This window comes from Pristiophorus japonicus, chromosome 17 (assembly GCF_044704955.1).
Source record: "Pristiophorus japonicus isolate sPriJap1 chromosome 17, sPriJap1.hap1, whole genome shotgun sequence".
NCBI lineage: Eukaryota > Metazoa > Chordata > Chondrichthyes > Pristiophoridae > Pristiophorus > Pristiophorus japonicus.
Window position 1 is genome coordinate 21,668,842 of NC_091993.1, and position 72,089 is coordinate 21,740,930.

Below are 72,089 nucleotides of genomic sequence, written 5' to 3' on the forward strand. Positions count from 1 at the left end.
ACTGTGATGAAAAGTTTCATCTGACTTCCCTTCTCATTCCAAACTTCCTTATTTTAACTTCTGTCCCCTGGTATACAGACACTTCACCATCGTGAACTATTTACCCAGATCAACTTTTTCAGTTCTCTTCATAATCTTGCAGGTTTTCTCCTACATCTGCCTTTGAATAGTATCTTCTTGAGTAATTATACTTGCAGATGTGTAAAGTAAGTCAATTTTCCCTTTCTCATTAGCGAAAGGAATTCTATTTGATCTCCAGGATTTTCCCAATTGCTTTGTTTCTGCTTGATGCTTGTCAAAAGTTGTCTCTATCAGAACATGTCTCAAAGGCCAAAAATATTGTTCAAAACTCTTTGATTAATGTTTGTGATTCTCCCAAATTCACATTTGAAAGATGAAAACTGGTGAAAAGTTATGAATTGAACCGTGCTTTGAGGATTGTGCAGTCATTTTTCCCCATCTCTCTTTAAGCAAATGTCCTTTGCTGGGTTACCATCCAATAACAACAACAACTTGCATTTATATAGCACCTTTAACGTGGTAATTCATCCCAAGGTGCTTCACAGGAATGTTATCAAGCAATATTTGACACCGTACCACACAAGGAGATATTGGGACATATAACCAAAAGCTTCGTCAAAGGGATAGGTTTTATGGAGCGCCTTAAGGAAGGAGAGAGCAATAGAGAAGTGCAGAGGTTTAGGGAGAGAAATCTAGAGTTTAGGGCCTAGGCAGCGGAAAGCACGGCCCCCAAAGGTGGAGTGATTAAAATCAAGGATTCACAAGAGGCTAGAACTGGAGGCATGCAGATATCTCAGAGAGTTGTAGGGCTGGAGGAGGTTACAGAGATAGGGAGGGGTGAGGCATTGAGGGATTTGAAAATAAGGATGAGAATTTTAAAATTGAGGCATTGCCGGGCCGGGAGCAGGATCATTGCAGATCAGCCAGCATTGGGGTGATAGGTGAACAGGACTTGGTGCAAGTTGGGATATGGGCAGCAGAGTTTTGGATGAGCTCAAATCGATGGAGGGCGGAAGATGAGAAGCTGACCATGAGAGAAAGAAAGAAAGAAAGCAAGCCCTGCATTTATATAGCATCTTTCATGACCACCGGCCATCTCAAAGCACTTTACAGCCGATGAAGTACTTTTTGGAGTGTAGTCACTGTTGTAACGAGCGTTGGACTAGTCAAGCCACATGTGCCTGTCAGCCAACAGTACCTTGCTCAGGAGGCCATTCTTCATGTGTGAGCCTAAACAATGGATGTAAGCATGCTAGTTGACTGTGGAACACATCACAATTAACCTTGATCCGATCTTCACCCAACATAAGAGCATAAGAAATATGCACTTTACAGTAGGGTTAATTGGGTTGATTCCCCTCCCCCCTCTCTCCCTAGCCCAGGGGTACTGAGGCCAATTCCCCTTAAATGTGTTGCCTAACTAAAATTCTACTGTATTATATAAACACCACAACTGATATCTTGTGACCAATTACTCCTTTCTAACTTTCCCATTAAGTTCCCCCCATCAGTACCTTCCCCAGGATGCTAAACAATACTATGACCTCAGTTTAACTTCAATATTAAGATGAGTTCCCCCAAATATCTAAAGTTAACAGTCAGTAAGAAATCAGTACCTTTCAATCACTGAAATGTTTTACACGTAAACCTTGGGAAATAAATTAGACGGTGAAAGCCTCTAAAATGCCATGACAAATTGTGTGAAAATACCTTTAAAGAGGTGTCAATCACTGATGGCCCCTCCTCTGGACACTCCTGAGCAAATAATTATCCTATATTAAACAGGAGTGTGTAATTCCAATATGGGCTCACCATTTGAACATATACCCATGGGGTTATAATTGGATAGTTTACTGCAGGGAAACTCCTTTACAACCATTCAGATTCAATCACATCAATGTCTAACAACTCTATATACTCTTGGAGAGTCTCGCTCTATTATTTAAGGTCCCTGGAGGGTCCTGGCCTACTGACCTCCCGTGACCTAAAGGCAAAAAGCCTTGTGTCCCCACATTAACAAGCGTCTGGTGTCTTCAAGAGTTTCCAATGAATATTCAGTGAGTCTATTGAAGAGGAACAAGGATATGGGTGGGGAACAACAAATAGCACTTGCGACAAATAAGTGAGGGTGTAAAAAATGACCTTTGAATGGAGCCTTTGCACTGAAATTTAACCTGCAATGGGTCTCTTGGGGGGCGGGGGGGGGGGGGGGGGTATTGATATATAACTGGTCAGAGATACAGAAGGCAGCTTTCTGTTCTTATCCAGTCAGTAGTGATACCTGGCCCTGAGTGTTGTTGAGAACTGATGAAATCTAAATATAATGAAAAGAAAAAGCAGCATACGCTGGAAACCTGATATAAAAACAGAAAATGCTGGCAATACACAGTCAGTGCGTGAGGCTCTTTAAATGAAAGGAAAGGCTAATGCTTCAAGTCACAAGTCTAAGTAGAGTATCCAATTTAAGCATTAGTTTGACAAAACACAACACATATTTGTCCCTGTTATGTAAAATTAAAAATACCCGACCACCTTTTGTATTTCTGTCATTTGCTTTTTTAAACATCTTTTGCAATTTTTTTTTTGTTGCATTTAACTTGTTTTCTTTGTGCATTATTCCCATGTCTTCAGCTCTCATCTGATGTTCACACCTCTGAGGAGGGCAAGCGCACAGTGTGATCCCAGATTCTGACCAATGCTCCCTGTGGTTAGCCACCTCCCAGGGATCTGAGCAGAGCCGGGATCAAATCAGTTCATTCTTGGTAACTTTGTGACAAAGCATTTCAGTCCAGACCAACACTTCAGTGCCATATTGAAGGAGTGCTGCATTGTCAGACATGCCGTTTTTGGTTGAGTTGTCAAATCAAGGTCCCAGCTGCCTGTTATTGTGGATGTAAAAAATCCCATGGCACTAGTCAAAGAATAGTAGGGTGGTGTCCATGTGTCCTGGCTTAACATATTAATCCTTCAACCAACGTCACTCGAACAGATTAACTGGTATTTTCTCTTCTTGTTTTTTGGTTTGTGAAAATTGTCTCTCACATTTGCCTGCGGTGATTACACGTCCAAAATAAACGTCCTGAGGATGGGAAAGGAGCTATATAAATGCAAGTACTTTCTTCATCATTTATCCAAATTAATCGGCTTCTTCACAACATCAAATAAATGTTTTGGAAATGAATATACAAATATTAATTTTCAACAATATTGAAGAGCATTATTGGGTAAATTTAGCAAGTCAGTGGTCCCAATACAGAGCCTCGCTGCACAATAAACTTGGCTCTATAAAGGTAAATCAACTGCAGCCTAGGCTCCTGCCCCAGTGAGCGTCCTTTCCCGGAGCAGAGCCTTGCTGAATCCACCCGTGTTTCCTTTTTTTAACAATAATTAACGTATATCCCGTGGCATTGCTCTCGACTAATCCCTATCTCTGTAATGTCCTTCAGCCTCACAACCCCCCAAGATGTCTGCGCTCCTCAAATTCTTCCCTCTTGAACATCCCTGATTATAATCACTCAACCATCGGTGGCCGTGCCTTCAGCTGCCTCAGCCCCAAGCTCTGCCACTCCCTGCCTAAACCTCTCCGCCTCTCTACCTCTCTCTCCTCCTTTAAGGCGATCCTTAAAACCTACTTCTTTGACCAAGCTGATCTGCCGTAATTTCTTATGTGGCTTGGTGTCACTTTATTTGTTTTGTCTTAAAGGCACTATATAAGTACAATTTGTTGTTGTAAAGCACAACTATATTTCACTGGTAACCTCGTTATTATCATTAAGGAACAATTAAATAAATCCCATTTGAACTTACAAATTAAAGTTATACTCTTAAATAACCATCTGCATTTATAAAAATGCCAATGAATGTTTAAAATGCACACAAAATGCAGATTTGGCGAAGGCAATCTAGAGATGTAAATGTTGTATTTTCCAATTGTTAGCGGTGCTACTTTTTAATATGCTCCTTAATGTATGTAAAATGGAGCTTTGCATAACAGCACCTGCTGTTTCTATTTATTCACCTTTAACACCACTCCTTAGGTGTTCTCTCTGAGGAGCTGCTCTAACAGCAAATCCAGGTAATTGTGGCTACTTGTAAACTCTTTGGGGGGGGGGGGGGGTTGAATTTCTCCAGAGATTCTCCTGATCGTCCACCATAACTTCAAGGAAATTACACAGAAACCACAGAGAAACGATGTAAACACTGTCAATGCTGCTACTCCCGAGGTTTCCCTGGATGGTCTGCACTGGACGCCCGTCGAAATTCAATCCCTTGACGTCAATCAAGAGGACAGTTGTAACTGCTTGTAAATTTCTGACTCCAGGTAGGAGGAACCCTGCAAGAAATTATTAACCTTTTTCTCACACTAGACATGAGACTTTTATATACAGGTACAATAGATAGAACATCTTTAGCCCAGAGTGCTCTGCATTTCGGCTTCAATGCCTTGCTCACTATGGAAGAGCAGGATTAAATTGGCCTTGTTGTACTTGGTGTAAACTGCCAGCTATCATTCGCAATATCGAATATTAAATAAAACCCCTGCACATTCCCAGAGTTTGTTCAAGAGGAGCGTTCCTCCAACAGATTCTTTGAATTTAAGGAGTCTATTCTGCTTTTTAAAAAAATCAACTTTGAGAAAAGGCAGCATCTGCAACAAGCACTCCCGAATCAGGTACAGCACAGATTAGTAATCCCTTTAAATGTGTTCAAGAAGCCCAAATTTATATTTTTCTGACTCTGCTTTAATCGTGACTTTAACATATAAACAGAGAGCAGAGAACTGAGCATCCATCCCTGATTATAATTGCTTAGCCATTGGCTACCTAGGCCCTAAGCTCTGGAATTCCCTGTCCAAAACCTCTCCATCTCTCTTCCTCTCTTTCCTCCTTTAAGGTGCTCCTTAAAACCTACCTCTTTGACCAAGCTGTTGGTCCTCTGCCCGAATTACTCATGCAGCTCAGTGTCAAATTTGTGGAGCACCTTGGGACGTTTCATTATGTTAGAGGCGCTATATAAATACAAGTTGTTGTTGTTTAATCCAAATGCATTAACCATTTATACATTACCATCAGTGTCAGCAGTTCCCTGGAGATTCAGCTTCAATTCGTGGAGACTGCAGGACAATCCTGGAGGGTTGGTACCTTTAGTTGGTCATACCTGCATTAATACTGTCCAAACTTACTTTGCATCCGCAATTTAAAATAGTAAATCAGAAAATAAATTTCTCACCACACCACAGTGTATTGTGGCATTGCATGTTATAGCTTGGACTTCTATTGAACAATGCATTATAGCAGTGTACCATCGCATTATGAGTTCGGGGCCCAGAAGAGGCGAGGGCCCAGGGGGGGGCAGCACGAGCCAGCCCACACTGCAATAAGCGTGCCGAAGAGCTGGTCTCCAGTCGTCTTGGTTAATCCCTGCCACTGGACCAAGACCTAGCTCTGTCAAGCCTGTGTGGCGGCTGGTGTGCAACGGCCACCCCATGTTTAAAAAAATCCATGCACAGGCATCTTCCACCCTTCAACACATAGTTCGTGACCTGAAATATTAGGTTCTTCATTGAAACACCTGTGAACTCATGCCTTTTTAGCGTGGAAGCAAGTCATCCTTGATATGAGGGACTGCCTATGATGATGATATAACTCTGTGCATTATGCTATGATGCATTATAACACACTGTATTATAGCTTGTTTGGAACAAATACCAATGCAGTCCCAACGAAAACTGCAGGTGGGTGGAACATCTTTTAAATTTGTGGACCTTGGTCAATTCCACCCCAGACAGATAGATTGAGAGAATATTTCTCTCTGGCTGTAAGGATCTTCAGTGAGATCAATTTGGGGCTGAATTCTTAGTGCATGTGTCTGTAGCAGAAAATCACACACAATTTTGGCACACAATGCAATCTCTGTCAGAGAAGCCATAGAATTACTGATATGGGAAATGGAAAAATCTCCAGTGGCAAGGATTAACCAAGACGACTGGTGCAGTAGGGGGCTCTGTTCTGAGATTGGGGCTGAGGGTTTTGAGCATATAGGCTGAGCTTTATCCTAGATCTAATCCATTCTGTACTTGATGGGACCATGTCGACAGAGCTTTACTCTATATCTAATCTGTGCTGTACCTGATTCGGGAGTGCTTGATGGAACAATGAATTCCATAGATAAAAATTACAACACAGAAAAAGGCCATTTGGCCAAACAAGTTCATGTTGGTATTGTCCTCCACATAAACAGTAGTTCTTATCTCATGTGGCTGCCATGTTTCCATATCCTGTAATCCCCTTTTTCTTCAGCCACCTATTTGTTAGAGAAAGATTCCATGAGATGCAACAGATGCAATGTGACTAGTGCTGATGATGGAAGAAAGGGTATTGACTCTATGGCGGTAACTGTAACTTTTGGTGATAGTGTAAATGGGCCAATATCAAATACACTTTTCCCGATTTCCTATTCCATTCGTAAGTGTGAAGATTTCCTCTGGCCACTGACGGTACAAAAGCAAAATACTGCGGATGCTGGAATCTGAAATAAAAAGAGAAAATGCTGGAAATACTCGGCGGGACAGGCAGCATGTGTGGAGAGAGAAACTGAGTTAACATTTCAGGTCGCTGACCCTTTGTCAGAACTGGAAAAAGTTAGAGATGTAACAGGTTCTAAGCCGGTGTAGAGGCAGGGAAAGGGGGGAAAGGAGGAAAGAACAAAAGGTAAGGTTTGTGACAGGGTGGAAGGCAGGAGAGATTAACAGACCAAAAGGGATGATGGTGCGAGGCAAAAGGAGATGGTAATGGGACAAGTTAAGAAACAAAAGATGAGTCCAGATAGGGTGTAAATGGAGATGGCAGAATCATCAACAGCTGCCATGAAGGAAGAGAAACACTTGCTTAAAATCTGTTGCATCTCTTAACTTTTTCCAGTTCTGACGAAGGCTCATCGACCTGAAATGTTAACTCTATTTCTCTCTCCACACATGCTGCCTGACCTGCTGAGTATTTCCAGCATTTTCTGTAGGTAGGTTTTATATTGGTTTTTGGGTACCAGTCGTATTACCTCGTAAGTACTTTCATGAAGATGTCATCTGATCACTATGTGTAACAGTTTGTTACGTACATTCCTGAAGATTTCCTCTGGTCAGTACTTCTAGCAGAAGTCTGTTTTTGAATCTGTTTTAAAATTTCACTCACAAAAACCAATCAGAGGTAATCTTCGTGCGTGCACTTGCAATGTTGCGATACGTATCAGCCCTCAGTGAGATGCTTATTCCTGTCTTTTCTCCCTCTTTGAAATATAATTCATTGTACAGCAGCAGGAGCTAATTGAAATCACCTGGAAATGGCTGACTATGATACTGCACAAACGTTTAATGCTCTCATATCAAATCCTTTCACTGTTATTTTCAAGGTGGCATTAATGTTTGTCTCAAAACAGCGGAGGGGAACATGTTAAACATTCATACAACAACGGCTATTTCTGGGCTATTTGACTCTCGGCCTGTTATTTGAAGTAGGAGACAACAGTTTGCAGCAGCACTTGGCCTTCCAGAATTAATGCAGCGGGTACCCAGATAACAACAACAACAACAACTTGTATTTATATAGTGCCTTTAACATAGTGAAACGTCCCACAGGAATATTATGAGATAAAAATTTGACACTGAGGCACATAATTAGAAATTATCACAGGTGACCAAAAGCTGAGTCAAAGAGGTAGGTTTTAAGGAGCGTCTTGAAGGAGGAAAAAGAGGTATAGAGAGGTTTAGGCAGGGAGTTCCAGAGCTTGGGGCCTAGGCAACAGAAGGCATGGCCACCAATGGTTGAGCGATTATAATCAGGGATGCTCAAGAGGGCAGAATTAGAGGAGTGCAGACATCTCGGGGGTGGGGGTGGGTGGGGGGGGGGAGCTTGAAGGGCCTTGAAGGCCAGAGATCGGGAGGGATAAGTGAGGTCATGGAGGGATTTGAAAATAAGGATGAGAATTTTGAAATCGAGGCGTTTCTTAACCGATTTAAAATTGTTACCTATTTGTAGTTATAAGGAGCAAGAAGACTCAAGTTATACTGCTGACTCTATGTTGCTGGCTATACAGGAAAGATGGAGCTCCTAGCTTACATGCATGGACAACCCTTCTCAGCAGGGTCCAAATTTCAATAAAATCCAACACAGACTGGTTGGGCCAAATGTCATGTTGCCGTGTTGTAATTTCTATGTAATATATAAATGCTAGGTGGTCATCTAAACCTGATCGGATGAAATCAGATTGGCCGCCCAATTTTACTCTCAGTGGAAGCAGCCTATTGGCAGTGAAAAAAGGTTAAAAATGACCTTTTTTAAAAGTCAGACCACCTCAAACGTAGTTTTACATTGGATTGCAGCATCACGACTGCCTTATATAAGAGTCTGGGTACAGTGCTGTAGTGGCTACGGTACTGGGCCAGCATAGAATTCACAGCTTGGAAACAGGCCCTTCGGCCCAACTATGCTGGTGTTTCTATTCATCATGTGCCCCCCCCCCACCTCCCTCACTCTATTTACTTCATAATCCAATAGGGAATTCAGAAGAAAATGCCTTACCCAAAGAGAAGGCACGGCCACCAATGGTTGAGCGATTATAATCAGGGATGGTGAAGAGGGCAGAATTAGAGGAGTGCAGACATCTCGGGGGTGTGGGGTGGGGGGGGGGCCTTGAAGAGATTACAGAGATAGGGAGGGGTGATTGAGGTCATGGAGGGATTTGAAAATAAGGATGAGAATTTTGAAATCGAGAAGTTTCTTAACCGATTTAAAATTGTGGTGAGAATGTGGAACTCGCTACCACAGGGAGTGGTTGAAGTGAATAGTATAGATGCACTTAAGGGCAGGGTAACCAAGCATATGAGGGAGAAGGGAATAATGTTGATAGATTTAGATGAGGAAAGACTGGAGTGGAGTGGAGCATAAACACCGGCATGGACTGATTGGGCCGAATGGCCTGTTTCTGTGCCTTATATCCTATATATCTCATATCAACATATTTTTCTATTCCCTTGTCCCTCATGAACCACAGAGGTCATATGTTCAAATCCCACTGTGGCAAGTTGTTACTTTTAATTCAAGATATCTGGTAACTCGTGGGCTAGCTATAAAAGCTTCTGGATTGTTGTGAAAACCCAACTGATTCACTAATGACCTTAGTCTGGCCTGTACATGACTCCCACTCTGTGGTTGACTCTTAATGACCCATGAAAGAAAGAAAAAAAAGAAAGACTTGCATTTATATAGCGCTTTTCACAACCACCGGAAGTCTCAAAGCCCTTTACAGCCAATTAAGTACTTTTGGAGCGTAGTCACTGTTGTAATGTGGGGTAAGCATTGCAGCCAACTTGCGCACAGTGAACTCCCACAAACAGCAAAGTGATAATGACCAGATAATCTGTTTTTGTTATGTTGATTGAGGGATAAATATTTGCTCGTATACCGGGGATAACTTCCCTGCTCTTCTTCAAAATAGTGCTTTTATGTCCACCTAAGATTGCAGACGGGGCCTCGGTTTAATGTCTCATCTGAAAGACGGCACCTCCGACAGTGCAGCGCTCCCTCAGCACTGCACTGGAGTGTCAGTCTAGATTTATGTGCTCAAGTCCCTGGAGCAGGATTTGAACCCACAACCTTCCGACTCAGAGGCGAGTGTGCTACCCAATTGCAATTGCTACTTTTGGTTGAAGAAGAAAGCCCCTCTCTCGGAAATGAGTGATGAGCAATAGTGCAGGCTTGCTCATCCCAAGAAATAGCTGGTGCAAAGCTGAGATTGAGTGAAAGTGCCTCCTGCAGCCTCTGCCCAAGTTAAGCGTGGGCAACGTCCCAGTTGGCTTTCACTCCACGTTGAGCATCAATGTCGAGTGTGACATTGATGTAAGTTACGTCGTACAGCTGGCCGTGGGGTTTATAGGGGAAGAGAAACCAGAAATGGTGCTGTGCTGTGTGTGTAGAAAGAGTCGGGCAGTGTACCTCCAGCAGAGCTGGGGACTGAGCCATGTTAGCAAGGTTTGTGCTTACATTATGAATACAAGTAGAGAAGTGCTGAATTACCCAATCAAATATTGTATTTTGATTTTAATACAAGTGGCGTATTGAGAAGTGCTGGTTAATGGGCGGCAGTGTTTGCTTTTGACAAGGCGTGGTTTTCTGAGGTGTTCTTCTCTGAGCCTCACTCGCTGTACTCCGCTCCTCTTGTCTCCGCAGTCTGCACTGATGTTTTCTTACTGAATTAGCACATGAATAGAGGAGGTGTGCTTTTCAAAGCAAGGCCCATGCCTGAGTCCATCTGAGCAGCTCTACTGTCCACTCAAGCAAACAATTTGGCCACCAAATTGACATAATTATCGAGAACAGTGGAAGAAAAGAGCCTTCCCTCAGTGGGACAATTTGCTGAGTGGGCCGCGGCAAGCCCCCGCAGTGAGGTTTGAGGCCTTTATTCAATTCAGCGGCGCGTAATCATTAAAAATCTGGTGTACTCTCAATAGCCGTAAGCATGAGGACTGAGCCCTCTAATCTGATTATAATTTAGAGAAATCTTGAGAGGGTCTGCTGGTTTCACACACCAGAGGTTTGTTTTAACTGGACGGGTATGTGATCTGAGTAGGCTGTCTCAATTTAAGGAGCACTGTGGCAGGCCATTCAGGACGACTCGGATCTCAGCCCACCTGCTCTGCCCATTAGCTGGAGGATTAAGTGGTACAGCTCTCGGGAGTTTTAATACCAGCCTCAAAAACTGACGTCTTTACATGAGAACCCATTGACCTATTTTTCTGGGGTTTTTTAGCCAAAGATCAGATGGATTAGCCTGAAGGGCAGGGTTTAGGGCACTTGAACATCATTCTCCTCAGTGTTCCCCCCACCCCCCCCCACCATGGGAACTTAGTCAGGATAGTCTCAGTCAATTTCACCTCCTCCTCCCATCCAATTTGTCAGCCTAATCCATGCCGCCTGTTGTAGGCCACTCCTCTTTTGGGAACCACAATGGGAAGTCCCCCCCTTGTTTTGTCATTCACAGCCGCTGCCTCTCTTTGTCTCAATCTCAGTTGCCGAGCTGTATAGAAATGAGCAAGGCAAGCAAGCTAATGAAATATGTGAGGTGTCTCCCAGCGGCTTGCCCCTCCAATAAAACAGTGGTTTGCAGCCTTGTTATACCACTGAGTCACTTGACCTCTTGACCTTTGACCACAGAACACCATTGGGATCTGCAGCCAAGTAAATGCGGAATAAAGTGATTGCAGCTTGTCCAGTGACACTCCCACACTACCATAGGTAATTAATCACCACAGAAAAACTAGAAAAGAATAATTCCAGGGGGAAAAAAAGTTAAATAAATGAATTGAATGAAACATCATCTAATGTTTAAAGGATTTTTTTTTAAAGAGTTGCAAAATTTTATATTGGGAGGAAATTTAAATGAATAGCAGATCAAACTTACCTCAAGAAACCTGATCTGCTATTATTTAAATGATCAATTTACTTAAGGCTAATTTCTGTACCGACATTTCTGTGAGAAATCCTGCAAAGTCTGGAAATATGATTGAAAATTAGTCTTTAAATCTTTGGTCCGAATGTAACCATCCTCTCATACAACAACAACTTGTATTTATATAGCACCTTTAACATAGTGAAACGTCCCAAGCTGTTTCACAGGAGTGTTATGAGATAAAAAATTTGGCAATGAGCCGCATAAGTAGAAATTAGCGCAGGTGACTGAAAGCTTGGTCAAAGAGGTATGTTTTAAGGAGCGTCTAGAAGGAGGAAAGAGAGGCGGAGAGGTTTAGGCAGGGAGTTCCAGAACTTGGGGCCCAGGCAACAGAAGGCACGGCCACCAATGGCTGAGCGATTTTAATCAGGGATGCTCAAGAGGGCAGAATTAGAGGAGCGCAGACATCTCATGGGGTGGTTCTTTTTTATTGTCAATAAACAAACATTCGTATTTAAATTGCACTTTATCAGATTTTTCCATAAGGTCTCAAAGTGCTTCACAAACAATGATGTCCTGGATTCCGCAGGGGAGGAGTCTCCACTGGTCCCTTGCCGTAACTCCAGTGAGTGTCTCATCTCCTGACACCCCAAAACCTTTCCACCATCTACAGGGCACAGGTCAGGAGCGTGATGGAATACTCTCCACTTGCCTGGGTGAGTGCGGCTCCAACAACACTCAAGAAGCTCGACACCAACCAAGACAAAGCAGCCCGCTTGATTGGCACCCCATCCACCAGCTTAAACATTCACTCCCTCCACCACCGGCGCACCGTGGCTACAGTGTGTGCCATCTACAAGATGCACTGCAGCAACTCGCCAAGGCTTCTTCGGCAACACCTCCCAAACCCGCGACCTCTGCCACCTAGAAGGACAAGGGCAGCAGACGCATGGGAACACCACCACCTCCACGTTTCCCTCCAAGTTACACACCATCCTGATTTGGAAGTATATCGCCGTTCCTTCATCTTCGCTGGGTCCAAATCTTGGAACTCCCTCCATAACAACACTGTGGGAGTAACTTCACCACATGGACTGCATCGGTTCAAGGCAGCAGTCCACCACCACCTTCTCAAAGGCAATTGGGGATGGGCAATAAATGCTGGGCTTACCACATCCCATGAACAAATAAAAAGCAAAAGACTGGTGGAAGCTGCAGAGAAATGGTGTAAACAGCCATTTATACTGTTCCCCCAGGGGTTCAAGCTGGTTCCGACTGAGGTTACAGTGTGAGACCAGTAGAACCCCACAGAATTTCTGGGCCCGAATTACTTTGGAACTGCAGTGGAAGTTGCTATGTAGGCATTTGTGGCTCAGTAGGTAAATGCAGCATGTAGTGTGGCACTGAATCATACAACCCAGATGAAGAACAGCCACTCAGATGAGATTCTCAGAAGCAGCCAGCATCCTTGGTATACCATCCCTCAGTCATAGCACCTTTCGGGACAGGAGAAATCAAAATGGAAGAAAACTAGGGGACAGATTGTTGAGAGTGATACTGTTTTGGGGTGTTAATTCCACATGGGTGAGGTAGTTAGTTACATGCTATCTTTTTACCTTCGCCACCTAAATTTGGGATCAAAGTCTCCTCTCTCTGCTGGCTGTCTGTAAGGACCTATGTGAATAGAGTTGGTGCAGTTCTGGTCTAGTTCCTAGTTCCAATAGCTTACAGGGCAAAATTGTCCCCACTGGCAATCTCACCAAGAGGCCACAGGATGGCTGGTGTGGAAAATGTCACACGGGTATGGTCGGGGGATTCTGCTATAGGAGGCTGAGGCAGATTACTGGGGCAGTGTAGAGGGTGTTGTCATCTGTAGCTATCCTATAATTGTACGTGACCTGGAAAATTATGACTGGGTCAATGTTGAGAAAACTTTAATCTGCATTTAAGCCATGTTGTACCCAACCCGGAGTGCTTGGTGCTACAGTGCATATGGAGCTTTGCTCTGCATCTAACCTGTGCTATACCTGACCTAGGAGCGCTTGATGAGGCAGTATGGAGAGAGCTTTACTCTGCATTTAATTGGTGTTATAGCTGACATGGGTGTGCTTAATATGGCAGTGTTGGGAGAAGCTTTATGTTGTATCACACAAGTGTGTATTTAATCTGGGAATGCCTGATGGGACAGTATAGAAGGGGCCTTACTCTTCTTCCAAGCTGTGCTGTACCTGTTCCATTCCTCACCAGTGCTTTCCCCATTCTGTTAAACACACGACACAAAGTGGCACATTTTAACAATGGGGCCTTTCATCCTTCTTCTTAGGCAGTCCCTCGGAGTTGAGGATGACTTGCTTCCACACTACAATGAGTTTTCAGGTGACTGAGTCCAATGTGGGACCTGCAGTCTCTGTCACAGGTGGGGCAGACGGTGGTTGGAGGGACAGGTGGATGGGGAGCTTAGGTTGTTGTGCGCTCCTTCCGCTGTTTGCGGAGTCCTTTCATACCTCACCGAATGCTGTCCATAGATTAGAAATGAAAATCATTCTGATGCTGCTATGAGCAGTGAAAGTTTTAGCCTCAAACAACTGAAGGTATCTCAGAAATGAAATGAAGACAATCAAAGGTTACAGTGAAGTAAATTCGTTTTTAATGAGGCATTTCTCTTGACAAAACTTTTTTGAGAATATCCTTTTAGAATATACAAATCTAAAACCTGAGAAAATAGCTACAATGTGCTATATTTAAGCTCAGAAATGCTTATTTTTACAATATACATATATCATATTACAAATTTTAAAAGGCAAACTTCAATCCCATCAAATGCATGGTTCCTTTTGAAACTGTTTTGTCTTTTGTGGTCAGAAGGAAAGGACTTTGGTTGGAGTTGTATTTAGAGCCAACCATCATCGGTGAATGAACACAGCTAAGAAAGCATTCAAGCAAAGATAGCAGATTCTACCAATTGTGCTCATAATGCCTCCTCCGTATGCTGACGAACCAGAGGCCCCAGGTTCGGTCCCTGATTTTAGCTGAGCTTCCATTGGGGATACTGCAATTGGCCTCAATCTCTCTGGGCTAAAGGCAGGGTTGGGGAGGGACAACATAAGAACATAAGAAATAAGAGCAGGAGTAGGCCACTTGGCCCCCCGAGCCTGCTCCGCCATTCAATAAGATCAAGGCTGACCTGATCTTGGGCTCAGCTCCACTTCACTGCCTGCTCCCCATAACCCTTCACTCCCTCATTGTTCAAAAATCTGTCGATCTCCACCTTAAATATATTCAATGACCCAGCCTCCACAGCTCTCTGGGGCAGAGATTTCCACAGATTTACGACCTGCTGAGAGAAGAAATTCCTCCTCATCTCAGTTCTACTTCTTTCAATCTACTTCTTTCAATTTAGTATACTGTATTCACTGCTCGTGATGTGACCCTCCTCTACATTAGGGAGACCAAGTGTAGATTGGATGACCGCTTTGCGGAGCACCTCCGTTCAGTCCGCAGGTGTGACCCTGAGCTTCCGGTCGCCTGTCACTTTAATTCTCCACTCCATTCCCACTCTGACCTCCCCATCCTCGGCCTCCTACACTGTTCCAACGAAGCTCAACGCAAACTCGAGGAACAGCACCTCATCTTTCATTTAGGCACTTTACAGTCTTCTGGACTCAACATCGAGTTCAATAATTTCAGAGCGTAACCGCTGCCAATCTTTGGCTCCTTTTCCCCCCTCACCCCTCGGAGCCTGTTTCTTTTCTTTTTTTCTCCTTGTCTCTGATGGCAGTTGGTCATTATCCTGCCATTCACACCCTATCGCGATTAATGTTTTTCTAACTCCTGGCATTACGATTTGAATTTGGGCCATCATCCCTTTTGTCTCTCTAATCTCTCCTGCCTTCCACCCAATCACAGACCTTCCCTTTTGTACTTTCTAACCCTCCCCCTTTCAGTGCTTGTTAAGAATCTGTTCTTTCTAAACACTCTCCAGAACCCTGCTTCCTCTCCCCAGATGCTGTCTGACCCGCTGAGATTTCCAGCATTTTCTGCTTTTTTTTCCAGATTCCAGCATCTGCAGTATTTTGCTTTTGTCATCTCAGTTCTAAATGGGCGACCCTTTATTCTTAACTATGGAGCGAGGCTGGGGGGGGGGGGGGGGGGGGGGGGCGGGGAGGAGATGAGGAGTGTTTAGTCAGCTGAGGTTCCAGCTCTTGACCACCATCAAATGATTCACTGCCTGTGACTGTGCGTAGATGGCAACTGAAGACAGAGTGGAGCTTGGCAGTGATGACTTCCATGGTTAAACATCTGACCGACACCTGCCCTCTAGTCTTGCAGGTGAAGAATTGCTTCTTGGATGAGCTACAAGAGGCCAGCCAGGACCTGTAGCACCCGAATCCCAGTGAGAGTCGGAAACTTCAGGAGACAGGAGAGAAACAAACCATTGCGGCTCACCAATCAATGTTTAATCAATCTGTGCCATCGTTCTGTGCACAAGCCGGCCTAGATTTTAACGCCCGTTTATTTTGAACAAATTCTAATTAATTTTAAACTGAGATGACGCCAGTAGATTGAGAGCAGGCCCGTGTTGCATTTTGTTATCTCATTGATAAATTCCATTTGGTTTAGACTTGCCTTTTGTTTTGATCCAAATTGCATCAACTATGGTACAGCAAATACTAACTACATGGCCAGCTCGCGAACTCCGCTGCTTTCTGCCAAACCAGCAGCTGATCAGCCATGATCTTAAGTGGTGGAGCAGGCTCGAGGGGCCAAGTGGCCTACTCCTGCACCTATTTCTTATGTTCTTAAGTCGCTATCTCTGTAACCGCTTTGAGCCTTACAACCCTCCGAGACCTCTGTGCTCCTCTAATTCTGGCCATTTGCGCATCCGTGGTTTTAATCACTCCACCATTGATGGCCGCGCCTTCAGCTGCCTGGGCCCCAAGCTCTGGAATTCAATCCTTCAACCTCTCCGCCTCTCTCTCCTCCTTTTATACACTCCGTAAAACTGACCTCTTATGACCAAGTCTTTGGCCCACCTGTCTTGATATCACCGTAAGGTGGCTCAATTAGTTCCACATCCAAGACTGACACAGTGAAGAACTCAGTTTAATTTATTGGCAAGTCTGATTATTTGGAAGAAAAATGTAATGAAGTAAGACATGGTGACATACAGGTGCATAGTTTTGATCCACTATATTAGGGCATGACCAAAAGGCAGGGGGGTGTTGAGGGGGGATTTTAGCATTTTAGCGCTCTCCACTTGGGAGTGGGTTTTCCCACCGATCTCCGAGTTTAATGCCATTGATTTTGGTGGCGGATGAGGTGCCCCTCGGACTCAGGTGGGAGCCTGATGCATAAATGCTGATCAGGACCCTATGACATCAGTAGGACCCCGGGTTTGCTGTTTAACTGGGGTCACCAGGTTGAAGCAGGTGGGTGTAAATCTCCGCAGGCCAGGAGGAGCAGGAGTACTCACCCACCCCCATCTGTCCCACCCACGGGACCCTCCCAAGACCCCCTCCCACCCCTCACCTGCCTGCAGCCTCTCTGCATCCTCTTCCCGCCCATCCTGGATCGCCGATATTTAAATGTGGCCCAGCAATGAAAATAAGCCAACTCTTGAAATGTAGGCCAGTGGCACCCCTACTCAGGGTTAAAACCGGCAGCCTCGGTCCAGCCATTGCGAATATAACCTGAATGCCAAACCGCACTTGTGGAGTTTGCGTTTATTCTGTGCCGGCTCTTGCAATCGGCCAAACGAGCTCAGCAAGATCGGCACAGTGTTGGTGTAATTTACACAATCCGAGCCCTGCTTGGCACTGATTTCGCTGGCCTGGCTCAGACCGGTCACGGTGCACCAGGATTGGTCTCCGAAGCCTGAGCCAGGTTAGAGGGGGAGGGGGGGGCAGATAAAACCAGCCAAGGTTACGCCTCCTGGAAAACAGCCGATAGGGAATCGGCAGCCCGCTTTAAACACAATGGAACATTGAATCTGGAGAAGTGTAAGACGGAAGGGTGGAGAACTAGAGGACATGGATTTAAGGTGATTGGCAAAAGAACCAAAGGCGACACAAGAAAAAACGTTTTTACGTAGCGAGTGTTTAGTATCTGGAATGCGCTGCCTGAATGAGTCTGCCTCCACCATTCTATCACAGCTTTCAAAAGGGAATTGAAGAAGTACCTGGAAGAGCAATATTTGCCGGGCTACGGGGAAAGGGCGGGGAAATGGGGACTGGCTGAAATGCTTTTGCAGAGAGCCGGCACAGGCTCGACGGGCCGCATGGCCTCCTTCTGTGCTGCAACCATTCTATGATTCTATAAGGCGAGCTGGCGATTTCATATCACCTGTTTTTAGTTTGACAATAAAAGTTAACATTAACCTATGCTACCCCCCCTCCCATCATGTGCGTGTGTGTGTGTGTGTGGAATTTGAGTGAGAATAGTATCGGGCTCAGTGTTGATGTCGAGCAAACCAGCTGACGTTACAGCAGTGAATACACCTTTAAAAAAATAAAATAAAATGCTTCATTGTCCATAAAGGGCCCCCGATGTGTTGAAAGGCACTGTATCAATGCAAGCTCTCTCTTTCTGACACCCGCTGTACGGCGTCGCACACATGAACAATAAGGAGCTCGGGAAGCCGCTACCTGTACCCCAGCAAGAGTCGGCACCTTCAGGAGCAGCGAGGACAATAATTCAGAGAGGACCTTTTTTTTTTTAAAAAGATGAGGGCAAGAGATCTGGGCCTGAGTGGGGGTGGTCACTAAAAAACAAATCACTCCAGGAAGCAGAGCAACCCTAAGCTAAAAGTAGACGTTCCTGATAACTGTAGCTTAACTGTAGCTGAAGAGATGGAGACGGTCCTGGTCCCGGACGGAGATGATTCCAGGAGAGGGGTCGGGGCTAGACATATTGCGCTCCCCACAGGCCTGTGCGTAGAGATCACCCGCGAGGTCGTGAGGGAAGCCATGCGCTACACTGCTGGGTGAATCCACTGAAGGTGCTGTTTTTACTTTTTTCTCAGTACAGGAGAGTGTAGAGAAGGTATCTGACAAATCCTCAGATTCTTAAGTGTTCAATAAATGCTTGATAAAGTTAATCATGACACTCAATCCAAAACTCCCTGAAAAGACACAAAAAACACAACCGTTTTATAAGTTCAATAGACTAAAAGCCTCGTCCCATCTGATCTCTAACTTTTCTCAATACAAATTGGTGCATTTCCCTTCCAATCTCTCGAGCCATAAATCATTTTGGTTAACCTTTCACCCCCTGCGACTTGCTCCTCTGTCGCTTCCCCGATGTTGTTCCGAACTGAGCTGCGCTCCCTTGTGGCGAGTCAGTGAAATTGCAGCTGTTTCATCCCAGTGCATCAACACTGCACCTCAGTCAGTGCCAACGTTTAGCATTCAATTACCTACCGAAAGCATTATAGGAAGACTGAGTCCCAGGTGTTTGTTGTTCCTTGAGGGTCTGATGCTAATTTTTTTTTTAAAGTCAGTCTGGACTGCAGCGGTTCAAGAAGGCGGTTCATCACCACCTTCTCAAGGGCAATTAGGGATGGGCAATAAATGCCGGCCTTGCCAGCGACACCCACATCCCTGGAATGACAAAAACAAAAAAATTGGGAAGCCTCTTGATTAGAATTACGGATTTTAAAATCCTGCCTGTAAGTCGTTGCTTGTCATTGTCTGATAAACAATGTTCGCACAACTTGCCTTCAGTGTGAAGGCCTTACTGTCTCCAATAAAAGTTCAGGATTATTTTTAAAATCCTATTCTGAAGTGCCGTTTTTATTTTTAAAAAGTGAATGCTAGAGGGCATAGATTTATAAGCAATTTGTTGGAAGGATTAGGGGGGAGTTGAGGAGAACATGTTTCACCCAGAGGGTGGTGGTGGTGGGGGGGGGGGGGGGGGTCTGGAATTTACTGCCTGAAAAGGTGAGAGGGGCAGAAATGCTCATCACATTTAAAAAGTACGTGGATGTGCACTTGAAGTGCTGTAACCTACAGGGCTACGGACCAAGAGCTGGGAAGTGGGATTAGGCTGGATAGCTCTTTGTCAGCCGGCACGGACACAATGGGCCAAATGGCCTCCTTCTGTGCTGTAAACTTCTGAGATTCTACAATAAAAATACATATCCGGTCGGCAGCATCTGATTAACGTGTCAGCTAAAGGTGGTTTTCAGCTTCAGCATCTCGATGTAAAGCATCAGCTGGAAGCTCAAGCTCAGAGAGGAAAATCAGATGGGGCGGATTGCACACCGATCACCTAATGTTCCTTTCATTTTAAATTAAGAGTCACAAAAATAAATACTCAGTATTGGCACACAAGGTGGAGGAGATCCTCTGGTGTTGTGTTCCAGTGAACCAATGGGAATGGCCAAGGCCCTATCTCGGGGATATTCGTCACTTCAGGGTCTCTTCCCCAAGCAGGAGTGGGCCATTTGGCCCCTCGAGCCTGCTCCACCATTCAATAAGATCGTGGGCTCGGCTCCGCTTCCCTGCACGATTGAGCAGCGATTAACTCAATGATTACACACTGGCTCACCAAAAAAACTAAGTAGAGAAACCATTTGTCGTTCTTTGAGGGTCTGATAATAAATGGAAAAAAGTCAGTCAGTAACTGATCCGTAACATTCCAAGTTCACTTTCCAAATAAATGTGTTTCTTTTCCATCTTTGCCTTTCCTCTCTCTACAATGGAGAGGGGAAAGTGACACCTAAATCTTAAATCACTCAGGGTATGGGCATCAGTGGCAAGGCTGGAATTTATTGCCCATTCCTATTGTCCTGAGAGCAGCTCAGCCTCAACCAAATTGGTGTGGCACAAGAGTCACATATAGGCCAGACTGGGTAAGGACAACAGCTTTCCTACCCTAAAGGACATTGGGGAACCAATTGGATTTTTATGACGATCCGACAGCTTTACAGTCACCTTTTGTTTTACTGATTTTAAAAAAAAAATTCCAATTACTATTTCAAATGTTCAGGTGGTCACGGTTGGATTTGAAATTGCCTTCTCTGGGTGACTAGTCCAGTAATGTAACCATTACACTGCCACACTGCTACGTCAGCAGAAGGCCTATGCTTCATAGGAAGCCCATTAATACCTCGCGAGACAGACATAACTCACCTCATTGATGAGTGGTTCCATTTGTAATGGGGGTTCCATTTGTAGCGAGTTTTAAGGGTGGGGTGTTATTGGAGTGGACACTGTAGAGTGGAACTCCTTCTTCCTCCGGTACCTACACATTCAAAGATGTAACTGAGTATGATATTTTCCTTACGACATCACAAACACACTGCACACAAGATGGCTGTACAGGACCTTGTCATCATGTGTCTTGTCACATGACCCTTTTATTGTATTTATTTACAGTAGCAGTAGCATTACCACAGTAGTCCACCAGGTGGAGCTATATTACACAGATTTAAAGATCTGAAACTATCGCGCCCCCAAGCTCCTTGTGAAAATTGTAGCGAGCCTCGTTCCATTGACAAAGCAACATTTCCCTCAACCACTTTCAGGTTTTTAACCTCAATGAGCACCAGCTCGGCTTTTTAAATATCAAAATCATGGGGCTGTGGCAGGAGGTAAGTTAAAAGTTCATGAAAGGGTAGAGTGTACATGGACAGTGGGAGGAGAGAGCTGCAATGGGTAAAATTCATGAAAGGGTAGAGTGTACACAGGCGGTGGTTGGAATGGGCCAAATAGTCTGGGCTTTCCTACATTATCGGAAGGAAACTGGTTGCATTTGCACAAATTCTCTTTAAAACCAGCCGTTCCAGAACAGGGCATGCCCCAAAGATTACAGAACGGCTTTGACTATCAGCAGATCTTTCGCTACAAGCACCACGTGAGCTGGAGCTAACAAACTGGAAAGGCCAGAGCTAACGCCTGCTGATGTGCCTGTGAGGTTAATGACTTAGTCAGTGGTCTGGGGTTTAAGGGTTAAATTCAACTTGGGTACCAAGTTAGGGTGAAATATTTCACTCCAGAAAATCACATGGTTTTAAATGGGCTTCATCATAGAATGATACAGCGCAAAAGGATGCCATTCGGCCCATCGTGCCCGTGCCAGCTCTTTGGTAGAGCTCTCCAATTAATCCCACTCCCCCTGCTCTTTCCCCATAACCCTGTCATTTGTTTTCCTGCACGTATTGGCAAAAGAAACAGAGGCAACGTTAGGAAACAATTCATTTTTTTACGCAGCGAGTTGTGATCTGGAAAAAGTTTCTTTTAAAAGTTACTATTGAATCTGCTTCCACCGCCCTTTCAGGCAGCGCTTTCCAGATCACAGCAACTCGCTGCGTAAAAAAATGAATTGTTTCCTGACGTTGCCTCTGTTTCTTTTGCCAATCACCTTAAATCTGTGTCCTCTGGCCTTTCTGCCACTTGAAACAGTTCCTCTTTATTTACTCTATCAAGGCATCAAATTTTCAATTGAGAAACCCGGGCGTTGGTTCCGTGCCCACAGGGACTGTAGCTTTCTGTTGGGAGAGTGAGACAGGTGGGCTGAATGACCTCCCTCATGTGTTCTGATGTTTATAGTAGCGCAAAGAGTAGGAGTGAAGATAAGTCAGGAAGTAGCGATTAGCTGCCGACAGGTTTGGGTTTTAACAGCACATAGGATGCAGAATTAAGAGGAGCCTGATTGACATAAAGAGTTCCGGGGTTTTTATGTCCCAGGAAAGAAGGAATTAGCACAAGGATATTACTCTACAAATGATAATTTGTGACTATGGCGGACAACTAAAAAAAAAGACTTGCATTTCTATAGCGCCTTTCACGGCCTCAAGATGTCACAAAGCACTTTACAGCCAATGAAGTACTTTTTGTAGTCACTGTTGTAATGTGGGAAACGCGGCAGCCAATTGCATACAGAACCTCCCACAAACAGCAATGTGATAATGACCAGATAATCTGTTTTTTAGTGATGTTGATTCAGGAATAAATATTGGCCAGGACACCAGGGATAACTCCCATGCTCTTCTTCAAAATAGTGCCATAGGATTGTTTACATCCACCTGAGAAGGCAGAACAAGGCCTCAGTTTTAACGTCTCATCCGAAAGACAGCACCTCTGACAGGGCAGCACTCCCTCAGCACTGGAGTGTCAGCCTAGATTTTTGTGCTCTGGAGAGGGATGCGAACCTACAACCTTCTAACTCGGAGGCAAGGGTGCTACCCACTGAGCCACGGCTGACACAGGCTAGTTATGTAATGTATGAGTTTCACTGTACCAGAAGCATCAGGAATATGAACCGACACTCAAAGTTATTGAAATAGCCGCTTAACTCAGGTAGTGGATTAACTCAGTCTCTGCCGTTCAGTTACCGAAATCACACGAAAACAAATACATTTCTAGTTAAGGTGTGAATACATCCACTGGTTAACTCTGACAGATATGACAAAAACTAACTCTGGCGGAGAAACTCGCATCATTTGCGCCTCCTGTCAGCGTTCAGCTTCTGTGCCAGGCTGTGGCCAAGGCACCCCGCTCCCCAGTGGTGCAGTGGAGGCTCCTCACCCCACGGCAGAGCTCACAGTGTGCTCCCCCCCCCCCCAACCCTTTAACAGAAGGGGGGAGGGCCCTGTGCTCCCACCAGTGCTACACCGAGAGGCCACGCAGCGCTGGTAAATTCCCGCGCTTACCGCCCCAGTCCTGCCCCCAAGAGGAATGCAGCTCCCGACATTGCGCTCCCTTCCGCCTCGGGGACGGTAACCCCAATTTTGCAGCTGGGGCAGGAAATCCCACCTAGTCTCGGTAACCAGCCCCCAAACGGAGCGATATCGAATTTCGACCCCCGTGTCTTCTAAATACCTCCAGTTACAAATTGTACAGTTCTAACAAAAATATTGAAATAACCCCATCAAAAGCAGTGTCGACAGTAAGGAGTCACAACGCCGCAGCCCTGCCAATACTTCACGCGGTCTCATGAACTTACCTCCCAGTACACCGTGTCTTCAAAGCAGTTTTCATCTGTTGGGTCACCCCAGAATGGCAACTTCAGAATAAAGCCTTTGAATAAAAATATTAGCAGCGATCAGTGATTTTCAGGCAGATTTTGAATTTGTTACACTTTCCCGGGATGACTGTAAAGAGGGTTGTGAGGACGGGTTATTTATGGGGCAGGAAAGCAATGACTAAAATGAGTTTTTAAAAAATGTAAGCAAAGGGGAATTGTCTTCCTGAACAACATGTGATTTTATTTTTCACAAGATTGTGCAGGATGACAACGATCCTTCAGTTCATTTGGTCCCATCTCCCCAGATTGTCAACCCTGTCATCTCCCCAGTCGAGCATCTCGCTTATAAGAGGGCACGGGCTTAAGACCGTGAAGGGCAAGTTTAGGGGCAGGAGCCAGGAAGAATTTATTTATACAGAAGGAGAATCAGCATCAGGAACTGGTTTGAAATAGGGGTGGATGAGTCCAGATACAGCTTTAGGTAGTAATGGGAAGATAATAGAATTAGCACTCAGGAAGAATGAAACTAGATTGACTTCTTCAACCAAAACCATCACGATCTTGTAAAAGATTTCCTGTCCCTTCTGATTTATAAACTGTTATTCCACAGATTTGAATACATTAAATGACATGTTTTTAACACTCTTTCTTTTAATGTAAAGTACTCCCGCACCAAGCAAATTTCTTCGAGATTTTCATAATTACTCTGGTGTGTAATAGCACAGCAATGCCACAAGGTGGCAGCCAAAGTCCAGCATTTTGGCGAGATTGACTGCTGCTGCAGAAGTGGTTTCTTAAAGGTGCAGTGCCTTAATGAGAAACGCCTCTGGGAAAACCTTTCCCCTGTCTTGTTTACAACCACACAAAACTGATGTACACACACCATGGTGCCATCCACATCTGAAGGAGGAAGGTGTGGGGGAAGAGGGGGAGTTAGACAATGTAGAAAACAAACATTTCTCTTGAGAACTAGGAAAGTTTAAAATGAATTTTCTCCCATTAAATAGATGCAGTAGTTCTAAACAACAGGTGTGAATTTAACACATGTTTCTGCAGTTTGGGGGTTACCTTATCAGTAACAGCCATAGAAACATAGAAAATAGGTGCAGGAGCAGGCCATTTGGCCCTTTGAGCCTGCACCACCATTCAATATGATCATGGCTGATCATTTTTGCAACTTCAGTGCCCCATTCCTGCTTTCTCTCCATACCCCTTGATCCCTTTAGCCGTAAGGGCCACATATAATTCCCTTTTAAATATATCTAATGAACTGGCCTCAACAACTTTCTGTGGTAGAGAATTCCACGGGTTTACAACTCTCTTGGTGAAGAGGTTTCTCCTCATCTCAGTCCTAAATGGCTTACCCCTTATCCTTAAGGCTGTGACCCCTGGTTCTGGACTTCCCCAACATCGGGAACATTCTTCCTGTATCTAACCTGTCCAGTCCCATCAGAATTTTATATGTTTCTATGAGATCCCCTCTCATTCTTCTAAATTCCAGTGAATATAAGCCTAGTCGATCCCGTCTCTCCTCATATGCCAGTCCTGCCATCCCGGAAATCAGTCTGGTGAACCTTCGCTGCACTCCCTCAATAGCAAGAATGTCCTTCCTCAGATTAGGAGACCAAAACTGAACACAATATTCAAGGTGTGGCCTCACCAAGGTCCTGTACAACTGCAGTAAGACCTTCCTGCTTCTATACTCAAATCCTCTCGCTATGAAGGCCAACATGCCATTTGCCTTCTTCACCGCCTGCTGTACCTGTATGCCAACTTTCAATGACTGATGTACCATGACACCCAGGTCTCGTTGCACCTCCCCTTTTCCTAATCTGTCACCATTCAGATAATAATGTGCCTTCCTGTTTTTGCCACCAAAGTGGATAATCTCACATTTATCTACATTATACTGCATCTGCCATGCATTTTCCCACTCACCTAACCTGTCCAAGTCACCCTGCAGCCTCTTAGCATCCTCCTCACAGCTCACACTGCCATCCAGCTTAGTATCATCTGCAAACTTGGAGATATTACATTCAATTCCTTCGTCTAAATCATTAATGTATATTGTAAATAGCTGGGGTCCCAGCACTGACCCTTGTGGTACCCTACTAGTCACTGCCTGCCATTCTTAAAAGGACCCATTTATTCCCACTCTTTGCTTCCTGTCTGCGAACCCTTTCTCTATCCACGTCAATACATTACCCCCAATACTATGTGCTTTAATTTTGCACACTAATCTCTTGTGTGGGACCTTGTCAAAAACCTTTTGAAAGTCCAAATACACCACATCCACTGGTTCTTCCTTGTCCACTCTAGTAGTTACAGCCAGTGTTCCCTATAATTCTTTTTGATGCGTGAGCCCTTTAACTGGCTGCACGGCTTAGCGGGAACATTGGTAACAGCAACTTTGTGATATCGCTTTGCTACTGTCAGGTCAGGTGTATGCATTTCCCTCCTCTCCCCCCGATCCAGAAGGCATTGACCCTTCGCTGGTATACCATTACGCAGGTTACGATTCTTTCAGTCGCCCTGTACACCTGTCAGCCTAGACAGCGAGTGGCATCAAGCTATTCAACCCGAGCATTTCCCTTCCCTGAGAATCGGCTGCACGGGTAGCTAAAGCCAAGTGCTGGCATTCTGGTCTCGGTCAGAAACTCGCGCTCCAGCAGTTGCGGCGAGCGGAGGCGGGAGCTCCGGGTTGATGTCCAGCGGGATACTCGCATGCGCTGGGCTTGGGGGGGTGGGGAGGGCCCCCCACCGCAGAGCCCGTAAAGCCCTCCCGGCCATATCGGAGTGACCGTCCCATCTATTGGCCGGATACGGCCATGGAAGGAGCGTTCACGTCGCGGCCAAGCGAGACTGTTGATCAGCCCATGCATTCCTCCCACTGCTCTGCACAGCTCTGCTGACAGGAAGCGTGCGACACCATGACCAGCTTCACGGCTCGGTCTCCCAACAATTGCAGCATTCCCCGGCCTTGCCGTTCTGCGCTTCTCGAGACAGGCCCACTCACCGACAATGGCTCCTCCCGCCAGGCTCAGGAGGAGAGTGACACACAGTGCTGCCGCCTGATGTCCTCCTTGGATATGGGGCGTCCACCCTGCCAATCTATTCTCCAGACCGAAAGCAGCAATCAACCTGAAGGCGATAAAACAAACCGGTTAAAACCCGACAGAGACAGCGTCAGCTGTGGCTCAGTGGGTAGCACTCTTGCCTCTGAGTCAGAAGGTTGTAGGTTCAAGTCCCACACCAGAGACTTGAGCACATAAATCTCGGCCCACACTCCCAGTGCAGCGCTGAGGGAGCACTGCACTGTCAGAGGTGCTATCTTTCAGATGAGATGTTTAACCGAGGCCTCCATCGATCTTCTCAGATGGATGTAAGATGCACTATTTTGAAGAAGAGCAGGGGAGTTATCCCCGGTGTCCTGGGTCAATCTCATCCAAAAGGCGGCACCTCCAACAATGCAGCACTGCATTTAAGGTTAGGGTTAGTATCAGCCGAGATTTATGTGCTCAAATTCCTGGAGTGGGACTTGAACCCACAACCTTCTGACTCAGAGGTGCGTGTGCTAACCACGGCTGACATGGTTGTGGTTATATATATATATATCCTTGTATACTACAGTGCTGTCTGTCCTATCTTACCCTTCTTTACTGTAGACTGCCTCACTGGCAGCGGCAGCAGTGATGGCTCCCACAATGGCTCCTATTACACCTGGCATGGCGTGCAGGTTATGGATGCCACATGTATCTTGAATCTTAAGGTATTTCTCCAGCAATGGCTTAAAACAGAAAATCACAGCATTAGACCTTGCACATTTGCTAAGCGAGCAATTTTTAAATTCACACAGGCTGGTGACCATTCATCCCAGGCCACCGAGTGTGGGAGTTGAATCTAACCCAGTGTTCCTGGATGTTGTGAGGCTCCACTGCTGTCGGTCGTTCGCGAGTTGCAAAGGCCTGTTAATATTCGGCGGGCCGACACGCGCTCAGTGGTCAGCAGGGCCGCGGCGATGAGCTCAAGTGCGGACTGGCCATGCAATCAGCCAATCACAGGTAGGGGAGGTCTGGTTGGCTCGGACTGAGAGGCCTCACAGAGCCTCGGGCCCACCCTGCCAACGTTAAGTGCCAAAGTTCATGTGACCCAGGCTGGTGGGAGGGCAGCACAGCCTCATCGCCCACCCACCCCCTCGCCACCCAATGGCTGCAAACCGCAGAACGGTACAGCACAGGAGGGCATTCCGCCCATCGGACCCATGCTGGCTCTTTGAAGGAGCGATCCAATTGGTCACATCCCCCTGCTCTTTCTCCATATCCCTGCAAAGGTTTCCTTTTCAACTATATATCCAATTCCCTTTTGAAAGGTGCATTTTGCAGCTGGGGCCACTGGATAGCGATCAGGAGCCCGAACCCCCAGTTGATTTTGCCCCCCCGAAATCAGGCGGGCTTGATCCGATTGTGTGCCTCTGAGCGGGGTGGTGGGATGGGGGTGGGGGGATAGGAGGTGGGATGGGGTGGAGGCGGGGTGGAGGCAGGGTGGGAGTAGGGGGGATGGGGTAGGGGGGCAGGGTGGGGTGGAGGGATGGGGTATGTGTGGAGGGCTGGGGTAGGTGGAATGGGGGGATGGGGTGGGGTGTGGATAGGGGGGGGCGGGGTGGGGGATGTAGGTGGGGGGCGCGGGATTGGGGGAGGGGTCTAATGTTTAGTTTTAAGATTATTACTATCATTTCTATACTCGGCTTGGGAAGCTGATCGAATTGAACTCACCGACAGGAAGATGAAGCCCAACGTTGACACAACTCCGGAGATCGCTCCGACGATCAGCGACCCATAGGGAGTGAGCATCATTTCCGCGGCTGTGCCGAGAGCCACTCCGCCAGCGAGCGTCCCGTTCTGAACGTGAACCTGGCGAGGCAACAACGGGTTCAGTTAATCGCAATCCCACCAAAGCTTCCGCCCAACCGGTCTCGGCCAAGGGGGCCTTTCATCATGGGTGAGTCCAGACAATGAGTGTTAGCAAGCTATTCGGCTATTGGGGCATCACAGCCAAGCATGATCCGGTCCTCACCCGATCTACACACGCGCAATTTACACGCATGTACAATGCACATGCATACATGCACACGCTCAAATACACACACTCACTTTTGAGCAGGGTCAGGGATAATGAATGGATCAGGAACATCAGCTGATTTCCCCCCCCCCCCCCACTCTCTTCAGCAACACCCCCCACCCCACTCCCACCACCCTCACCTGAGCATCTTGGGGCAAGGAGGCCAGTTGATGTGCCTCTAACTGCTGCCCTGCTTGAGATCAGCTGACTCAACATGGAGACCAAACCTGGGAACTTCCTAGTCTGTGTGGCACCGCTAACATGCCAGAAAACTATTTGACTGCAGGGACATCGCAGCAGAGTTCGATCCTGTCCTCTAGTCCTCACCCGATGTCTAAACGCTGCGCACTTCCCAACAAGATTGTTTTGATAGTGATCAGGAGCAGGAAGCCTGGCTGATACTTTATTCATTCTTGTGAGAGAAAAGAATCAGCGTAAAATGTGTTTCGACCCCGAAAAAGTATGATTTATTTCACCCCCCCCCCCCCCACCTGTCCCATGGCCAGCTTTGAGAACACCAGAGTCATGTATAGCAAAAGTTAAATGGGCAGTGCAGCATCTTCCATTCCATTCCCCAAATCCCAAATACCAGAAAAGCACCCTCTCCCACATTACAACAGTGACTGCACTCCAAAAGCACTTTATTGGCTGTAAAGTGCTTTGGGACGTCTGGTGGTCGTATAAATGCAAGTCTTTCGGCGTGGCAGACTCCATTTATAGGAATAAGAGGAGGCCATTCAGCCCCTCGAATTAGATCCTGGCTGAGCTGTACCTTAACTGTCATCGGTGGCCTTTCCAAGTGAGGTACTGTGAGCCGTTCTTACTGGCAGCTGGATTGAGACTCATTTCATGTCGGAGTCCCGAAGCCGGCAGAGAGAGAAGATTGTCATCCATTGGCCTGATCCAGGATTGAACCTGGGCTCCCAGAGGTGAAAGGTGGGTATCCGACCCACCGCACTACCCAGTCTCTGGGTCATTTTTGCCACAATGGTCAGTAAAATGACAGCATGCTGAATGTGAGGCCTATGAGATTAGCTGCTCTGTTAAATCCCAGTTATCAAAGAGTGCCCATCCCGCCCAAAGGAACAAGTGCGGCCTACCATGTTGATCTTTCCTTTCTTTTCGAAGAGACTGGAAATGGCAATGGTGGTGAGGACACTGGCGGCGAGCGAGCAGTAGGTGTTGATGGCACCACGATGTTGGGCATCCCCGTGGTTTGAAATTGCAGAGTTGAAGCTGGGCCAAAACATCCAGAGGTAGAGGGTGCCTGAGGATGAGAGCAAAAACCCTGTCGTGACTGAACCGTCGCCGAACCTGCCCTCGGGTGTAATGTATTTGCTTCATGGGTTCTTTGCTGAAGAATTCATCGCAACACATTGCTAATAAACCAGCTAATACTTAATAGCAAAGGTCTAACAATCACACTACACATTACCAGTTCATCCACGAGGCTCACAACTGCATGCCTCATCGTGGATGACCTAGACCTAACTGACTGGGGTTTTATTGAGTCTTGTGAACATCACGTGACTGGCGAAGCCACTCACAATGCAGCAAACCTGTGAGCATACCACAGGTGCATACATTACAGCACAAACATAGACATAGAAGGAGCAATAGTAGGCCCTTCGAGTCTGCACCGCCATTCACTATAATCATGGCTGATCCTCTATCTCAACACCATGTTCCTGCTTTTTCCCCATACCCCTTGATGTCTTTTGTGTCTAGAAATCTATCTCTCACCCTCTTAAATATACCTGCGGGCAAAGTTTGCCTCACTCAGTCACTACGCCCCGATTATGGAACTCTCTCCCAAAGCCATTTCAATTCGATTCCTCCCTCAAATACGTCAAAATACCCGTCTCTTCCGCTGTGCTTTTGATCCTCCCACCTGTCGTGTATTTGCTTCATGGGGTCATTGCTTAAGAATTCTTGGCTACGTGTTTGCTGTAAAGAACGAGTTGGTTTATTAGCAAAGGTTTAACAATGAAACTGAACACGACCAGTTCATCCCCCAGGCTCACAACTGCCGCCTCGTCGTGGAGAACCCGAACTCAATTAACCGGGGTTTTATTGAGTCTTGTGAACATCACATGACTGGCTAAGCCACTCACAGTGCAACTGCTCCAGAAGCCTGGGAGCATGTTCACAAGCACATATATTACACCACCTTTTAACCTCCCTATGTCCTATTCACTATTCTCCTTTTCCCCCTTGCTAAATGCTCTTAGGCTCTACTTACAGTGCAGCTGTGGTGTTGGTGTCAAGGAGTTTCGTGAACACAGGCCTCTCCCAGAGTCAGGCCTGACCTGACACTGGAGCAAAGAGGCTTGAGATCCTTGGAGAACACACAGTTTTGCTGCAGGCAGTTCAGGCTCTAACGCCATAGGTTTGAACTCAAAACCACTTCGCACCAAAGGAGAACACATGGCTGCAAGGGTAGGTGATCGGGGGGCGGGGAGGGAGGTGGGGATGGGTATGTTGGAGCCGGCTTCCCAACATGCCTTGGAATTTTTGGCCATTTAAAGCCCCACCTGCATGCACTCATTAAATTCCCCGCCCGTGAGTGAACAAGAAGAGATTGCCCACAGCAAAAAATGCAGATACTCCCTTCTTTCTACATTCTCACTGTTCAAATCAAGACTCACCACATCATCTCCTACTCAAACGCATTCTTTCTCTGGACCTCAAAACTGTGGAACTCCACCAATCCCTCTGTCCTCCCTTCCTCCTACAATCTATTGGTTTTTAAAGCCCAATCAGCCAAAACCGTTCCATTAAAACTCATCTAATGCCCTATTCCTTTTACCTTTGCTGAAGGACTGATGGCCTTCACCTGGAATTCTCAACAACTAAAGTAAACAAACACTCACCAATCATGGAGAAGAGGTCGGAGTGGTAGACCGACTCATTCTTGCTTTGATCCAACTTTGGCCTGTACAGGACACGAGTGACTACAAGTCCAAAATAAGCACCAAACACATGGATAACCATCGAGCCACCAGCATCTTTAGCCTTTGCAAGAGAAAGGAGATTTCCTTGTTAAGTGATTTTTACTTATTTACTTAGGAGGAAGCCATTTTCCCCCCTTTTTCCCAAACATCCCAGCAGTTTGGACCTTCCCTGGAACAAGAGCCAGCCCTTCGGAGCTGCTTGTTGGCCAAGCCAAAGCTGCGTGACACCACGTCAACAGACATTTGGCCAGAGAAAGGATGGAGGAAGTAGACGTGGGTTACAGGATTGGCCTCAGTGAGGGTGGCATTGGAGGGATGAGCCCTGAAGATGAAGAGGATGCTGATGAGGGTTTAATCAGCAGCGAGGAGAGGCAGGGACAAGGGCGGACAATGCTTCAAAAATGGGATGCAGCAACCTTTGGTGATTGGCCGGGTGTGGGATATACAGCTCAATTCGGGTTCAGACAGAAGAACAGCTTAGTGAGGTGGCGACTGAGCAACGAGTCAAAGAGGTTGATGGCGTCTGAAGCACAGACAGGGAAACGCTGGTGAGAGCCAAGCATGACAGCTCCAGTCTATGAACTGTAGAAAATGTTCACTCAATGAGGTCTTGATGTTGGAATTCGAGAGCCCAGGGGCTCTGCCACTGGCGGTAGTGGGGAAGGGTAATACGCAGTGGACGAAAGAAAAGAAAGACCTGCATTTATATAGCGCCGTTCATGACCACCGGACATCCCAAAGTGCTTTACAGCCACTGAAGTATTTTTAAAGTGCAGTCACTGTTGTAATGTAGGAAACACGGCAGCCAACTTGTGCACAGCAAGCTCCCACAAACAGCAATGTGATAATGACCAGATAATCTGTTTTTGTTATGTTGATTGAGGGATAAATATTGGGCAGGACACGGGGGATAACTCCCCTGCTCTCTCCAAAATAGTGCCATGGGATCTTTTACATTCAACTGCGAGAGCAGATGGGGCCTTGGTTTAACGTTGCATCCGAAAGACAACACCTCCAATAGTGCAGCACTCCCTCAGCAATGCACTGGGAGTGTCAGTCTAGATTTATGTGCTCTAGTCCCTGGAGTGGAATTTAAACCCACAACTGTCTGACTCAGAGGCGAGCGTATTGCCCGCTGAACCACAGTTGACACTTGAGGGAAATGGTGAGTAGATTCAGCTAATCTACCAGAATGGTGCATGCTTGTTGGCCCCAACCGTTCCTAAGATTTCTCATGTTCTGTATTACGATTTGTGACCGGAAAGGTGAGTTGAAATGGGAAGGGTTGGATAACTCACCCCAAGAACGTTCAGTAGGATGAACTCATTCACCGCGTACAAAGTCACTTCAAACAGCGACATGATCAGCAGCTGGACTGGGCTGACTTTTCCAAGGACGGCTCCAAATGAGATCAGCACTGAGGCAGCACAGAAATCGGCATTTATCAGGCTGGGAGGAGAGAAATCGGAGAAACAAAATGTCACAGATTAAAGCAAAGGCACCTTGTAACTGTTGGGACAGGATTAACTATGAACGTTTTGTCAAGAGCCACAATTCAAGCCTATCTATTTCTACGTCCACGGCTTGGACATTACTGAAGCTATTGCATGAATGTTTAACGTGTTCACATCAAATTCCTCTCTCCGTTATTTTAGCCTTTTTTTTATAATAAACAGGCATCAGCGCCAATAAAGTAGGATGAGAGAAGAATTTGACATAGGTTGTGAATCTTTGGCATTCTCTGCCCCAGAGGGCTGTGGATGCTGAGTCTCGGAATATATTCACGGCTGAGATAGATAGATTTTTGGAGTCTAGAGGAATAAAGGGATATGGAGATCAGGCAGGAAAGTGGAGTTGAGGTCGATGATCAGCCATGATCTTAATGAATGGCAGAGCAGGCTTATGGGGCCATAGGGCCTACACCTGCTCAGATTTCTTATGTTCTTATGTTATGTTCTTATGACACAAGCATGTTTAACATTTTCTAATTATTTGAATTGTGCCCATAAAGTAGCAAAGCCCAGTACAACATTTTTCTATAAATAAGTCGGCATTTGTTATTGTAATATGTTGAAAAATAATTACCCATAAACCAAAATATACAATCTACTGAGTGCCTGTTGCTGTTGTTCACTGTGCTTAATGTCTGGGTTCAAAAACTCATCAGGAAAGATTTTAACGCATGAAAAGAGCTTTGTGTCTGGCCAGTAAATTTTTAATCAGAAATGCTGGAAACACTCAATGATTTGGATGAAGGAATTGAATGTAATATCTCCCAGTTTGCAGATGACACTAAGCGGGTGGAGGTGTGAGCTGTGAGGAGGATGATAAGAGGCTGCAGAATGACTTGGGCAGGTTAGGTGAGTGGGCAAATGCATGGCAGATGCAGTATAATGTAGATAAATGTGAGGTTATCCACTTTGGTGGCAAAAACAGGGAGGCAGAATATTAATTGAATGGTGATAGATTAGGAAAAGGGGAGGTGCAACGAGACCTGGGTGTCATGGTACATCAGTCATTGAAAGTTGGCATGCAGGTACAGCAGGCGGTGAAGAAGGCAAATGGCATGTTGGCCTTCATAGCGATAGGATTTGAGTATAGGAGCAGGGAGGTCTTACTGCAGTTGTACAGGGCCTTGGTGAGGCCACACCTTGAATATTGTGTACAGTTCTTGAATATTGTGTACAGTTTTGGTCACCTAATCTGAGGAAGGACATTCTTGCTATTGAGGGAGTGCAGTGAAGGTTCACCAGACTGATTCCCGGGATGGCAGGACTGACATATGAAGAAAAACTGGATCGACTAGGCTTATATTCACTGGAATTTAAAAGGATGAGAGGGGATCTCATAGAAACATATAAAATTCTGACTGCATTGGACAGGTTCGATGCAGGAAGAATGTTCCCGTTGTTGGGGAAGTCCAGAACCAGGGGTTACAGTCTAAGGATAAGGGGTAAGCCATTTAGAACCGAGATGAGGAGAAACTTCTTCACTCAGAGAATTGTGAATCTGTGGAATTCTCTACCACAGAAAGTTGTTGAGGCCAATTTGTTAGATCTATTCAAAAGGGAGTTAGATGTGGCCCTTATGGCTAAAGGGATTAAGGGATATAGAGAGAAAGCAGGAATGGGGTACTGAAGTTGCATGATCAGCCATGATCATATTGAATGGTGGTGCAGTCTCGAAGGGCCAAATGACCCAATCCTGCACCTATTTTCTATGTTTCTATCTTTCTATGTTTCTATGTCAGTCAGCAGCCACCAACGAATAGAATTTTCTCATTCCTCCCCTCCATTTACGCTGTGCAACATGCTCCTGCGCCTGTTTGCACCAGGCCTAAAAGTTTTCAGGATACTTAATGCGCAGTAGGTGGCCAATTAGCCCAACTTTTCACCAGCACGTTGATTTGAACGGGTAAGGGAAACATGCAGCGAAGCGAAATGCACAGTCGGAACTTGACAGATCGCAAGTTCAGGATTTACCGCATGTGCAATCAGAAATCCCGAACTTGCGATCAATTTCAAAGGCGGTATGACGACGTACTCTGAGAGTGCGTTGTCATACCGACTGCGAATTCAGGGCCAATGCGGGTGGAATCTTGGGTGTTGCCGCATCCCCCCGCCCCCTAGTGGTGGATTTGGATCCTTCACATGAATACCATGGAGAGTGTGGATCGATTTCTGAATCCTAACAATCACTCTTTCACACCAGTTACATCACAATGCCTTGTGTTGACATGAAGCAGTTTAATTCTGATGTGAATCGAATTTGGGCAGATGGTGTGACCATCTCCAGGAGGTAGTCTCACACCATTTCTTCCTCGCACTAGCCTCAATGTAACTGCAATGGGCCATCTGGAAACATTGGGGTACAAAACTACAGGCTAGAAATTACTATTTCAGATATTTTGTTTGACAAACCTCTTATCACTTGTATTCCCAAGGACCAGTTTGTTTTAAACCAGTCAACACAACCATTAAAAAGGCAGTCAGAGGATTGATTGTCAGATGAGGTGAATGTCACAGACACTAACTTACAGGTTTACATTTGACCTTATTAACAAAAAAAATGTTAGTAAAGATCCCACTCTGCTAGCTCTGTAAATATTAAAATCCTGGCAAGTGGAGGGAGCTCTGCCCTGCCCCCTGCTGGAGGGATAGAGGTGAAATTCTCTCTGCCGCTTTGGAAAACCATGGATTGCTTTGGAGCATTTATACCACTAGGGGTCATTACTACAGTTATCCACTTCCCTGTCCTGTTACAGAAACCAAATCTAGTCAGCAGGCACTGTTTTATACCCTGAATACTTCTAATTAACTCTTGGATAAGAGCCTTTGCCTTTCTTTACTTTATTGATAGCACTGTGATCTAAATGTCCTCTCTTATTCCTGCACAGCTACACATGCACCATCTTGCATACTCGTTCTCCTCCAGTATCTTCATTGTGATAATCAGTACTCATTGGGGTCTAAATTGTTGCGCCCAGTTTATCGGCCTGAAACGGGCCCAACGATAACCAATTTGGCAGTGCAGAGGCTGCTGCCTGATCTGCAGGGGAGTTTGGATCATTGCTAATTTGGTTCGGGTCTTTTTTTAAGCAGTCCTAGCGGGCGCCTGATAACAGCACAAGCCTCATTAAAGCTCATGTGCTCGTTTCAGACCTGGATTCCTACATTTGTTTGCTTTAGTTGGAACTTGTTGCGCAAGCTGCAACTGCCATTTTTTAGGTCCATGTCCAGTTTTTCCTACCGACCAGCCCCATGTTCTGTACCAGGACTTTCCTATGTGTCTATAGACCAGCTCATGCTCCACACTTGCCTACATGTCTATAGGTCAGCTTTTACTGCTTACCTTTCCACACCGATTTTGATTTTTCCATCACTAAAATCTAAGGAGTGAAACCAGCCCTGCATCAACAGAGCCCACTGGAGGCTAAAGGCTGCAATGAGAAAGTTGAATCCGACACTTCCAAATCCGTATCTCTTCAGAAAGGTCATCAGAAACCCGAATCCCACAAAAATCATCACATGAACATCTTGGAAACCTGAAATGAAAGGAAGAAGATGATCTGGATTACAGGACGGCTCTTTATAAAGACTATCACCAGACATTGATCCTGTGGCTGCCACGGAGCCACAGCTGACACTTGAGAATATGGATCAATATTCTGGAGCTTCGCTCGATTACCTTTAGGGATCGGGACATATTGATACGAAACGTTCCTTTGGAGAATTAAATGAGTGGGGATAGAATTACCACAACACAGTTGTCAGAATCACAGCAGAGCCTGAAGCCACAATCCAAAACCGGTTTGTTCTTAATGTTTCTTGTTCCCCTGTGTCCTACGGCACGTTTTACGGTCTTTCCAGTACCTCACACCCTACCCCTCCCTCCACATCATGTTTTTGTGATTTCTTACTTTTTTTTATCTGTATGCTCTACTTCTATGTTTGATTGTCTACCTATCTCTGTCTCTCGTGCTATCTTTCTCCGTCACAATCTCGTTCTCTTTCTCTGTCTCTCTTTATCATTCCATATCATGCTTTTTGTCCTTTGTTTCTATCTCCTTTCTTTTTCTCTCTTTGTCTGTCATGCGCACTCTTTCTTTCTATCTGTCTAGCTCTCTGTCAAAATATGCTCTGTCTCTCTCTCTCTCTCTCTGTTATTATTCCTTTTGATGTCTTGCTCTCTTTTCGCATCTATCGCTAGCTGTCTCCCTCTCTATCTCTGTTTATTTTGTTATGCTCTTGCGCACTCAAACTATTTTCTGTCTGTTTCTTTCTGTGATACACTCATTGTCTTTATTTATCTCTTTATCTCTGTTAAGCTATCTTTCTGTCATGCTCTTGCACTCTATTATATGGACTCTCATGTTTTCCTTTCTTGCTGTTATGCTGTATCCGTTTCTCTCTGCCATCCTCACTCTTTATTTCCAAGGCGAGAAAGAAAAGAAAGACTTGCATTTCTATAGCGCCTTTCACCATCACCGGACGTCTCAAAGCGCTTTACAGCCAATGAAGTACTTTTGGAGTGCAGTCACTGTTGTAATGTGAGAAATGCAGCAGCCAATTTGTACACAGCAAGCTCCCACAAACAGCAATATGATAATGACCAGATCATCTGTTTTTATGATGTTGATTGAGGGATAAATATTGGCCAGCACACCGGGGATAACTCCCCTGCTCTTCTTCAAAAGAGTGCCATGGAAGAGGGCAGACGGGACCTCGATTTAACATCTCATCTGAAAGACAGCACCTCAGACAGTACAGGACTCCCTCAGCACTGCAGTGGAGCGTCAACCTAGATTTTTGTGCTCAAGTCCCTGGAGTGGGACTTCGAACCCACCACCTTCTGAGTAAGAGGTGAGCGTGCTAACCACTGAGTCACAGCTGACACATATTGAGAAATCCTTCGGAATAAGGATCATCTACTTCCACCTCCACAGTATCACCCGTCTCAGCACATTAGCTGCCAAAACCCCCATCCCTGCCTTGGTCGCCTCCAATTTCGACTATTCCAACTCTCTCCTGGCCGGCCTCCCATCCTTCACCCTCCATAGACTTCAGCTCATTCAAAACTCTGCTGCCCATTTCCCACCTGCACTAAATGCAGCTCCCCAAGCACCCATGTGCTCACTGACCTACATTGATTCCCAGTCCCTTCAATGCTTGAAATTTCAAATTCTCATCCCTGTGTTCCAAACCCTCCAGTGTATCTGTACTGATAATAAAATGCAGCATTAAAGAACTGATTACAGCAACCACCCAATAAATAATATTTGCACCTAACATTTGCATTAAGAGGTCTGCAAAAATAAACTCGATGGAAATAAGAATAGCAGACACTGGAAGGATACAACAGGTCTGTCTTGAACATTAACCATCAATAAAAACAGAAAATGCTGGAAATCTCAGCAGGTCAGGCAGTATCTGTGGAGAGAAATAGTTAACGCTTCTTGTCTGTGACACATCGTCAGAACTCTTAACCAACTGATTCCTTTCTGGTTTCTTATCCCTAGCTTAGGACTCTGACGCTAATGATAGAGATTAAATTATTCAAAGCATATGATTACCTAACTCAAGTAACAATAACAGGGCCTGGAACCTCCCTGATTCTTCTACTTAACATTACAATTGGTGAGTTCTGGCTCAGGTCAACATCCCCAGCATTGAAGCACTGACCACACTCGACCAGCTCCATTGGGTGGGACACATCGTCTGCATGTCCGTCACAAGACTCCCAAAGCAAACGCTCTACTCTGAACTCCTACACGGCAAGCGAGCTCCAGATGGGCAGAGGAAATGTTTCAAGGACACCCTCAAAGCCTCCTTGATAAAGTGTATCATCCCCACCGGCACCTGGGAATCCCTGGCCCAAGACTGCCTGGGAGGGTGATGAGTACCTTGAGTCTCATCTAAGAGAGCATGCAGAAAGCACAGACAGCGGAAGGAGCGTGGGCAAACCAGACTCCCCACCCACCTTTTCCTTCAACCACTGTCTGTCCCACCTGTGACAGAGACTGTAATTCCCGTATTGGACTGTACAGTCACCTCAGAACTCACTTTTAGAGTGGAAGCAAGTCTTCCTCGGTTCTGAGGGACTGCCTATGATGACGATGGCCCCTCTAATTAATATTACAATTGATGAGTTTCCCTTGGGCGTCAGTGAAGCTGACAAGATATTTTTTTTCTCTGCAAGATTTGCCGTTTTTGCAGAGATTTCTAAACTCATCCCTAGTAGATGCAGATAGATGCTGGGTTGGGAGGAAAGTATTTAGACTTGGGGTGGAATGCAAGGATTGAATGGACAAGTGAGAGTGGGAAAGTTTGACTGTACTTACTGGGGTACCTGAAGTAGAAATCGTTTTCCAAGGCGCTGCTGATATTATGGGATTTTCTGGTTTCTATCCAATGGGCGTCGGATTCTTCATCGTACCGGATGAAGATCCCGAAGAGGATGATCATGGCTAGCTGCCAAGCGAAGCAGATCAGAGGCAGCTTCCAGCGCATTAACGTGTTCTTCATCCTTCAAACTTCAGCAAGATTTAAAGAAAAAGAGAAAATAGAGATTAATTAATTAAATGCACTTTGTGAGAAGCGAGATACAACCTGGACTATCTGGGATCGAGAGTGACTTACAGTCCCTGCAATCCAGATATTTAAAGCTTGGAAGAGTTGGAGGTGGGACCCACCAGGGAGGCGGAGACTAGCCGTTGTATTACTTAAAAGAACTGTCTGCCGCACCAGAATAGTTGGAGGCGTTTACTTTTCCAAACAAAAGGCATTGATTAAATTATATCAGTAAATTCGATCTGACTGAAGTTGCACTATTTTATCTTGCGATTAAATCGCAGTTTAGAAGCGATTGGGTGCACTCCCTCAGGGCAAAGCCCACCTGTGGTGTAAATACTCTCAGACCAGGCAGAATAACTAACGGGGTCCGCCCATAAACGAACTTGCATTTTATATAGCGCCTTTCACGACCTTAGAAAGTCCCAAAGCGCTTTACAGCCAATTAAGTACTTTTTAAAGTGCAGTCACGGTTGCAATGTAGAAAACGCAGCTGTCAAATTGCGCACAGCAATGACCAGATGTTTTAGTGCTGTTAGTTGAGGGATAATTATTGGGCAGGACACCGGGGAGAACTCTTCTCACTGAAATTGTGTCATGGGATAATTTTATGTCCACCTGAGAGGGCATGATAGTGAGGAGATTAAATGGGTGTGGTAGAGTCCATGATCAGGTAGAGGGTGCATGGACTGTGGGAGGAGATTAGATGGATGGGTACTGTCCAAGAGACGGTAGAGTGCACATGGGCTGTAGTGTCACATCTCATCCAAAAAGATGACACCTCCAACAGTACAGCACTCCATGAGGAGTATCAGCCTGGATTTTGTGCTCAAAGTCTCTGGAGTGGGACTTGAACCCACAACCTTCTGACCCAGAAGTGAATGTGCTACCCATTGAGCCACAGTTAGTCTCCACCATAGAAAGAAAGACTGACTTGGATTTATATAGCGTCTTTCACGACCACCGGATGTCTCAAAGCACTTTACAGCCAATTAAATACTTTTGGAATGTGGGAAACGCGGCAGCCAATTTGCACACAGCAAACTCCCAGAACAGCAATGTGATAATGACCAGATAATCTGTTTTTTTGTTATGTTGATTGAGGGATAATTATTGGCTAGGACACCGGGATTAAGCCCCCTGTTATTCTTGTAAATAGTGCCATGGGATCATTTAGGTCCACTTGCGAGAGCAGACGTTTAATATCTCATCCAAAAGATCGCCCCTCTAACAGTGCAACACTCCTTCAGTACTGCACTGGAATTTGACATTATGTATAGATGTTTTTGTGCTCATGAAATTGGTCTTGGGTGGTGGTGTAAAATGAGCCATAGTGAATTGGCAGTCTGTTTCACTCCCCAACCATTGAAGTCAATGAGAAAGAAGATTGGACCAAGTGTAAAAATGGCTGCTGATTCACCATTGCATGTTTTGCTCTACCATCCATTTCCCTCCCTCGTTGTATAGATTCACACATGGAATGGCCTGTTTGGTCATGTACTATAGAACTATGTGCAAGCCGTGGAACAGTAACCAATGTTCACAAGACTCAATAAAACTCCAGCCAGTTGGTTTCAGGGGATCCACGATGAGGCAAGTGATTGTGAGCCAGGTGGATGAACTGGTAATGTGTAGTGTGATTATTAAACCTTTGTTAATAAACCAACTGGTTCTTAATAGCAATGTGTTGCGATGAATTCCTAAGCAAAGAATCCATGAATCAAATACATTACTATTAGTTTATAAATAATCACTCATTCCACAAGATTCTATCATGTTGGGAAACTACTTGCCAAAATCTTTCTGAAAGTCCAAGTAGAAAATGTCTACCGAATCACTCTCATCCACTAACTTGGTGACTTCTTCAAAAAATTCAATGCAATTCATAAGGCAGGACCTTCCTTGCCAGAAGCTGTGTTGGGTATCCCGATAATGCCTTCTCTATCTAAGGTCATCCCTAATCAATGTTCCCTTTAATTTTTTGGGGGTGCACAGCCCCTTCAAAATACTGCGCATGCACGATTTTTCCTATTTAAAAGCCGGTGAGCCGACTGTGTAGGAGCTGCAGAGCGCTGCACGGCCTTGCAGGTCAAAGGGAACATTGTCCCTAATGATTCATTCCAGCATCTTGCCCATTAATAAAGTCTAAGTAATGGGCCTGCAGTTACCGACACAATGAATTACTTTTTCACTTTTTCTTGAGGTGACTATGTAACATACACAGCGACAAATATTACAACACCAATTTTATTCATTGTTGGATGTTCAACAGTACTCGTTACCCATAGTTATCTTTGGGTATTAATTTTCTGTTCAGACTGATGAGTTTGTTTTCTCTCTCATAGAAACATAGAAACATAGAAAATAGGTGCAGGAGTAGGCCATTCAGCCCTTCTAGCCTGCACCGCCATTCAATGAGTTCATGGCTGAACATTCAACTTCAGTACCCCATTCCTGCTTTCTCGCCATACCCCTTGATCCCCCGAGTAGTAAGGACTTCATCTAACTCCTTTTTGAATATATTTAGTGAATTGGCCTCAACAACTTTCTGTGGTAGAGAATTCCACAGGTTCACCACTCTCTGGGTGAAGAAGTTTCTCCTCATCTCGGACCTAAATGACTTACCCCTTATCCTTAGACTGTGTCCCCTGGTTCTGGACTTCCCCAACATTGGGAACATTCTTCCTGCATCTAACCTGTCTAACCCCGTCAGAATTTTAAACGTTTCTTTGAGGTCCCCTCTCATTCTTCTGAGGTCCCCTCTCGCTTTTTCCCCGCTCCCCCTCTTTTGTTCTCTTTTCCTCCCTTTCTTGCTTTCTTTGCAGTGTAAGCTGTGGCTCAGTGGGCAGCACACTCGCCTCTGAGCCAGAAGATTGTGGGTTCAGGTCCTACTACAGAGTACAAAAAAATCTAGGCTGACACTCTTAGTGCAGTCCTGAGGGAGAGCTGCACTGTTGGGGGCTGCTGAGTTTTAGACGAGATGTTAAACTGAGGCCCTGTCTGCTCTGTCAAGTGGATGTAAAAGATCCCATGGCACTATTTTGAAGAAGATTAGGAGAGTTATCCCCGGTGTCCTGGCTAATATTTATCCCTCAATCAACATAACAAAAAACAGATTATCTGGTCATTATCACTTTGATGTTTCTGGGAGCTTGCTGTGCACAAGTTAGCTGCCATATTTTCCACATTACAACAGTGACTACACTCCAAAAGTACTTCATTGGCTGTAAAGTGCTTTGAGACGTCCGGTGGTTGTGAAAGGCGCTATATAAATGCAAGTGTTTTTTTAGAGCATGTACGTGCTGAGATACATACATCTCTGCAGAACTCATGACTTTTTCACCCAGCCTCACTGCTCCCGTTACGGAATGTTCGAGACAAGTGAAAGACTGGTTTGAATTGGTTTTTGACTGGCTATTGACCCAAGATGCTCAAGGAGATATAATCGAGCACGAGATGAACATGCACGCAACACAAATGTACTTTAGGATTCTTGGAATGTTGGCATTTTGATTTGCAGGTATGTCATAGTCAGCCAATGGGTGGTGGAACTATTTTTCAGCTGTTAGGTCAGATATTTATGGTATGTAGTGTAAATCGTAACATTGCCATTCAGTAAGGGATTATATACCCCTTCTTTTTTATTCTTGCAATGTTTTAATTTATTAAGCTGAGCACAAACATACATACAGGGCCTGAAATTGGTCGACATACTGCCCGCGTACTGCCCACGTACCACCCACGTACTGCCCAAAAATGCGATTTTGGTCAAAAAACACCTACATACTGCCGACATACCGCTTGGCGAAATATTCATCATTGACATACCGCCGAGCGATATGCACACCTTCCGCCGTGTAGGACCGCCCACATACTGCCCAAAAAGTCCGATTTTCATCGCATACCGCCGACATACTACCGGAGCTGCATACCATCCTGGAAAAGATGGTTTTACGCGATGGTAAGTGGACGGGAATGGGCAGAGTGCACGGAGCCGCCATTTTGGAAATCGGGAACTGTCAGCTAAAGCAGCACCTCTGTATTTCAGAGGTGAACAATGACTTTACAGTGCGATTTAGAGTGGAAAAGGTATTTTTATTGGTACTGAGTAACTTATTAAGATAGAAGGCATTTTATTTATATTTTTTTCATTGACGAACCAGATGTGAGAAAGTTTATAAATGAATGCTTTGCTTGAAAGTGGAGAGCTGCATTTTGGGACCCTGATGACTGTTACCCCAAACGTTTGACACTGTACAAGAGTGCTTAAATTCAATTCAAACGTTTATGTAAAAATGTCAAAATTATACAACAATTTAAAAACTTTGTAAAACTTAGAACTTTAAAACAACTGTAACAACTTTAACAACTCTGACAATAACAACTTTAATAGCAACTTTAACAAAACTTTTACAACTTTAATAAACTTTTACAAATCAAACTTCAATTATTCAATGAACAAGTACAACAAAAGACCCTTTAGTGTCCTCAACCACGACCTTGACCCTGTCCTCGACCGCGTGTTACACCACCCTTGGGACTATTCCCCCCTTTCTTACTCCCACCCTTCCCTTGAGTCCGGACCACCCCGTGGTGGTACCAAACCGGGGTGAGTTCTGTTTCTGTTGATGAGGGGGTCAGACATTGCAGGCGCAATAAATGGGGCCTCAGGAGAAGTTCATGATGTAGAAGACATGTCTTCAGGGCTGGAAGATGCTGTCAGCTCCCCACCCTCAGGTGCTGTCGATCTGACTACTATGGCATGGTGGGGGGTTCCGCGCCATGTCCCGATCCCGTTGATTGACGCATGGTTTCAACGGCGTTGGCGGTCTGCTCCATTGCAGTGATCAGACGCGACATGTCCTCCGACTGCCGCTCTGATAGAGCCGTGATGTTTGTGGCTATTGTAGTCCTGGCCTTGAGCAGCTCTTGACCTATGTCGACGCTGGCCTGTGACAGATGCACCATGTCCTGATACAACCTACAGCAACCGACCTCTCCTGCACCAACCTCCGTCGCTGCGGCAAAGGTGCTGCAACACTGGGGGTGCGTTGTTGCGCACGGCTTGGTCCCACAGAATCAGAGGAGCCATGGGGGTATCCCCTGAATGTAGACTCGGTGGTGGAGGATGTTCCAGCTGTCCCACATGGAGCTGGTGTATCCTCCTCCATCTCCAACTCCACTGGCTCCAGGATCAACGGCTCTTCCTCTTCCTCTTTTTCTTCCTCATCTGGAAATCGGGAGAGGGCTGGGTGATGCCAGAGGTGTAGGCAGCGGGTCTGTCATCTGATCTCTCTATGTCAGTGTGGTCTGAATCGTCTGAGTCTGGAAGTACAAAACAACATTGAAAAATGCTTGACACCAGGGGATGGGTCAGGGTTACATGAGTACATGAGGACAGTGTCTTATCACAGTCTTACTTAAGTGTCCATCACTGCTGCAGTACTGCATTACATATCGCAAACAGACAATACATATATGCATTGTGTTACATGCTCCCAACATTGCAGTACGTCACATGAGGCCAACATTACAGTGCAATAAACTTATATTACATTACATCAGGTCAACATTACAGTTACAGTTATATTACATGACATGAGAGGACCACAACACAGACTGGATTATTTTTAACTTACCATCCTGTGTGAGTGGGTCAGCTCCAATGCCGGTGGTGGCATGGTTGCTAGCCCCAACCAGCGATGGCACGGATCTCGATTTCGGTCAGAATCTTTTGGGTTGTGGGTCCTCCCCCCGTATGCCACTGATCGGCTGCTATTGCAGATGTCTTCTTCTGCAGAAAGTAAGGTAAATATGAAAATAAAAATCTTCAATCCATTTATCATTGCAAACACACAGGGTCAAGCACACACACACTCACACATAAAAAACACTGCGTTGATCCTCTTGTCATTGCCTGAAAGCACGAATACATCACCGTAACCTTAAGATAAATAAAATCATCCATGTGACACTGAACCTACATTTACATGGTACATGGCAAATGGGAGGTGCATAAATAAAATCATTACTTACTCTTGCTACCCTCACCAGGTCATTCCACCTCATACGGCACCTTTCCCCGGTGCGTACCATGGTACTTGTGAAGGACACAGCCTCCCCGATTCTCGTCCCATATCCTGTTGTACTCCTTTGTGGGGGGGGGGGAGGGGCTTTCCATGACCACCCTTTGTTATTCTCTGTAATATTCTCGAGAAGGGCAGGTAACTCCGCCGTGAAATGGGCGGACCTTGTGCATTAACCAATTTCGGGCCCACAAATAGAAACATGCATTTTGTGAAGTAACTGTTCAGGACACAATGCTCTGTTTGGGATCAAGATAACTCTCTGTCATCCTTGCAGTTTGACTGGGTCAGACAGGGATCATAAGAACATAAGAAATAGAAGCTGGAGTAGGTCAATTGGCACTTCGAGCCTGCTCTACCATTCAACAAGATCATGGCTGATCGTCCACTTCAACTCCACGTTCCCACATGATCCCCATATCCCTTAATTCTCTTAGTTCCCCAAAATAGATCAACCCCAGTCTTGAATATACTCAACAACTGAGCATCCACAGCTCTCCGGGGTAGAGAATTCTAAAGATTCACAAGCCTTTGAGTGAAGACATTTCTCCTCATCCCAGTCCTAAATGGCCAACCCCTTATTCTGAGACTGTGACCCCCTGTTCTAGATTCCCCAGCCAGGGGGAACATTTTCTCAGCATTAACCCTGTCAAGCCCCTTGAGAATTTTACATGTTTCAATGAGATCACCTCTCATTTGTAGTGTCCTTAGATGCTCTAGTAATGACTCCACAAGGCAATGTGTTGTACTTGAACTGTAGTGACCGTAGTCCTTTATTTGTTAACTCCAGAGTGAGGATCACATCTGGTGGCCTGCTTTTTATACTGGGCCAGGCACACCTGTACAGGTAACCTACAAATCTCCCACTACTGTGCCCTCTGGTGGCACACCTTATGATAGTACCAACAGTAGCCATGTAGGATACAAGACATCATTCTTCTAAACTTGAGAGAATATAGACAGTCTACTCAGACAAAAAGTAGGAAACTATATACCAGTTAGCCTAACATCTGTCGTTGGGAAAATGCTGGAGTCCATTATTAAGGAAGCAGTAGCAGGACATTTGGAAAGGCATAATTCAATCAAGCAGAGTCAGCATTGTTTTATGAAAGGGAAATACTGTTTGACAAATTTGCTGGAGTTCTTTGAGGATATAACAAGCAGGGTGGATAAGGGGGGACCAGTGGATGTGGTGTATTTGGATTTCCAGAAGGCATTTGATAAGGTGCCACATAAAAGGTTACTGCACAAGATAAAAGTTCACGGGGTTGAGGGAAATATATTAGCATGGATAGAGGATTGGCTAACTAACAAAAAACAGAGAGTCAGGATAAATGGGTCATTTTCCAGTTGGCAAACAGTGACTAGTAGGGTGCCACAGAGATCAGTGCTGGGTCCTCAACTATTTACAATCTATATTAATGACTTGGATGAAGGGACCGAGTGCAACGCAGCCAAGTTTGTTGATGATACAAAGGTGGGTGGGATAGGAAATTGTGAGGAGGACACAAAAAATCTGTGAAAGGATATAGCCAGGCTAAGTGAGTGGGCAAAAATTTGGCAGATGGCGTATAATGTGGGAAAATGTGAGGTTATCCACTTTGGCAGAAAAAATTGAAAAGCAAATTATAATTTAAATGGAGAAAAATTGCAAAGTTCTGCAGTACAGAGGGACAAAAAATTAATATGCAGATACAGCAAGTAATCAGGAAGGCAAATGGAATGTTGGCCTTTATTACAAGGTGGATAGAGTATAAAAGCAGAGAAGTCCTGCTATAGCTGTACAGGCTATTGGTGAGGCCACACCTAGAGTACTGCGTACAGTTTTGGTCTCCATATTTATGGAACGATATACTTGCATTGGAGGCTGTTCAGAGAATGTTCACTAGGTTGATTTCGGAGATGAGGGGGTTGACTTATGAAGATAGGTTGAGTTGGTTGGGCCTATGCATATTGGAGTTCTGAAGAATGAGAGGTGATCTTATCGAAACATATAAGATAATTAGAGGGCTCGACAATGTGGATACAGAGAAGATATTTCCACTCATATGGGAAACTAAAACGAGAGGACATCGTCTTAGAATAAGGGGCCGCCCATTTAAAACTGAGATGAGGAGGAATTTCTTCTCTGAGGGTTATAAATCTGTGGAATTCTCTGCTCCAGAGAGCTGTGGAGGCTGAGTCATTGAATATATTAAAGGCGGAGACAGACAGATTTTTGAGCGATAAGGGAGTAAAGGGTTATGGGGAGCGGGCATGGAAGTGGAGCTGAGTCCATGATCAGATCAGCCATGATCTTATTGAATGGTGGAGCAGGCTCGAGGGGCCAGGTGGCCTATTCCTGCTCCTATTTCTTATGTTCTAGTTTCTCCTCATAGGGCAATCACCTTCATCCCAGGAACCAGTCTAGTGAATCATCGTTGCACTCCGTCTAAGGCAAATATGTCTTTCCTTAGGTAAGGAGACCAGAACTGTATGCAGTGTTCCAGGATCAAGGTCCATAACTACATAGCGAGGGATGTTCCAGGGTTGGGTTCAATGTTCCCTCTAATTTTTCTTTGGCCCGTACAGTTCCTTTAACGGGCCAATCAAATTCCACGCCTGCGCGGTTTTCCTATATAAAAACCAGCTCACCGGTCGCTCGAATGTGCAGCTTAAAGGGAACATTGGTTGGGTTGTCGTCCTTTATGGGGTCTTGAAGAGGACTGCTAGCTTGTAGACCTCCCGCCCCACGCGCCCACCTCCTCCAATGTGAGATGAACTATTCTTACTTTCTTCGGGAGTGGTCTGGGTGTGCTTTGGATTGTGTAGACTTCAGGCAGGTTGGATTAAAATTAGGGCTTAAGTGCCAAGACCTTGGAGGACATCAATGCTGAGCCCAATCTTGCCATCATGCACCACCTAAACACACAGTGCAGCAATCAAAAGTAGGCACTTTGGTTGATTTTATGTTCCTACACCATGGGGCACTGTTACAAATTTGGATTTGCCATCGATACCATCTATGTTTTAGTGGTGTTAATTAGTCCCATAAAAACAGTCTGTTCAACTTACTTTTGCGGGAGTAACTCACACTGTCTTATAGCTACTTGTAGAGTAGTAGAACCCAGGGTTGTAAGAATAATATCCCCTTTGACCTAAACTGGGTATCCGTGTCGTTAACACATTTCTTCAATCCCTCTGAAGGCAGACTGAGGTAACATAGTTTGATTCAAATCATTATTTTTATTCCACAGTCATGGGAGCCATACAGAGCAACAGGTCGGGTTAGAGTCACTTAGTTCAATGAGTGCAAGTTATGCTTATATAAAATAAAGAATGCATCCACTTTTCCACATTGATGAGTCACCTTACATGACTTAAATGGTAAAAATCATGCTTGACAAATCTTCTGGAATTTTTTGAGGATGTAACTAATAGAGTGGACAAGGAAGAACCAGTGGATGTGGTGTATTTGGACTTTCAAAAGGCTTTTGACAAGATCCCACACAAGAGATTGGTGTACAAAATCAAAGCACATGGTATTGGGGGTAATATACTGACGTGGATAGAGAACTGGTTGGCAGACAGGAAGCAGAGAGTCGGGATAAACGGGTCCTTTTCAAAATGGCAGGCAGTGACCAATGGAGTGCCGCAGGGCTCAGTGCTGGGACCCCAGCTCTTTGCAATATACATCAATGATTTAGATGAAGGAATTGAGTGTAATATCTCCAAGTTTGCAGATGACACTAAACTGGGTGGCGGTGTGAGCTGTGAGGGGGACGCTAAGAGGATGCAGGGTGACTTAGACAGATTAGGTGAGTGGGCAAATGCATGGCAGATGCAGTATAATGTGGATAAATGTGAGGTTATCCACTTTGGGGGCAAAAACACGAAGACAGAATATTATCTGAACGGTGGCAGATTAGGAAAAGGGGAGGTGCAACGAGACCTGGGTGTCATGGTTCATCAGTCATTGAAGGTTGGCATGCAGGTGCAGCAGGTGGTAAAGAAGGCAAATGGTATGTTGGCCTTCATAGCTAGGGGATTTGAGTATAGGAGCAGGGAGGTCTTACTGCAGTTGTACAGGGCCTTGGTGAGGCCTCACCTGGAATATTGTGTTCAATTTTGGTCTCCTAATCTGAGGAAGGACATTCTTGCTATTGAGGGAGTGCAGCGAAGGTTCACCAGACTGATTCCCGGGATGGCTGAACTGCAAATGAGGAGAGAATGGATCAACTGGGCCTTTATACATTGGAGTTTAGAAGGATGAGAGGGGATCTCATAGAAACATACAAGATTCTGACGGGACGAGACAGGTTAGATGCGGGTAGATTGTTCCCGATGTTGGGGAAGTCCAGAACCAGGGGACACAGTCTTAGGATAAGGGGTAGGCCATTTAGGACTGAGATGAGGAGACACTTCTTCACTCAGAGAGTTGTTAACCTGTGGAATTCCCTGCCGCAGAGAGTTGTTGATGCCAGTTCATTGGATATATTCAAGAGGGAGTTAGATATGGCCCTTACAGCTGAGGGGATCAAGGGGTATGGAGAGAAAGCAGGAAAGGGGTACTGAGCGAATGATCAGCCATGATCTTATCGAATGGTGGTGCAGGCTCGAAGGGCTGAATGGCCTACTCCAGCAACTATTTTCTATGTTTCTATGTTTCTATGTAAACAGAGTCACTTCTGTTCGAGAGTCCAGGGCAGAACCTGTCTCCCTTCAGTCTTCTGTCATTTTCTAACATCCTGGCAGCACTTTTCTGTTTGATTATCTTTTTGACACCTGTGTTTTGTATTTAAAAGCCTCTGTCTGTGTCACAACATGTGTCCCTTCTCTCATCACCCTCTCACAAACTGACTGAGATCAAACCACTTTCAAACACAATGGGAAGAGGCGTCTTTTCAAACACCCAGACAAGTTAATGAATCAGTTATTGTTTGATCCCTTAGGGAAACAATCCATTTAGCATATCAACCACTTTGTTAATCCATTACAGGGATGTGTCTGTCACTGGCAAGACTGGCATTTACTGCCCATCCCTAATTGCCCTTGAGAAGGTGATGGTGAGTCACCGCCTTGAACTGCTGCAGTCCGTGTGGTGAAGGTGCTCCCACAGTAACTTTGTCGTAGCGGTTTGTTACAACTGAGTGCCTTGCTGGGCCATTTCAGAGCGCAGTTAAGAGTCAACCATATTGCTGTGGGTCTGGAGTCACGTATAAGCCAGACCATGTAAGGACTGCAGATTTCCTTCCCTAAAGGGCATTAGTGAACCAGATGGGTTTTTATGACAACCCGGTAGTTTTCATGGTCACTAATACTAACTTGTCTGGTACCTCTTTTAAGGGGGTAATTTTGACTTTTACTATCGTCCATTTTATGCTATCACACAAAGTCAAAAGTAGCCCCAAATTGTGAGAAGACACATTTCTGTTAAACCATGGCGTTAAAAGTAACTCTCTTTCCCAAGTACTTTCTGTGTAAAGAAGGTCAAAAGGTTCAGAAATGTAACCAGTACTGAGGCTAGTTGTAACACCACCACTGTTGCCTCAGTGGACTCAACACAAACCAGCAATTGAACCCAGCACATTCTGGCCCCTGCACGGCACTGGGTGTTGCCTCTCCCTGCTTGGCCACCAGGGGGACTCAGAACAAAATGATACAAGTTACAACTGAAAAAGTATTTGGAGAATTGCTCTTCATTTGTAAGCAAAATGCATAACGAAATGGAAGTAAATTGTCTCAAAACCAATCATCTCGTTGAAGTCGAAGGGAATTCTAGTCTCTTATTTCTTGAAAGTGCTGCAATTTTGAACCAAAAGATGGAAATAAGGACTGGAAAAGACCATCAGAATCGGAAATGTCATTTCGAGTGTAGATACATTTGTCAGATCTCCCAGTTCGAGAACTGTCTGTTTATAAAATCAGATTTTTATTATTTTGTAGTTTCTTTTTCTTTAACCCCAGAAAATGTGTTTAAAATGTTTAAAGGCTTTGATAGGGTAGATACAAAAAAACTATTTCCTCTGGTGGGAGAATCAAGAACGAAGGGACACAATCTTCAAATCAGAGCCAGGCTATTCAAGAGGGAATTCAGGAAGCACACAATGATAGCAGGAATCTGGAATTCTCTCCCACCCCGCTTTCCTCTCTCTCCAGCCCCCCTTTCCTCTCTCCCTCGCCCCCCCCCCCACCCACCCCTCTCCTCCAATAGGCTGTGGAGGCTGGGGGTTAGTTGGAGCTTTCAAGACTAAGGTCGATAGATTTTTGTTGGGTAAGGTTGTCAAGGGATATGCAGCTAAGGCGGAAAAATGGAGTTGAGATACAGATCAGCCATGATCTGTGGAATTCTCTACCGCAGAGAGTTGTTGTTGCCAGTTCATTGGATATATTCAAGGAGGAGTTAGATATGGCCCTTATGGCTTAAGGGATAAAGGGGTAAGGAGAGAAAGCAGGAAAGGGGTACTGAGGTGAATGATCAGCCATGATCTTATTGAATGGTGGTGCAGGCTCAAAGGGCTGAATGGCCTACTCCTGCACCTATTTTCTATGTTTCTATGTTTCTATGATCTAATTGAATGGCGGAGCAGGCTTGAGGGGCTGAATGGCCTACTCCTGTTCCTATGGCTCTTTATGTTTTGACACAGTACTTTGTAAATATCATTCCACACTCTTGAGAATTGAAGTTCAGCCAATAGAAAGAAAGCAAATAAAAACCTGCATTTAGATAGCGCCTTTCAAGACCACCGGATGTCCAAAATCGCTTTACAGCCAATGGAGTACTTTTGGAGTGTAGTCACTGTTGCAATGTAGGAAACGCAGCAGCCGATTTGCACACAGCAAGCTCCCACAAACAGCAATGTGATAATGACCAGATAATCTGTTTTTGTTATGTTGAATGAGGGATAAATATTGTCCAGGACATCGGGGAGAACTCCCCTGCTCTTCTTCGAAATAGTGCCATGGGATCTTTTACGCCCACCTAAAAGAGCACACGGGGCCTCGGTTTAATGTGTGATCTGAAAGACAGCACCTCCGGCAATGCAGCACTCCCCTGGAGTGTCAGCCTAGATTTAAATGCTCAAGTCCTTGGAGTGGCTCTTGAACTCACAACCTGCTGCCGCTGAGGTGAGTGTGCTACCCACTGAGCCACAGCTGACACGGTTATTGTTTTAACAATAAAGAAAACGCAACCAGAGCAGGGAAAGTTGCCACACCTGTGTTTGCTGATCCTAAACCTTCTTCTTCTAAGGCAGTCCCTCGGAGTCGAGGATGGCTTGCTTCCACACTAAAAATGAGTTCTCAGGTGACTGATGAGTCCAATGCGGGACCTCCAGTCTCTGTCACAGGTGGGGCAGACGGTGGTTGGAGGGACGGGTGGGTGGGGTGCTTGGGTTGTTGTGCACTCCTTCCGCTGTTTGCGCTTGGCTTCCACGTGCTCCCGGCGAAGAGACTTGTGATGTTTGGCGTCTTCCTGGATGCTTCTCCTCTACTTTGAGCAGTCTTTGACCAGGGATTCCCAGGTGTCGGTGGGGATGTTGCATTTTTTCAAGGAGGTTTTGAGGCTGTCATTGACGCATTTTCTCTGCCCACCTGGGGCTCGCTTGCCATGTCGGAGCTCCGAGTAGAGCGCTTGCTTTGGAAGTCTCGTATCAGGCATGCGGACGATGTGGCCCGTCCATCGGAGCTGATCGAGCGTGGTCAACGAAACCAGACACCGAACGGTTAACCTTCTGAAAAACTCACACTGTCTCATTTACTCCTGTGTTTGCATAGATTTGAAGTGATTTTGTGTTCACTGTACAAGCTTGAAGCCAGATCAGTGATCAAGTGAATTACTTGGGAATATTTTATACTTAATCTTTTACTCATTGTAGTGTTATCAGATATCCCTTGTCTCTCTCTGAACATGAAAAATTAATTAGCCAGGGAGCAGAGCGCTGTGTATGTGTGTTCTATATTTTTGTTACTTAGTCTGTACAACAGACAGTGAAGCAAACTGTTGGCTTAACTCGGATCTGAGGGTTGTAAACCACACAGATACTGGCATGGGACCTGAAACTGAATATAACAGCAACCTTATGTATGAGTCTGGGATTCCCTCCCTAATCTCCACCTCTCTATCTTCCTCGCCTTTCATTAAGACTCTCCTTAAAACTTTCCTCTTTCATCAAGCTTTTGGTCACCCATCCTAATTTCTCCTTCTTTGGCTCACATGAAATTTTTGTCTGATTACTCCTCCCTAAAGCGCCTTGGTATGTTCTTCCAAAGAAAAAAAGAACTTGCATCTTTCATGACTTCGGGACACTTTATAGCCAATATCTTATAAGCGTATGTGCAACCTGTATGGCTGCTTTTAGATCATTCTGCAAAAATAAATTTTAAATTTATCGATAAATCTACTTGTGCTCCAACATTTCATAACCTGCCCAGATTAAAGCAATATTGCCGTCAGCAAATATTATTTGTTCTGAGGGAGAGCAGCCATGTGTTATTGTCATGGCAACATTATGCAAAGTGATAGTGGGACGATTGACTTCGACGAGATGATTGGTTCCAAGACAAATTACTTCTGCGTTTTTTTCTGGTTTGCTTACAAATGAAGAACAATTCTCCGAATACTTTTTCAGCAAGGTTACTTGGTTCATTTTGTTAAGAGTCTCCTTGGTGGCCAAGTGGGGAGAGGCCGTGCAGTACTGAGCTGTGGGGGCCAGAACGAGCTAAGTTCAGTTGCTGGTCTATTTTGAGGTCGCAGACATTTACTGAGAGCCACAACTGCCATCAGTGCCTGTTGCCTTTCCGGATTTTTTGATCGACTTTACGCAGAAAGGACTTGGGTAAAAGAGTTGTTTTTAATGCTAGGGTTTAAAAACAATGTGTATTCTCACAATTTTGGGAGGTACTTTTGACATTGAATGATAGTGTAAAATGGACGATAGTGAATTGGCAGCCCGTTTTACATCCCTCCCAATATATATTCACATGATTTCATAAAAGAAAGATCAAAGACTTACATTTATAGGAAATGGATTAGGCCATTCAGCACTTTGAGCCCGTTCCACCATTTAATGAGATTTGAGTGGATCTGTATCTTGACTCCAGCCTTGGCTTCATATCCTTTAATATACCATTGTCTAGCAAAAAGCTATCTGTTATGTCTTGAATAAAGAATCTGACCAGATACTGCAAGCTCAAAGTAATGTGTGACCATAGTCCTTTATTAGAGGTCTCCAGAGTGCCTCTCCAGCATGTGAGGCCTCCTTATGTACAGGTGCTCCCAAAGGATTGTGGGATCCCTTGGGACTCTAGGGGATGAGCCCTCTGGTGGTTAAACAAGGTATTTACAGGTTTACATATAAAACAACACTCTCCCCGCCCCCCCGCCCCCCCCCCCAAGTCAATAGTGTAACTATTTACAATGTGAGTCAATCTGGGGCCTTCCTTTCACTGGTTGATCGTCTCGGTGCAATTGCTGGTTTTGGTGAGTCATTTGTTGGGCCTTCGCTGGGCTGCTGTGTAGCTGGTCTTGCAGAGCTGCTAGGTGTGGTGAATCCTGCTGGACTGCTGCAGGTGATGGGTTCTGCTTCATGGTCAACCGCTGGATCGGTTGCCACTTGTGTGTTGTTGGAGGGTCGAAAAAGGTAGTCTATTGTTGGTTGTTCTGGATAGTCCATGAATCCGTGTTTGATTTGGTCCAAGTGTTTCCGGTGAATGAGTCCATTTGAAAGTTTGACCCAAAACACCCTGCTCCCCTCTTTGGCCACGACAGTGCCGGGAAGCCACTTGGGACCTTGTCCATAGTTCAATACAAATACAGGATCATTAATCTCAATTTCACGTGACACATTTGCGCGATCATGATATATATTCTGTTGAAGTCGCCTGCTCTCTACCTGTTCATGTAGATCAGGGTGGACTAACAAGAGCCTTGTCTTAAGTGCCCTTTTCATGAGCAGTTCAACGGGGGTAACCCCTGTGAGCGAGTGGGGTCTTGTGCGGTAACTGAGCGGGATAGGTGAGTCTGCAGTGAGCCTTCAGTTACCCTCTTCAAGCTCTGCTTGATTGTTTGCACTGCTCGCTCTGCCTGACCATTGGAAGCTGGTTTAAATGGGGCAGATGGGACATGTTCGATCCCATTGCGGGTCATGAACTCTTTGAACTCGGCACTGGTGAAGCATGGCCCATTGTCACTCACAAGCACATCAGGCAGGCCGTGCATGGCAAACATGGCCCGCAGGCTTTCAATGGTGGCAGCGGACGTGCTTTCTGACATTATCTCACATTCAATCCATTTGGAGTATGCATCTACAACCACAAGAACATTTTTTCCCAAGAATGGGCCTGCATAGTCGACATGGACCTTGGACCACGGTTTGGAAGGCCAAAACCATAAACTTAGTGGCGCCTCCCTGGGTGCATTGCTTAACTGTGAACATGTGTTACATTTGTGCACGCAGGACCCTAAGTCTGCATCGATACCGGGCCACCACACGTGGGATCTGGCAATCGCTTTCATCATTACAATGCCTGGGTGGATACTGTGGAGGTCACAAATGAAAGTGTCCCTGCCCTTTATTGGCACCACTACCCGATTACCCCATAGGAGGCAGTCTGCCTATATGGACATTTCATCTCCGTGCCGCTGGTATGGCTTTATTTCTTCCTGCATCTCTAATGGGACACTAGACCAACTCCCGTGGAGCACACAGTTTTATACTAAGGACAGTTAGAGGTCCTGGCTCGTCCAGGTTCTAATCTGTTGGGTGGTGACAGGTAATTGCTCACTCTCTGTCATGTTTGTAACCTTCACATAACTGTAACCAATATGTAACAACACTACACTGTATACAACTGTGAAATACACACCTTGATCACAGGGGGTGAACTTGTGGGAGACACTCCTCACCTGGTCAGCCAGGTACTTAAAGGGAGGTTCCACGCAGGCTTAGCACTCCTTGGTCCTGGGAACAAAGGTGCAGGTCATGAGTGACCTTGTCTACAGTATATGCCTCATGTGACTTTATAATACAGTGCAGAGACACTACACTCTCGAATGCTTCCATTACCTTAACTATAACTGCGGGCTGTGCCATCTCCACCCCTGTGGTGGGCAATGGCAACTTACGGAGAGCATCGGCAGTTTTCTGTGCCTGGCCTGTGGTGGATGGCGTAGTTGTATGCGGACAATGTGAGCGCCCATCTCTGGATGCGGGCCGAAGCATTGGTATTTATCCCCTTACTTTCAGAAAAGGGGGATCTAAGTGGCTTATGGTCGGTTTCCAATTCAAATTTAAGCCCAAACAGATATTGATGCATTTTCTTTACCCCATAAACACATGCTAAAGCTTCTTTTTCGATCATGCTGTAGGCCCTCTCAGATTTAGATAGACTTCTGGATGCATAAGCAACTGGTTGCAATTTCCCAGATTCATTAGCTTGTTGCAATACACACCCGACACCGTATGACGACGCAGGTTAGATGCAGGAAGAATGTTCCTGATGTTGGGGAAGTCCAGAACCATGGAACACAGTAGAAGGATAAGGAGTTAACCATTTAGGACCGAGATGAGGAGAAACTTCTTCACTCAGAGCGTTGTCAACCTGTGGAATTCTCTACCGCAGAGAGTTGTTGATGCCAGTTCATTGGATATATTCAAGAGGGAGTTAGATATGGCCCTTACAGCTAAAGGGATCAAGAGGTATGGAGAGAAAGCAGTAAAGGGGTACTGAGGTGATGATCAGTCATGTTGAAAGGTGGTGCAAGCTTGAAGGGTCGAATGGCCTACTCCTGCACCTATTTTCTGTGTTTCGATGTTTAAGACGCTCCTTAAAACCTACTTCTTTGTCCAAGATTTGTCCTAATACCCACTTCTGTGGTTTGGGGTCAAACTTTGTCTGATAATTGCTCCTGTGAAGTGCCTTGGGAAGTTTTACTTTGTTGAAGGCGTTATATAAATGTAAGTTGTTGTTGTGGATGCACCCAGTTTCAATCTCATTTAGAAAAATAACCACAAGGGTTTAGAAACTGGAGGGCACCTTCAGGTTAGAGCTCGTCCAAACATCAAATAATGACATTTGCATTTCTGCAACTGACAGAAAAATTATAAATTGTGGTCTGATACCCTCAACAAAAGACAATGCAAATGGAATGTCTTCTGTCTTATGACTGCCATTGTGACATAATTTCTGTACAGCTTCCAAATACCTGTAAACAATAGCAGGAATCTAAAACTGTCAATCTTAGAGTGGTGAGAATGTGGAACTCGCTGCCACAGGAAGTGGTTGAGGCAAATAGTATCGATGCATTTAAGGGGAGGCTAGACAAGCATATGAGGGAAAAGAGAATAGAGGGTTATGCTGATAGATTTAGATGCAGAAAGATAGGAGGAGGCTCGAGTGGAGCATAAACACCGACATGGACTGGTTGGGCCTAATGGCCTGAATGGCATATATCCTATGTATTCTTATGTAATATTCAAACAGTTCTCAACTGGTTCTACCTCAGTCATATGCACAAGTACTCCCAAAGATCTTAAAGGGGCAATATATTCATGGAAAAAAACATTCCAAGGGAGAAAAAAGAGCCAACAAGTCTTGTGTGCGATTTTGCAATCTTCAGCACCACAAGTGACGTGATGATGTGATTTTACTTTGTTTTATAATATAATGAAATTAAAGTCATCACTTTTTTGAGAAAATGGCACATCTTTATTTCATTTAAACCTCGTCTCCTGAGAATGCTGGTTGTTGCTGGGGTACAGTTCCAATAGTTCTGGCCACCTCACCATATAATTCCACCAGTGCTGGCAACCCTTTGGTACCATATCCAAGTGGTCACTCTTTGTCTGTGAACCTAACTGGATTGATTCCTGGGATGAGAGGGTTGTCCTAAGATGGCAGATTGAGTATAATGGGCCTACACGCTCTGGAATTTGGAAGAATGACACGTGATCTCATTGAAACATATAAGATTCTGATGGGGACTGACAGGGTAGATGCTGAGAGGCTGTTTCTCCTGGCTGGAGAGTCTAGAACTAGTCTCAGGATAAGACTGAGATTGAGGAGGAATTTTTTCACTCAGAGGGTTGTGAATCTACTTAGAGGGCTGTGGATGCTCAGTCACTGAGTGTATTCAAGGCTGAGGAAGATACATTTTGGGACTCTAGGGGAACCAAGGGATATGGGGATCGGGCGGGAAAGTGGAGTTGAGGTCGAAGATCAGCCATGATCTTATTGAATGGCGGAGCAGGCTCAAAGGGCCATATGGCCTACTCCTGCTCCGATTTCTGATGTTCTAACCAGTGAGTGGCATCAGGGTACTCAGCTTTACAGCAGAACCCATTCTTGTCCTTACTGTCTACACTGAGGATGAGAAGTCACTCAGTACAGAGACTGAGGGAGAAAAGCAGTGAAGATAATCATTTATAGAAAATGGTTATGGCTAAAAATGTTTGGAAACCAATTTGAGAAAATAATTCAGCAGCTTAAAACTTGAAGCGACTGAGTAGCAGGGCAGAGTCCCAGCAGCTGAGTCAGGCAGTGTAGTCCATTAGATCAGCATAGTGCAGCTTAAACACTGTCTTGGGTTATGGCATAGAACATGTTAACACCTGCAGACATACAGGGAGAGCCTTACAGAGTTCTGAGCATTTCATCAGATTGATGGGGGTCTTTAGTTCTTTCCTGAGCAGAGGGGGCTTCAGGCAGGTGAGGAGGATGCTTCAGGGGGCTGGTTGGAAGCAGGCCACATAGTTCACATGCCAGACACGAGAATCCCTAAGCAAATGCTTATGCGGAGCTCCTTCATAGCAAAGGTGGACAGCGGAAACGTTACAAGGATACCCTCAAAGCCTCCCTGGTAAAGTACGACATCACCACTGACACCCAGGAGACCTTGGCCGAAGACCGCCCGAGGTGGAGAAAGTGCATCTGGGAGGGCGTTAAGCTCTTCAAGTCTCAACGCAAAGAGCGTGAAGAGGTCAAGCGCAGGCAGCGGAAGGAGCGCGCGGCAAACCAGTCCCACCCACCTCTTCCCTCGACAAATGTCTGTCCCACCTGTAACAGGGTCTGTGGCTCTCGTGTTCGACTGTTCAGCCACCAAGGAACTCACTTTGGGAGTAGAAGCAAGTCTTCCTCGATTCCGAGGGATTGCCTATGATGATGAGTAATGTATAAATTCTCTGGGTACTGATTGCTTTTTCAATCAAACTCCTCTAGAAGTTACAGGGCTAGAATTTTACTATTCTAACGTGTGTTTTAACGCAATGTTTTCGCGTTAAAACTAATTTTTTTGTCCTAAAAATAAACTGCTTAAAATTCCACAATTCTTAAGGATGGCTTTGTCAAAATATTGCCATTTTCAGTAACGCCATACCTAAAAAAAGCATACCGCCTAAGTTTGGCCGTTTGGCACCGCCGTATTCGCTTTGCAAAAATACCGTTTTGCAAAACCTTGCGTTGCAGCTTCAAGAATGTCGGTAAGTAAGAAGGCCTACAAAAAAGGTAAGCTGAATTTTTTTTAAATGTTCAGTGATTCTGTTGTTAATGCTTTTGTGAATGTTTTCTCAATTTTTATTTTTGAAATTTTTTTTGGGGTGTCTGTATTTGTCGCGATATCGACCTCACGGTAAAGTTGGAGAGGCCGGCGTTTTCCAACACGATTCCTCCAGCAACGCCGTTTTTTAATGATGGGGCTATTTTTTGGCCAAACTTACCCCATTAAAAAATGGTGACATTTTTCTTATTATTTTTTCACAAAAATGGCGTTATTTGTCAAATAACGACAGTCTGGTGAAATTCTAGCCCACTGTCTCCAATTGCGACAACTCACCAAGATTAGTATGTTGGGCATGGTTGATTCTTGACTAATTTAATTGGCTTCTCTGAATAAAAAATGTACATCAGTCCACTTTGATGATTGGAGCCATTATATTCAGGCTGCTGGTAATAGGGCACAGTTTTACCATTCTGCTGTGCAGAGATAACCAGAAATGTACATAACGGTCTAGTCTTCAGTTGTCTCCATTTCCCCTTTATGTTGTCAACACTTTCATCTTTGGCCAACCCAAGTTAGAAGGATCTAAATTGCCTACAAAGTAATTCAAACTGGTCCACCTTGAAATGATTAATTCAGCTACGCTCTCATTCCTAGCCCATATCTGGTTAGGAATGAGAGCTCACCAATATATTTCATGGGTATATAGCACAATATACATTGTAGTTTATGATTAGACATTGCTGCAACAGAGGGGCAGAATTAGATCCTTCTTTGATGCCCTTAGTGGATGATGCCCTTAGTGGTAGTCAAGGCCACCTATTGTCCAAACTCCCAAAGTCCAACACCACTGCTGGCCAAGAACGGGGAAACACACATCAAGGACACCGAGGCAGTCAGGGCCTGCTGGAAGGAGCACTTCGCAGATCTCCTCAATCGAGACTCTTCCTTTGACTCAAGTGTTCTCGACTCCATCCCGCAGCATGTGACCCACCACCACCTCAGTGAAGCCCAACGCCGCACGAGTTAAGAAAAGCCATAAGACAACTCAAGAACAACAAGGCTACGGGAGTGGATGGAATCCCTGCTGAAGCACTATAGTATGGCGGAGAGGCGCTGTTGGCGCAGATACATGACCTCATCTCTCTCATCTGGAGGGAGGAGAGCATTTTGGGAAATCTCAGAGATGCAGTGATCATGACCATCTTTAAAAAAATGGACAAGTCCGACTGCGGCAACTACAGAGGAATCTCCCTGCTATCAGCCACTGGGAAAGTTATCACTAGAGTCTTCCTCAACCGTCTTCTCCCTGTGGCTGAGGAGCTCCTCCCGGAGTCACAGTGCAGATTTTGTCCCCTGCGGGCCACAACGGAAAGGCCTTTGACACTGTCAACCGCGAGGGTCTATGGAGCATCCTCCTCCATTTCGGATGCCCCCAAAAGTTCATCAGCATCCTCCGCCTGCTCCACGACGACATGCAGGCCGTGATCCTTACCAACAGATCCATCACAGACCCAATCCACATCTGGACCGGGGTCAAACAGGGCTGCGTCATCGCTCCAACCCTCTTCTCAATCTTCCTCGCTGCCATGCTACACCTCACAGTCAACAAGTTCGCCGCTGGAGTGGAACTAAACTACAGAACCAATGGGAACCTATTCAACCTGCGCCGTCTCCGGGCCAGGTCCAAGACCACCCCAACCTCTGTCGTCGAGCTACAGTACGTGGACGACGCCTGCGTCTGCGCACATACAGAGGCTGAACTCCAGGATATAGTCGATGTATTTACTGAAGCGTACAAAAGCATGGGCCTTATGCTAAACATCTGTAAGACAAAGGTCCTCCCTCAGCCTGTCCTCGCCACACAGCACTGCCGGCCAGCATTAAGATCCACAGCGCGGCCCTGGATACCGTGGACCACATCCCATATCTCGGGAGCCGCCTTTCAATAAGAGCAAGCATCGACGACAAGATCCAACACCGCCTCCAATGCGCCAATGCGGTCTTCGGCCGCATGAGGAAAAAAGTGTTTGAAGACCAGGCCCTCAAAACTGCCACCAAGCTCATGGTCTACAGGGCTGTAGTAATACCCGCCCTCCTGTATGACCCAGGGACATGGACCATGTACAGTAGACACCTCAAGCCCCTGGTAAAATATCACCAACGATGTCTCCACAAGATCCTACAAATCTCCTGGGAGGACAGGCGCACCAACATCAGCATCTTCGTCCAGGCTAACATCCTCAGCATTGAAGCACTGACCACACTCGCTGATCAGGCCACATAGTTTGCATGCCAGACACGAGACTCCCAAAGCAAGTGCTCTACTTGGAGCTCCTTCATGGCAAATGAGCCAAAGGTGGGCAGCGGAAACGTTACAAGGACACCCTCAAAGCCTCCCTGATAAAGTGCGACATCCCCTCTAACACCTGGGAGTCCCTGGCCAAAGACTGTCCTTAGTGGAGGAAGTGCATCCGGGAGGGTGCTGAGCACCTCGAGTCTCAATGCTGAGAGCATGCAGAAATCAAGCAAAGGCAGCGGAAAGAGCATGCGGCAAACCAGTCCCACCCTCACACTCCCTCAAGGATTATCTATCCCACCTGTGACAAAGTCTGTGGCTCTCGTATTGGACTGTTCAGCCACCAAAAAACTCACTTCAGGAGTGGAAACAAGTCTTTCTCGATTCCGAGGGACTGCCTATGATGATGATGGGATGGTGGAGAGGTTTATTGGGAGCCAGGAGGTGAGTCACTTGACCCAAAATACCCAGCCTCTGACCTGCTCTAGTAGCCACAGCATAGTGTAAAAATTAAACATGTAGATCCGAATTTTATAACCAAATGATTCACATACATAGGATTACATCGGATATATGGCACAGAAACAGGCAATTCGGCCCAACCTGTCCATGCCGGCGATTATGCTCCACTCGAGCCTCCTCCTGTCTTTCCTCATCTAAATCTATCAGCATAACCCTCTATTCCCTTCTCCCTCATATGCTTGTCCAGCCTCCCCTTAAATGCATCGATACTGTTCGCTTCAACCACATGTCCTTCAGAATTCAGCCGGCTCGGACAGTAGTGATGCTTTATTGTAGTTTAATGTGTGCAGTGTTCAGCCAGCTAGCTATATACACAATGTTATGAGAAGCCACTTCCATTAGTTTGCTCCAAGAAACAACGGCATAATCCAAATTCAAAAGTGAGTGTCCATGGGTGATTAATCTGCTTCATTCTAACGTGGACAGCCCAAGTTCCGCTTCGTACTGAATTTATGAAGAATGGCAAGAACTACAAACAAAATTGGCTTTTCGTATTTACAAGTGTTACGAGTATTTTCACACAAACACTCTTTTTGGTTATTAATCACGCGCTGCCAGCTCACCAGCGCCATTATTATTTAGCCTAAGTGATAGCTGTTATATATGTAAATCTGTATATATCTTGTGTAGCCACCAGAGGGTTCATCCCCTGGAGTACCGAGGGATCCCACAATCCCTTGGGAGCATAGGTACTTAAGGAGGCCTCACAGGCTGGAGAGGCACTCTGGAGACCTGCAATAAAAGACTAAGGTCACACTTTACTTTGAGTTCACAGTATCTAGTCAGACTCTTTATTCATACATAACAAGAGCAGTGTGAAAACCGGCATTAATCCAGGAAATCTTATCTCACCACTGATTTTAATTGAGGGACAGGGCTATTATAATTAATTTCTCACTATTTTTGGCAGAGGTAAGCCCCAGGGAATTATAGTGTGGCGTAAATCACTTATTCCAAAATGTCCTCCTTTTGCACCATGCAAGGGTCCCTACAACATAGATGCGCCATTACATAAGAACAGAAGAAATAGGAGCAGGAGTAGGCCATTTCACCCCTAGAGCCTGCCCCGCCATTTAATAATATCATGGCTGATCTGATCATGGACTCAGCTCCACTTCCCTGCCCGCTCCCCATGACCCTTTATTCCCTTATTGCTCAAAAATCTGTCTATCTCCGCCTTAAATATATTCAATGACCCAGCCTCCACAGCTCTCTGGGGCAGAGAATTCCACAGATTTGCAATCCTCTGAGAGAAGAAATTCCTCCTCATCTCAATTTTAAATGGGGAACCCCTTATTCTGAGCCTATGTCCCCTAGTTTTAGTTTCCCCTATGAGTGGAAATATCCTCTCTGCATCCACCTTGTCGAGCCCCCTCATTATCTTATATGTTTCGATAAGATCACCTCTTATTCTTTTGAATTACAATGAGTATAGGCCCAACCTACTCAACCTATCTTCATAAGTCAACCTCCTCATCTCCGGAATCAACCTAGTGAATCTTCTTTGAACAGCGTCCAATGCAAGTATATCCTTTCTTAAATAAGGAGACCAAAACTGTACGCAAAACTCAAGGTGTGGCCTCACCAATACACTGTACATTTGTAGCAGGATTTTTCTGCTTTTATACTCCATCTCCCTTGCAATAAAGGCCAACATTCCATTTGCCTTCCTGCTTACTTGCTGTACCTGTATGCTAACTTTTTGTGTTTCATGCACAAGAACCCCCAGATCCCTCTGTACTGCAGCACTTTGCAATTTTTCTCCATTTAAATTATAATTTGCTTTTCTATTTTTTCTGCCAAAGTGGATAACCTCACATTTTCCCACATTATACTCCATCTGCCAAATTTTTGCCCACTCACTTAGCCTGTCTATTATCCCTTTGCAGATTTCTTGTGTCCTCTTCACAATTTGCTTTCCCACCCAACTTTGTATCATCAGCAAACTTGGCTACATTACACTCGATCCCTTCATCCAATTCATTAATATAGATTGTAAATAGTTGAGGCCCCAGCACCAATCCCTGTGGCAACCTAGTAGTTACTGTTTGCCAACCGGAAAATGACCCATTTATCCCAACTCTCTGTTTTCTGTTAGTTAACCAATCCTCTATCCATGCTAATATATTATCCCCAACCCTGTTAACTTTTGTCTTGTGCAGTAACTTTTTATGTGGCACCGTATCGAATGCCTTCTAGAAATCCAAATACACCACATCCACTGGTTTCCTCTTATTCACCCTGCTCAGTACATCCTCAAAGAATGCCAGCAAATTTCTCAAACATGATCTCCCTTTCATAAAACCGTGTTGACTCTGCTTGATTGAATCATGCTTTTCCAAATGTCCTGCTCCTGCTTCCTTTATAATGGACTCCAGCATTTTCCCAATGATAGATGTTAGGCTAACTGGTCTATAGTTTCCTGCTTTCTGTCTGCCTCCTTTTTTAAATAAGTGAGTTATATTTGCAGTTTTGCAATCCGCTGGGACCTCCCCAGAATCCAGGGAATTTTGGTAGATTATAACCAATGCATCCACTATCTCTGCAGCCACTTCCTTTAAGACCCTAGGATGTAAACCATCAGGTCCAGGGGACTTGTCTGCCTTTAGTCCCATTATTTTACTGAGTACAATACCTCACGTCTCCAACAAATTATGGGTCTTTATTATGGGGAAGCCCAAGAACTCCCAGGATAGTGTTACCAGGGCTGAGACCTAATGCAATAGGCTTCTGCCTCCCTTTCCTCTTCTCTGTGTTTAAAACTAAGTATTCACGCGGCACACTGAATAAGAAAATCTGTCGTTGAATTGTGTATTTGACTGTAAGAAGAAGAAAGAAAAAAGAAAAAGACCTGCATATATATTGCCCCAGTCACGACCACCGGATGTCTCAAAGTGCTTTACAGCCAATGAAATACTTTTGGAATGTAGTAACTGTTGTAATGTAGGAAACGTGGCAGCCAACGTGCGCACAGCAAACTCCCACAAACAGCAATGTGATAATGACCCAGATAATCCGTTTTTGTTATATTGAATGAGAGATAAATATTGGCCAGTACACTGGGGATAACTCCCCTGCTCTTCTTTGAAATAGTGCCATGGGATCTTTTACATCCACCTGAGAGGGCAGACGGGACCTCGATTTAACATCTCATCTGAAAGCTGGCACCACCGACAGTGCAGCAGTCGCTCAGCCTAGACTTCTGTGCTCAAGTTGCTGCAGTGGGATGTGAACCCACAACCTTCGAGTGTGCTACCCACTGAGCAACAGCTGACACGTAGATGGCATCACAGCCGAGCTCAGTTCTGTCCTCACCCAATACCCATGCACGTACGCACACTTTCCAGCCAAGATCATTGAAATGTGATCAGGACCAGGAACCTTGACTGACTTTTGTTTTTTCCTTTATGGCCTATGGGCAATAATACCTATTGCTAGCACTGATCTGCCAACTCAGCAAAGATTAGTGGGGCGATTATAGTGGGCAATTAAAAATCACCCACTTACTTACTCGCCACAGAGACGCCAGGAGCAGATGCTTCCGATGTTTATCTGCTCCACTAAGCAGGAGGCAAGGGCTCTTGCCCAATGCCAGCAAAGTCCTTTTCCACATATGTTGGCTACCGATGCGATTATTGAGACCTGACTGCAATTTTAACATGGTGACTTGAACGGCAAGTCACAGTGAGTCTCCTGCCAGGCCAACCTGGAGGCGAAAAGGATCGGGGCCGGAAAAGGCCCAGAAATAAAGTATTGTTTTACTGTTCTTCGTGAAAAAGAAGTGCTCCACTGGGCCTCACATGGAAAGCTTAGGCCTCACCTACCACGGATTCCCCCGCCAGCCCCCCACCCTTCCCCCTTCCCCCCCAACACCCTTCTTGATTGCAAGACTGCCGGGGAAGAGTACAGCAGCCAGTCCCACCACCTACCTGGTCATAGTAGGCGGCCTCCGGGCCATCTGATTTTCCATCGCTTCTTGCCCCCTTCCCATTAATATACCCCAGGCCTCCTTTCTGGAGCAGTCGGTGGGCTTCTAACTGACAACTCTACTCACTCACCGAATACTAACCCGGAGTTAAAATCGGGCCATAGGAACCTTCTGGTCTGTATGACTTAATGTTACATTAGGTGATGGTTTTTTTTTGCCAGTCATCGGATTATCTAATACCATGTGCTACCAAAGGCAGTGTCAAAGAGAGGTGACACTACCACTAGCATTTTATCAAATGTCATCGCTGAATCGTGCAGTCATTGCATAACATTCCTTGATGCACTTGCAATGAACCATGATTCAATTTCTGAGAGATTGCTTATCATGGACCATCTAATAGAGGTTTGCGATAAAAACATATTTGTTCTCCGTTGACATAACTAGTGGTGTTACCAGCATAATTGTTATATAATTACAATAAAGATCTGTACCAAATACAGGGCTGGACTATATTCGGTGATAAAATCGAAATTGCTCTTCGATAAAAAGACAGAAAGTTGTCTCGTTCTTCTTCTCCATCCTGGTAGTCGATACAATGATACAATGATAATGGAGTTGTTGACTAATGTTCTTATGTTTATGTAACCATTCTCTATCAATTAGTCTACAACAGACCCAGTGGTAGAAAGCTTCGGGAACATGTCCACAGTCACTTATTCCTCCCAAGCATGCTATCTGTCATGTCTCAACTTATTCATATGCTGTATCCCAAAAAATTATTTTTTGAAAGAACTCTATCTAATTTATATTTTAATGAATCAACACTTTCTGCTTCCATTGTCTCCTTGGGGAGCAATTGCATAGATTTGAAAAAAACATTATTAATGCTTGGGATTATGGGCATTGTTGGCAAGGCCAGCATTTATTGCCCATCTCCAGTTGCTTTTCAGAAGATGGTAGTGAGCCACGTTCTTGGACTGCCGCAGTCGATGTGGTGAAGGTACTCTCACAGTACTATCGGCTGTGGCTCAGTGGGCAGCACACTTATCTCTGAGTCAGAAGGTTGGGGGCTCAAGTCCCACTCCAGGGACTTGAGCACATGAATCCAGGCTGATACTCCACTGCAATGCTGAGGGAGTGCTGCACTGTTGGAGGTGCCGTCTTTTGGATGAGACGTTAAACCGAGACCATGACTGCCCTCTCAAATGGATGTAAAAGATCCCATGGCACTATTTTGAAGAAGAGCAAGGGAGCTATCCCCAGTGTCCTGCCCAATATTTATCCCTCAATCAACATAACAAAAACAGATTAGCTGGTCATTATCACATTGCTGTTTGTAGGATCTTGCTGTCTGCAAATTGGGTGCCACATTTCCCACATTAAAACAGTGACTACACTCCAAAAAATACTTCATTGGCTGTAAAGTGTTTTGAGATGTCTGGTGGTCGTGAAAGGAGCTATATAAATGCAAGTCTTTCTTTTCTTCTGAGGGAATTCTAGGATGTTGACCCAGCGACGATGAAGGAACTCGATATATGTCCACAAATGCTGTCTGACCTGCCGAGTATTTCCAGCATTTTCTATTTTTATTTCAGATTTCCAGCATCTGCAGCGTTTTGCTTTTGTGTTATGTCCTCCAATGGTTAAACTGAGGGATAGCTACTTGGGCATCCTGGGGATCCATACAACAGCAAAGTCAGTGCCTTCAAGAGACTAGGAGAGAACACTGGGCTGGGTGCAATTTGTCAAAAAAAAGTCAGAAGGCTGGATTATCCCTATCTTGCTGCCTCTGTTTGCGCCCTGGAGGGACGGTAATAGTGGCGGGGAGCTTTTCCGCGTGGGCGGCCAGCTCCCAGCGCCCAGCGCCCACCAGGAAATGAGTTGCCAGTGTTGCGGGGATGCTGAGCAGCACCGCCCAGGAGCGTTGAGTTGGTGTGGAACGCCACGGTTTTGACAGTGCATCGATTTTTGCTGGACATTGACCCTCTCGTACCTGGTGGTGGGACCCGTTTTGAAAACCAGGCAGTGAGAGCTGTCCCGGCGGCAGTGTGTGAAGTAAGTAATGAATGAGGTAAGTTTGATTGTTTCATTTAATTTTAACGATTTATCCTGATGTGGGGTAGACAAGATAATGGGAATGTTTTTTGTATGTTTGTAGGTGATTTTTTTTCCCTCATTGAAGCCTCTCAGTGCACTCCGAGGCTGGCAATGGATTTTCAGTTGCTCAGCCGGCCTTGCGCCCTAAAAGAGATGTGTAACGCCTCCCTTAGTGCTCCACTGCTCACGCAGGGACAAACCTTTTCCCGGGGCAAATGTTGCCGTCCCGCAAATCCAGCCCAGAGGCTTTGAAGTGGCCTATTCTGAGCACTGTGGCAAAGTGATTAAAACTTGGTTCACAGCCTCTACCTTGAAATGATCCACTTTGTAATGTTTGAGGAGATAAGTCATTTTGAGATGTTTTGAAACTGACATTTGGTTGAATGACAATGAAAACAATGCCTTGCTTTGTTCTATTAACTTCAAGCCAGAAAGTTCGGTACAAAAATAGATCAGAATGCCTTCAACAAGTACCCGTAGACTGGAAAAGGCTACTAACAGCCAAGGGCTTTTGGCATGCAGAGATAACAGCCCTCAGCAACCAAACTTCAGCATACCAGCTTCAGCCAATTAGATGGGAAAGTTACTTTGAGTTCTTTCAGAGGCCTCAGAAGCTCTTTCCCCTCACAGACAAGAGAAACCTGCTTTTCCACATTATTACTCAACCAATCACATACAAGAACCAAGAGGTGTGCACTTAATCTGAGGTACAATCAAAAAGTGATAGAAAAATAGACCCAACTGACATGACATGATCTAGTTCTACCTGCAGCCTTTGCCACAATGCTATTTCAGCACAACCCAGATCAGGAGTTAAGAGTTATTTTTGCCCTGTAAAGCTGCACATTGCTATTGCCAAGATTTATTATGTAACAATTGTAACAATGTATTATGGCCTCGGTTCTCATTTGCCGCCCAAAGTACCACCAATGGCTGCCGAGAGACCGGGCGGTACTTTGCCTGAAAGATTCCTCTAAAAGAGGTGGCAGGACCGCCCGCCGTCAATCTGGGGGGGCAGCGGGCGGGAGCTCTCAATCTCGGCGGCAAAGGAGCTTGCCGCCTAAGTGCCGCTAAGGACGGAGTCGAGCCCAGGGAGGGGGGAAAGACCTGAAAAGTAAAAACATCAACAACAAAAAAAAAAATCGCAGGAACACCTTCAGGGGACCCCATCCCAGGTAAGTCCCTGTAAAAAAAACAATTTTAAAAGATGTTCACTAACCTTCTTTTGCAGGTCTTCATACCTACCGTCGGGATTAGAACAGGCTCCATGCAGCGGTCCTTCCCCCTTCTGGTGCCGACTCTCGGCGACTCCCGCCCGCACCAGTCTGGCATCTCAGCGGGCGGGAGGCCACTTGCGCGACTTTGCCGGCAGAGGACATCAGCGGGCGGTTCCCGGCGGTGCTCCCCTCCCAAGTGGAAACTGAGAGCGAGAGGAAAGCGGCAGGAAAACTCGGTGGTAGTCGGCGGCAGATGGCGGCAGTGGGCGGTAAGGCCACCAATATGGGGCCCTATGTCTTTCTGATTTAGGCAACTTCTTATTCTTAAGCCACTGGACAGCCATCAAGGGGAGGGAACTGATAACACCTTCCCACCCAGGGAATACTGAAGTCAATGGATCATCATCACGGAGATTAGTTAACTGTGTGCTCAATTGGAGTGCTCTGACATCACTTCAAAAATACTTCACTAGCTGTAAAGCCCTGAGGTTGATATATAAATGGAAGTCTTTCTTTCCAGAATGTTGTAGGTTCAAGCCCCATTCCAGAATGTGAGCACATAATCAAAGTTGACAGTCCAGTGCAGCATTGAGAGATTGCAACATTGTTGATTGTGCTGCCTTTTGGATGAGACATTAAACCAACGCCCCATTTATTCCAGTTTTTCAGGTGAATGTTGAAGATCCCCATGGCAGTACTTGATATCCTGAATAATATTCTTCCATCAATAGATTAACTGATTATTTATCCATTGTTGTTCAGGGGAACATGCTGTATTTATCCACGTAGGAGCGGTCATTGTATTTCAAGGTAATACAGTGTATGGAAGTACTTTGAGATATTTCTGAATGCTGTGATAAGACTATACATGAGTGCAAGACTTCCTTGCAGGAACCAAACCTGGTTTCTCTATAGCCTGTATAGCTCACTTCCACTCCAGTTGATATTTTTAAGCATTCGTATCAGCTTGGTTCAGTTGCTAGCACTCTGACCTCTGAGTTTAAAGATTGTGGGTTCAAGCCCCACCTAAGCATATAACCTCGGCTGAATAGAGTGTTGGGTAGACACATCTGATGTGGGGCTGTCAAGCTCTGTTATAATTACGGGGTTAAGAATGGATCTCGGAACTAAAAAGTGCTTTTGTAGTGGTCAACTTTACAAGCTGTGTAACCTGAGGACAATTACAGGAGGCCCAGAGGGGCAGGTAAACAGAGTAAGGGGTCAAAAGTGACACGTTGGAAAAACTCCATTTGGTATGAGACATAGGCGACTGATTGTGTGATGCGAAAGGGAATTCGTCAAGCAGCAATTGTGCATGCGAGCTTTGGGCCAATTAAACAGCATGGCAGCTGGGCCGTGCATGAGGATGACATGCATCATTAAGTGTATAAAAGATTGCTTGGAACTTTGTATCATTGGAGAGGCCTGGCTACAGACAACCAGCAGGCAAGCTCCCCACCGGGTCAAAATAAAGAATACTTGAATCTTCGAACCCAGACCTGGTGTTGAGTGTTTATTTTAAATACTCCACTACACCGCCTTTCAGACGAGAGGTATAACTGTAGCCACAAAAGGTCCCATGGCACTAATCCAAGGAAAATCAGGGACTTCTCCCAGTTTCCTGGCCAACATTGCTCCCTGAACCAATATTAATAGATCTAGTCATTCATGCATTTGCTGTTTGTAGGGCCTTGAGTTTAGAATTTCCTCTCCAATCGCTGGTACCGGATCTTTAGCGGTATTCCGGTGGTTGCGTCTTTTTAACCGGCGGAATACCGATGGTGCGCGCTCCCGCGGTTTTTGGGTCCTCGATGTCGGTGGTGGCAAAGCCGAGCGATAGCGGACTGGAGCGGGCGATGAAAACAGGAGAAAGTCGGCGATCTCCTTACCTTCAGT

At 45.4% G+C, this 72,089-nt stretch overlaps 1 protein-coding gene across 1 annotated transcript; it reads right to left on the reverse strand.

The window, feature by feature from the left end:
* Positions 1–20,592: 20,592 nt before the first annotated feature.
* Positions 20,593–44,547, reverse strand: rhcgb (Rh family, C glycoprotein b). The gene is made up of 11 exons (XM_070859116.1): positions 44,513–44,547; positions 39,340–39,524; positions 36,351–36,543; positions 32,798–32,948; positions 31,419–31,560; positions 29,646–29,812; positions 28,200–28,337; positions 27,078–27,214; positions 26,444–26,568; positions 23,407–23,480; positions 20,593–20,703 (listed from the first exon to the last, which is right to left on the reverse strand). Exons 2-11 carry the CDS (start codon positions 39,521–39,523, stop codon positions 20,593–20,595), a joined length of 1,422 nt encoding a protein of 473 aa, XP_070715217.1. The 5' UTR covers position 39,524; positions 44,513–44,547.
* Between the last annotated feature and the right edge of the window lie 27,542 nt (positions 44,548–72,089).

Bases quoted from the DNA above. Each gene is read 5' to 3' on its own strand.
- rhcgb (XM_070859116.1), bottom strand. From the start codon at position 39,523: ATGAAGAACACGTTAATGCGCTGGAAGCTGCCTCTGATCTGCTTCGCT. The intron at 29,813-31,418 runs GTGAGTGTTTGT...TCTCATCCTCAG, and splicing joins CGACCTCTTCTCCATGATTG to GCACCCTCTACCTCTGGATG. The intron at 27,215-28,199 runs GTGAGTTCAATT...TTCTGTTTTAAG, and splicing joins TGGGCTTCATCTTCCTGTCG to CCATTGCTGGAGAAATACCT.